This window comes from Aegilops tauschii, chromosome 7 (genome assembly GCF_002575655.3).
Source record: "Aegilops tauschii subsp. strangulata cultivar AL8/78 chromosome 7, Aet v6.0, whole genome shotgun sequence".
Lineage (NCBI taxonomy): Eukaryota > Viridiplantae > Streptophyta > Magnoliopsida > Poales > Poaceae > Aegilops > Aegilops tauschii.
The window spans coordinates 615,762,679-615,834,767 of NC_053041.3; the positions used below are offsets into that span (position 1 = coordinate 615,762,679).

A 72,089-nucleotide genomic window follows, 5' to 3' on the forward strand; every position below is an offset into this window, starting at 1 on the left:
TGAATTTTTTTGCCTCTCCAGATCTTAAAAGCCCCGTATCTTTTTTTCTGTTAGGTTTTTGAGGATTTTGAAAATGTTTAACGGGGTTCCCCTTGTTAAATTCGGATGTAACTTTTTGAGTAGATGATTTTTCATATAAAAAACTTTTTCATCCGAGTTCGTATGCAAAAGTTATGCCCATTTTAAGAAATTCCACAGAGATTTTGCAAATAAAGTTGAAATTCATATTTGTTAATTTTCTCAACAACTAGACCAAATATCACATGGGAAACTTATTTTATTTTATTTTTTGACATTTCCATCATTTTCTTTTGTTTTTTCTAAAACTGAAAAGGCGGTCCACGGGGTGGGGGGGTAGAGTTTGATGGGCCCTTTAATAGCAAAAAGAATTTTCATAAAGAATGTTTTTGTTAAACATTTTAATAGCAAAAAGCATTACCATAAAGATTTTTTTGTTAGAAACTAAAATAACAAAATCTGTTTTTGAATAGAATCATAAAACACAGTAATAACAAAATCAAAGAATTCAAATTTGAAAACTAATGGCACTAACAGAAAGTTTATAATTTTTGTGACCTAAAAGCAAAAAGAATTAAAAAATAAAATTTAATAAAATAAATAAAAATAGCAACAGTAAGTATTTTGTTGTAAGTAGAAACAAAATAAAATAAATAAAGCAACAAAGAAAAAAAAGTGCCATCTACTGGGCCACCACGGCCTGAATACGACTAGAAACCCAACCATGGGCCAGGATTCAGGCCCGCAGGTGGCCCAGTAGGCCCACAGGCACACAGTGTATGGTTAGGCCCGAAAGCCTTTAATTGAGAGGAGCTCGAGAGGGTGGGCGCAGCAGCGCTTATAAACCACTCTCGAGCTCTCTCAACTAGCGAGGTGGGACTAAACTTTGGCCGCGACGCGGGCAGCACATGTCCTTTGGTCCCGGTTGGTGGCACCAACCGGGACTAAAGGACTAACCTTTCGTCCCGGTTGGTGCCACCAACCGGTACTAATGGGCATCGCACCCTTTAGTCCCGGTTCGTGGCACCAACCGGGACTAAAGGGCCCAGGTGAACCGGGACTAATGCCTTAGCCGCACGAACCGGGACCAATGCTCACATTAGTCCCGGTTTGTGACTGAACCGGGACTAATGTGAATATTGCCCTGTGACGAAAGCCCTGTTTTGTACTAGTGTGCATACCATGATGTCTCTTATCGAATTACACTATCGTTTATGGGTTAGGCATTAGAGACAACCGCATTCACTTTAAATAAGGCACCACGCAATTCCGTTGAGACGACACCGTATGAACTATGGTTTAGAGAAACCTAAGCTGTCGTTTCTTAAAAGTTTGGGCTGCGACGCTTATGTGAAAAAGTTTCAGGCTGATAAGCTCGTACCCAAAGCGGATAAATGCATCTTCATAGAATACCCAAAACAGTTGGGTATACCTCCTATTTCAGATCTGGAAGCAAAAGTGATTGTTTCTAGAAACGGGTCCTTTCTCGAGGAAAAGTTTCTCTCGAAATAATTGAGTGGGAGGATGGTGGAGACTTGATAAGGTTATTGAACCGTCACTTCAACTAGTGTGTAGCAGGGCACAAGAAGTTGTTCCTGTGGCACCTACACCAATTGAAGTGGAAGCTTATGATAGTGATCATGAAACTTCAGATCAAGTCACTACCAAACCTCATAGGACGACAAGGATGCGTACTACTTCAGAATGGTACGTAATCCTGTCTTGGAAGTCATGTTGTTGGACAACGATGAACCTATGAGCTATGGAGAAGCGATGGTGGGCCCGGATTCCGACGAATGGCTCGAGGCCATAAAATTCGAGAGGATCCATGTATGAAAACAAAGTATAGACTTTGAAAGAACTACTTGATGGTCGTAAGGCTGTTAGGTACAGATGGATTTTAAAGGGAAGACAGACAATGATGGTAAGCGTCACCATTAAGAAAGCTCGACTTGTCGTTAAGATGTTTTCCGGCAAGTTCAAGGAGTTGACTGCGATGAGACTTTCTCACTCGTAGCGATGCTAAGAGTCTGTTAGAATTATATTAGCAGTTACTGCATTATTTATGAAATCTTGCAGATAGGATGTCAAAACATTGTTTCCTCGACGATTTTCTTGAGGAAAGGTTGTATGTGATACAACTAGAAGGTTTTGTCAATCCTGAAAGATGCTAACAAGTATGCAAAGCTCCAGCAATCCTTCTAAGGATTGGAGTAAGCATCTCGGAGTTGGAATGAACGCTTTGATGAGATGATCAAAGATTTTGGGTTTATACAAAGTTCATGAGAAACTTGTATTTCCAAAGAAGTGAGTGGGAGCACTATAGAATTTTTGATGAGTATATGTTGTTAACATATTGTTGATCAGAAATGATGTAGAATTTCTGGAAAGCATCCAGGGTTATTTGAAAAGTGTTTTTAATGGAAAACCTGGATTAAGCTACTTGAACATTGAGCATCAAGATCTATAAGGATAGATCAAAAACGCTTAATAGTACTTTCAAATGAATAGATACCGTGACAAGATTTTGAAGGAGTTCAAAATAGATCAGCAAAGAAGGAGTTCTTGGCTGTGTTACAAGGTGTGAGTATTGAGTAAGACTCAAGACCTGACCACGGCAGAAGAAAGAGAAAGGACGAAGGTCGTCCCCTATGCTTTAGACGTAGGCTCTACAATATGCTATGCTGTGTACCGCACCTGAAGTGTGCCTTGCCATGAGTTAGTCAAGGGGTACAATAGTGATCCAGGAAGGGATCACATGACAGCGGTCGAACTTATCCTTAGTATCTAGTGGACTAAGGAATTTTCTCGATTATGGAGGTGGAAAGGGGGTTCGTCGTAAAGGGTTACGTCGATGCAAACTTTGACACTAATCCGGATGACTCTGAGTAGTGAACCGGATTCGTATAGTAGAGCAGTTATTTGGAATAGCTCCAAGTAGCGCGTGGTAGCTGCATCTACAAGATGACATAGAGATTTGTAAAGCACACACGGATCTGAATGTTGCAGACCCGTTAACTAAAACCTCTCTCGTAAGCATAACATGATCAAACCCTAGAACTCATTGAGTGTTAATCACATGGTGATGTGAACTAGATGGGCCCTAAGGCCCATCTGGACCTAGGGTTTGCCCCCTTCCACTCTCCCATGCGCCTTGGGCCTTGGTGGGGGGGCGCACCAGCCCACTTGGGGCTGGTCCCCTACCACACTTGGCCCACGCAGCCTTCTGGGGCTGGTGGCCCCACTTGGTGGACCCCCGGGACCCTCCCGGTGGTCCCGGTACATTACCAATATCACCCGAAACTTTTCCGGTGACCAAAACAGGACTTCCCATATATAAATCTTTACCTCCGGACCATTCCGGAACTCCTCGTGACGTTCGGGATCTCATCCGGGAATCCGAACAACATTCGGTAACCACGTACATACTTTCCCTATAACCCTAGCGTCATCGAACCTTAAGTGTGTAGACCCTACGGGTTCGGGAACCATGCAGACATGACCGAGACGTTCTCCGGTCAATAACCAACAGCGGGATCTGGATACCCATGTTGGCTCCCACATGTTCCACGATGATCTCATCGTATGAACCACGATGTCGGGGATTCAATCAATCCCGTATTCAATTCCCTTTGTCCATTGGTATGTTACTTGCCCGAGATTCGATCGTCGGTATCCCGATACCTTGTTCAATCTCGTTACCGGCAAGTCTCTTTACTCGTTCCGTAACTCACATCATCCCGTGATCAACTCCTTGGTCACATTGTGCACATTATGATGATGTCCTACCGAGTGGGCCCAGAGATACCTTTCCGTTTACACGGAGTGACAAATCCCAGTCTCGATTCGTGCCAACCCAACAGACACTTTCGGAGATACCTGTAGTGCACCTTTATAGCCACCCAGTTACGTTGTGACGTTTGGTATACCCAAAGCATTCCTACGGTATCCGGGAGTTGCACAATCTCATGGTCTAAGGAAGTGATACTTGACATTAGAAAAGCTCTTAGCAAACGAACTACACGATCTTGTGCTAGGCTTAGGATTGGGTCTTGTCCATCACATCATTCTCCTAATGATGTGATCCCGTTATCAACGACATCCAATGTCCATGGTCAGGAAACCGTAACCATCTATTGATCAACGAGCTAGTCAACTAGAGGCTTACTAGGGACATGGTGTTGTCTATGTATCCACACATGTATCTGAGTTTCCTATCAATACAATTTTAGCATGGATAATAAATGATTATCATGAACAAGGAAATATAATAATAACCAATTTATTATTGCCTCTAGGGCATATTTCCAACAGTCTCCCACTTGCACTAGAGTCAATAATCTAGTTCACATCACCATGTGATTAACACTCACAGGTCACATCACCATGTGACCAACATCCAAAGAGTTTACTAGAGTCAACAATCTAGTTCACATCACTATGTGATTAACACTCAATGAGTTCTGATTTGATCATGTTATGCTTGTGAGAGAGGTTATTAGTCAACGGGCCTGAACCTTTCAGATCCGTGTGTGCTTTACGAATATCTATGTCATCTTGTGGATGCTACCACGCGCTACTTGGAGCCATTTCAAATAACTGCTCTACTATACGAATCCGGTTTACTACTCAGAGTCATCCGGATTAGTGTCAAAGTTCGCATCGACGTAACCCTTTACGACGAACTCCTTTTCACCTCCATAATCGAGAAAATTCCTTAGTCCACTAGATACTAAGGATAAGTTCGACCGCTGTCATGTGATCCATTCCCGGATCACTATTGTACCCCTTGACCAACTCATGGCAAGGCACACTTCATGTGCGGTACACAGCATAGCATACTGTAGAGCCTACGTCTAAAGCATAGGGGACGACCTTCGTCCTTTCTCTCTCTCTTCTGTTGTGGTCAGGTCTTGAGTCTTACTCAATACTCACACCTGGTAACACAGCCAAGAACTCCTTCTTTGCTGATCTACTTTGAACTCTTTCAAAATCATGTCAAGGTGTGCGTTCTTTGAAAGTATCATCAGGCGTCTTGATCTATCTCTATAGATCTTGATGCCCAATATGTAAGCAGCTTTATCCAGGTCTTCCTTTGAAAAACTCCTTTCAAACAACCCTTTATGCTTTCCAGAAATTTTACATCATTTCGGATCAACAATATGTCATTCACATATACTTATCAGAAATGTTGTAGCGCTCCCACTCACTTTATTGTAAATACAAGTTTCTAACAAACTTTGTATAAACCCAAAAACTTTGATCACTCCATCAAAGCGTATATTCTGACTCAGAGATGCTTGCTCTAGTCCTTGGAAGGATCGCTGGAGCTAGCATACCTTTTAGCATCCTTAGGATCGACAAAACCTTTCTGATTGTATCACATACAACCTTTCCTTACGAAAACTAGTAAGGAAACTTGTTTTGACATCCATCTGCCAGATTTCATAAATGCAGCTAATGCTAACATGATTCCGGCGGACTTAAGCATCGCTACGGATGAGAAAATCTCATCGTAGTCAACTCCTTGAACTTGTGGAAATACTCTTTGCCACAAGTCGAGCTTCATAGACGGTAACATTACCGTCCATGTCCGTCTTCTTCTTAAAGATCCATTTATCTCAATGGCTTGCCGATCATCGGGCAAGTTCACCAAAGTCCATGCTTTGTTCTGATACATGGATCCTATCTCGGATTTCATGGCTTCTAACCATTTGTCGGAATATGGGCCCACCATCGCTTCTCCATAGCTCGTACGTTCATTGTTGTCTAACAACGTGACTTTCAAGATAGGATCACGTACCACTCTGAAGTAGCACGCATCCTCGTCGTCCTACGAGGTTTGGTAGTGACTTGATCCGAAGTTTCATGATCACTATCATAAGCTTCCACTTCAATTGGTGTAGGTGCCACAGGAACAACTTCCTGTGCCCTGCTACACACTAGTTGAAGTGACGGTTCAATAACCTTATCAAGTCTCCACCATCCTCCCACTCAATTCTTTCGAGAGAAACTTTTCCTCGAGAAAGGACTCGTTTCTAGAAGCAATTACTTTTGCTTCCAGATCTGAAATAGGAGGTATACCCAACTGTTTTGGGTATTCTTATGAAGATGTATTTATCCGCTTTGGGTTCGAGCTTATCAGCCTGAAACTTTTTCACATAAGCTTCGCAGCCCCAACTTTTAAGAAACGACAACTTAGGTTTCTCTAAACGGTGTCGTCTCAACGGAATTGCGTGGTGCCCCTTTTAAAGTGAATGCGGTTATCTCTAATGCCTAACCCATAAACGATAGTGGTAATTCGATAAGAGACATCATGGTGTGCACCATATCCAATAGGGTGCAGTTATGATGTTCGGACACACCATCACACTATGGTGTTCCAGGAGGTATTAATTGTGAAATACTTTCCACAATGTCTTAATTGTGTGCGAAACTCGTAACTCAGATACTCATCTCTATGATCATATCATAGACATTTTATCCTCTTGTCACGACGATCTTCAACTGCACTCTGAAATTACTTGAACCTTTCAATAATTCAGACTTGTGTTTCATCAAGTAAATACACTCAGCATCTACTCAAATCATCTGTGAAGTAAGAACATAACGATATCCACTGCATGCCTCAGCACTCATTGGACTGCATACATCAAAATGTATTACTTCCAATAAGTTGCTCTCTTGTTCCATCTTACTGAAAACGAGGACTTTCAGTCATCTTGCCCATGTGGTATGATTTGCATGTCTCAAGTGATTCAAAATCAAGTGAGTCCAAACGATCCATCTGCATGGAGTTTCTTCATGCATATATACCAATAGACATGGTACGCATGTCTCAATCTTTTCAAAAACGACTGAGTCCAAAGATCCATCTACATGGAGCTTCTTCATGCGTTCTATACCAATATGACCCAAATGGCAGTGCCACAAGTATGTGGAACTATCATTACTATTTTATATCTTTTGGCACGAACATGTGTATCACTACGATCGAGATTCATTTTAGGTGCAAGACCATTGAAGGTATTATTCAAATAAACAGAGTAACCATTATTCTCTTTAAATGAATAACCGTATTGCGATAAACATAATCCAATCATGCTCAACGCAAACACCAAATCTCGATGGTAGAGGGAGCATGCGATGCTTGATCACATCAACCTTGGAAACACTTCCAACACATATCGTCATCTCACCTTTAGCTAGTCTCCGTTTATTCCGCAGCTTTTATTTCGAGTTACTAACACTTAGCAACCGAACTGGTATCTAATACCCTGGTGCTGCTAGGAGTACTAGTAAAGTACACATTCATATAACATATATCCAATATACTTATGTCGACCTTGCCTTCCTTCTCATCTACCAAGTATCTAGGGTAGTTCCGCTTCAGTGACCGTTCCCCTCATTACAGAAGCACTTAGTCTCGGGTTTGGGTTCAACCTTGGGATTCTTCACTAGAACAGCAAATGATTTGCTGTTTCATGAAGTATCCCTTTTGCCCTTGCCCTTCTAGAAACTAGTGGTTTTACTAACCATCAACAATTGATGCTCCTTCTTGATTTCTACTTTCGCGGTGTCAAACATCGCGAGTTGCTCAAGGATCATCATCTATCCTTGATATTTATAGTTCATCACGAAGCTCTAATAACTTGGTGGCAGTGATTATGGAGAACCATCACTATCTCATCTGGAAGATTAACTCCCACTCGATTCAAGCGATTGTAGTACTCAGACAATCTGAGCACATGCTCAACGATTGAGCTTTTCTCCCTTAGTCTGCAGGCTTAAGAAACTTGTCAGAGGTCTCATACCTCTTGACGTGGGCATTAGTCTGAAATCCCAATTTCAGTCTTTGGAACATCTCATATGTTCTGCGACGTTTCAAAACCGTCTTTGGTGCCACAATTTTAAACCGTTAGCATCACACACTGAACTATCACGTAGTCATCAAACCGTGTATGTCAGATGTTTCGTAACATCTACAGACGACGCTCGAGGTTCAGCACACCGAGCGGTGCATTAAGGACATAAGCCTTTTGTGCAGCAATGAGGACAATCCTCAGTTTACGGACCCAGTCCGCATAATTGCTACTACCAACTTTCAACTAAATTTTTTCTCTAGGAACATATCTTAAACAGTAGAACTAAAGCGTATGACATAATTTGCAAAGACCTTTTGACTATGTTCATGATAATTGAGTTCATCTGATTAATGAACTCCCACTCAGATAGACATCCCTCTAGTCATCTAAGTGATACATGATCCGAGTCAAACTAGGCCGTGTCCGATCATCACGTGAGACGGACTAGTCATCATCGGTGAACATCTCCATGTTGATCGTATCTGCTATACGACTCATGTTCGACCTTTCGGTCTCTTGTGTTCCGAGGCCATGTCTGTACATGCTAGGCTCGTCAAGTCAACCTAAGTGTTTCGCATGTGTTCCGAGGCCATGTCTGTACATGCTAGGCTCGTCAACACCCGTTGTATTCGAACGTTAGAATCTATCACACCCGATCATCATGTGGTGCTTCGAAACAACGAACCTTCGCAACGGTGCACAGTTAGGGGGAACACTTCTCTTGAAATTTTAGTGAGGGATCATCTTATTTATGCTACCGTCGTTCTAAGCAAATAAGATGTATAACATGATAAACATCACATGCAATCAAATAGTGACATGATATGGCCAATATCATTTTGCTCCTTTGATCTCCATCTTCGGGGCACCATGATCATCTTTGTCACCGGCATGACACCATGATCTCCATCATCATGATCTCCATCATTGTGTCTTCATGAAGTTGTCACGCCAACGATTACTTCTACTTCTATGGCTAACGCGCTTAGCAATAAAGTAAAGTAACTTACATGGCGTTATTCAATGACACGCAGGTCATACAAAAAATAAAGACAACTCCTATGGCTCCTGCCGGTTGTCATACTCATCGACATGCAAGTCGTGATTCCTATTACAAGAATATGATCAATCTCATACATCACATATATAATTCATCACATCTTCTGGCCATATCACATCACATAGCACATGCTGCAAAAACAAGTTAGACGTCCTCTAATTGTTGTTGCAAGTTTTTACGTGGCTTGTATAGGTTTCTAGCAAGAACGTTTCTTACCTACGTAAAACCACAACGTGATATGCCAATTTCTATTTACCCTTCATAAGGACCCTTTTCATCGAATCCGTTCCGACTAAAGTGGGAGAGACAGACACCCGCTAGCCACCTTATGCAACTAGTGCATGTCAGTCGGTGGAACCTGTCTCACGTAAGCGTACGTGTAAGGTCGGTCCGGGCCGCTTCATCCCACAATGCCGCCGAAACAAGATAAGACTAGTAGCGGCAAGAAGAATTGGCAAAATCGACGCCCACAACTACTTTGTGTTCTACTCGTGCATAGAAACTACGCATAGATCCCATCAAGGGGGGCGGCCAAGGGGAGGAGAGGGGGGCGCCCCACTAGATGGGCCCTAAGGCCCATCTGGACCTAGGGTTTGCCCCTCCCACTCTCCCATGCGCCTTGGGCCTTGGTGGGGGGGCGCACCAGCCCACTTGGGGCTGGTCCCCTACCACACTTGGCCCACGCAGCCTTCTGTGGCTGGTGGCCCCACTTGGTGGACCCCCGGGACCCTCCCGGTGGTCCCGGTACATTACCGATATCACCCGAAACTTTTCCGGTGACCAAAACAGGACTTCCCATATATAAATCTTTACCTCCGGACCATTCCGGAACTCCTCGTGACGTCCGGGATCTCATCCGGGAATCCGAATAACATTCGGTAACCACGTACATACTTTCCCTATAACCCTAGCGTCATCGAACCTTAAGTGTGTAGACCCTACGGGTTCGGGAACCATGCAGACATGACCGAGACGTTCTCCGGTCAATAACCAACAGCGGGATCTGGATACCCATGTTGGCTCCCACATGTTCCACGATGATCTCATCGGATGAACCACGATGTCGGGGATTCAATCAATCCCGTATTCAATTCCCTTTGTCCATCGGTATGTTACTTGCCCGAGATTCGATCGTCGGTATCCCGATACCTTGTTCAATCTCGTTACCGGCAAGTCTCTTTACTCGTTCCGTAACTCACATCATCCCGTGATCAACTCCTTGGTCACATTGTGCACATTATGATGATGTCCTACCGAGTGGGCCCAGAGATACCTTTCCGTTTACACGGAGTGACAAATCCCAGTCTCGATTCGTGCCAACCCAACAGACACTTTCGGAGATACCTGTAGTGCACCTTTATAGCCACCCAGTTACGTTGTGACGTTTGGTATACCCAAAGCATTCCTACGGTATCCGGGAGTTGCACAATCTCATGGTCTAAGGAAGTGATACTTGACATTAGAAAAGCTCTTAGCAAACGAACTACACGATCTTGTGCTAGGCGTAGGATTGGGTCTTGTCCATCACATCATTCTCCTAATGATGTGATCCCGTTATCAACGACATCCAATGTCCATGGTCAGGAAACCGTAACCATCTATTGATCAACGAGCTAGTCAACTAGAGGCTTACTAGGGACATGGTGTTGTCTATGTATCCACACATGTATCTGAGTTTCCTATCAATACAATTTTAGCATGGATAATAAACGATTATCATGAACAAGGAAATATAATAATAACCAATTTATTATTGCCTCTAGGGCATATTTCCAACACTACAGGTATCTCCGAAAGTGTCTGTTGGGTTGGCACGAATCGAGACTGGGATTTGTCACTCCGTATGACGGAGAGGTATCTCTGGGCCCACTCGGTAATGCATTATCATAATGAGCTCAATGTGACTAAGGAGTTAGCCACGGGATCATGCGTTACGGTACGAGTAAAGTGACTTGCCGGTAACGAGATTGAACAAGGTATTGAGATACCGACGATCGAATCTCGGGCAAGTAACGTACCGATTGACAAAGGGAATTGTATACGGGATTGATTGAATCCTCGACATCGTGGTTCATCCGATGAGATCATCGTGGAACATGTGGGAGCCAACATGGGTATCCAGATCCCGCTATTGGTTATTGACCGGAGAGTCGTCTTGGTCATGTCTGCATGTCTCCCGAACCCGTAGGGTCTACACACTTAAGGTTCGGTGACGCTAGAGTTGTAGAGATATTAGTATGCGGTTAACCGAAAGTTGTTAGGAGTCCCGGATGAGATCCCGGACGTCACGAGGAGTTCCGGAATGGTACGGAGGTAAAGATTTATATATGGGAAGTCCTATTTTGGCCACCGGAAAATGTTCGGGATTTTTCGGTATTGTACCGGGAAGGTTCTAGAAGGTTCCGAAGTGGGGCCCACCTGCATGGGGGGACCCACATGAACGTGGGTAGTGGGGGCAAGGCCCCACACCCCTGGTCAAGGCGCACCAAGATCCCACCTTAGAAGAAATAAGATCATATCCCGAAGGGATAAGATCAAGATCCCTAAAAAGGGGGATAACAATCGGTGGGGAAGGGAAATGATGGGATTTCTTTCCCCCACCTTTGCCAACGCCCCAATAGACTTGGAGGGCAAGAAACCAGCCCCCTCCACCCCTATATATAGTGGGGAGGCGCTGAAGGAAATATGCCCTAGAGGCAATAATAAAGTATTATTTATTTCCTTATATCATGATAAATGCTTATTATTCATGCTAGAATTGTATTAACCGGAAACATAATACATGTGTGAATACATAGACAAACAGAGTGTCACTAGTATGCCTCTACTTGACTAGCTCGTTAATCAAAGATGGTTATGTTTCCTAGCCATAGACATGAGTTGTCATTTGATTAACGAGATCACCGCATTAGGAGAATGACGTGATTGACTTGACCCATTCCGTTAGCTTAGCACTCGATCGTTTAGTATGTTGCTATTGCTTTCTTCATGACTTATACATGTTCCTCTGACTATGAGATTATGCAACTCCCGTTTACCGGAGGAACACTTTGTGTGCTACCAAACGTCACAACGTAAATGGGTGATTATAAAGGTGCTCTACAGGTGTCTCCAAAGGTACTTGTTGGGTTGGCGTATTTCGAGATTAGGATTTGTCACTCCGATTGTCGGAGAGGTATCTCTGGGCCCACTCGGTAATGCACATCACTATAAGCCTTGCAAGCATTGTGACTAATAAGTTAGTTGCGGGATGATGTGTTACGGAACGAGTAAAGAGACTTGCCGGTAACGAGATTGAACTAGGTATCGAGATACCGACGATCAAATCTCGGGCAAGTAACATACCGGTGACAAAGGGAACAACGTATGTTGTTATGCGGTCTAACCGATAAAGATCTTCGTAGAATATGTGGGAGCCAATATGGGCATCCAGGTCCCGCTATTGGTTATTGACCGGAGACGTGTCTCGGTCATGTCTACATAGTTCTCGAACCCGTAGGGTCCGCACGCTTAAAGTTACGATGACAGTTTTATTATGAGTTTATGTATGTTGATGTACCGAAGGAGTTCGGAGTCCCGGATGAGATCGGGGACATGACGAGGAGTCTCGAAATGGTCGAGACGTAAAGATCGATATATTGGACGACTATATTCGGACTTCGGAAAGGTTCCGAGTGATTCGGGTATTTTTCGAAGTACCGGAGAGTTACGGGAATTCGTATTGGGCCTTAATGGGCCATACGGGAAAGGAGAGGAAGGCCTCAAAAGGTGGCTGCGCCCCTCCCCTTGGTCTGGTCCGAATTGGACTAGGGAAGGGGGGCGCCTCCTTCCTTCCTTCTCTTTTTCCCTTCCCCTTTTCCTATTCCATGTGGGAGGAGGAATCCTACTAGGACTAGGGAGTCCTAGTAGGACTCCAACCTTCTGGCGCGCCCCAGGGGCTGGCCGGCCTCCCCTCCTCCATCCTTTATATACGGGGGCAGGGGGCACCCCATAGACACAACAATTGATCCTTGAGATCTCTTAGCCGTGTGCGGTGCCCCCTCCACCATATTACACCTCGATAATACCGTTGCGGAGCTTAGGCGAAGCCCTGCGTCGGTGGAACATCATCATCGTCACCATGCCGTCGTGCTGACGAAACTCTCCCTCAACACTCGGCTGGATCGGAGTTCGAGGGACGTCATCGAGCTGAACGTGTGTAGAACTCGGAGGTGCCGTGCGTTCGGTACTTGATCGGTCGGATCGTGAAGACGTACGACTACATCAACCGCGTTGTCATAACGCTTCCGTTGTCGGTCTACGAGGGTACGTGGACAACACTCTCCCCTCTCGTTGCTATGCATCACCATGATCTTGCGTGTGCGTAGGAAATTTTTTAAAATTACTACGTTCTCCAACAGTGGCATCCGAGCCTGTTTTTATGCGTTGATGCTATGCACGAGTAGAACACAAGTGAGTTGTTGACGATATAAGTCATACTGCTTACCAGCATGTCATACTTTGGTTCAGCGGTATTGTGAGATGAAGCGGCCCGGACCGACATTACGCGTACGCTTACGCGAGACTGGTTTCACCGTTCGAAGCACTCGTTGCTTAAAGGTGACTGGCGGGTGTCTGTCTCTCTCACTTTAGTTGAACCGACTGTGGCTACGCCCGGTCCTTGCGAAGGTTAAAACAGCACCAACTTGACAAACTATCGTTGTGGTTTTGATGCGTAGGTAAGAACGGTTCTTGCTAAGCCCGTAGCAGCCACGTAAAACTTGCAACAACAAAGTAGAGGACGTCTAACTTGTTTTTGCAGGGCATGTTGTGATGTGATATGGTCAAGACATGATGTGATATAATGTGTTGTATGAGATGATCATGTTTTGTAACCGAGTTATCGGCAACTGGCAGGAGCCATATGGTTGTCGCTTTATTGTATGAGATGCAATCGCCATGTAATAGTTTTACTTTATCACTAAGCGGTAGCGATAGTCGTAAAAGCAATAAGTTGGCGAGACGACAACGATACTACGATGGAGATCAAAGTGTCGTGCCGGTGACGATGGTAATCATGACGGTTCTTCGGAGATGGAGATCACGAGCACGGTGCTTCGGGGATGGAGATCACAAGCACAAGATGATGATGGCCATATCATATCACTTATATTGATTGCATGTGATGTTAATCCTTTATGCATCTTATCTTGCTTTGATTGACGGTAGCATTATAAGATGATCTCTCACTAAAATTTCAAGATAAAAGTGTTCTCCCTGAGTATGCACCGTTGCAAAAGTTCTTCGTGTTGAGACACCACGTGTTAATCGGGTGTGATAGGCTCTACGTTCAAATACAACGGGTGCAAAACAGTTGCACACGCGGAATACTCAGGTTAAACTTGACGAGCCTAGCATATACAGATATGGCCTCGGAACACAGAGACCGAAAGGTCGAGCGTGAATCATATAGTAGATATGATCAACATAGTGATGTTCACCATTGAAACTACTCCATCTCACGTGTTAATCGGACATGGTTTAGTTGCTTTGGATCACGTAATCACTTAGATGATGAGAAGGATATCTATCTAAGTGGGAGTTCTTAAGTAATATGATTAATTGAACTTAAATTTATCATGAACTTAGTCCTGATAGTATTTTGCAAATTATGTTGTAGATCAATAGCTCGCGTTGTTGCTTCCCTGTTTTATTTTTTATATGTTCCTAGAGAAAATTATGTTGAAAGATGTTAGTAGCAAAGATGCGGATTGGATCCGTGATCTGAGGATTATCCTCATTGCTGCACAGAAAAATTATGTCCTTGATGCACTGCTAGGTGACAGACCTATTGCAGGAGTAGATGCAGACGTTATGAACGTTTGGCTAGCTCAATATGATGACTACTTGATAGTTTAGTGCACCATGCTTAACGGCTTAGAATCGGGACTTCAAAGACGTTTTGAACGTCATGGACCATATGAGATGTTCCAGGAGTTGAAGTTAATATTTCAAGCAAATACCCGAGTTGAGAGATATGAAGTCTCCAACAAGTTCTATAGCTAAAAGATGGAGGAGAATCGCTCAACTAGTGAGCATGTGCTCAGATTGTCTGGGTACTACAATCGCTTGAATCAAGTGGGAGTTAATCTTCCAGATAAAATAGTGATTGACAGAATTCTCTAGTCACCATCACCAAGTTAGTAGAACGTCGTGATGAACTATAGTATGCAAGGGATGACGAAAGTAATTCCCGAGCTCTTCGTGATGCTGAAATCGACGAAGGTAGAAATCAAGAAAAATATCAAGTGTTGATGGTTGACAAGACCACTAGTTTCAAGAAAAGGGCAAAGGGAAGAAGGGGAACTTCAAGAAGAACGGCAAGCAAGTTGCTGCTCAAGTGAAGAAGCCTAAGTCTGGTCCTAAGCCTGAGACTAAGTGCTTCTACTGCAAAGGGACTGGTCACTAGAAGCGGAACTACCCCAACTATTTGGTGGATAAGAATGATGGCAAAGTGAACAAAGGTATATTTGATATACAGATTATTGATGTGTACTTTACTAGTGTTTATAGCAACCCCTCGGTAATTGATACTGGTTCAGTTGCTAAGAGTAGTAACTCGAAACGGGAGTTGCAGAATAAACAGAGACTAGTAAAAGTGAACAAAGGTATATTTGATATACAGATTATTGATGTGTACTTTACTAGTGTTTATAGCAACCCCTCGGTAATTGATACTGGTTCAGTTGCTAAAGAGTAGTAACTCGAAAACGGGAGTTGCAGAATAAACAGAGACTAGTAAAAGGCGAGGTAACGATGTGTGTTGGAAGTAGTTCCAAGATTGATATGATCATCATCGCACACTCCCTGTACTTTCGGGATTAGTGTTGAAACTAAATAAGTGTTATTTGGTGTTTGCGTTGAGCATGAATATGATTTGATCATGTTTATTGCAATACGGTTATTCATTTAAATTAGAGAACAATTGTTGTTATGTTTACATGAATAAAACCTTCTATGGTCATACACACCAACGAAAATGGTTTGTTGGATCTCGATCGTAGTGATACACATATTCATAATATTGAAGCCAAAAGATGCAAAGTTAATAATGATAGTGCAACTTATTTGTGGCACTGCCGTTTAGGTCATATTGGTGTAAAGCGCATGAAGAAACTCCATACTGATGATTTTGGAATCACTTGATTATGAATCACTTGATGCTTGCGAACCGTGCCTCATGGGCAAGATGACTAAAACGCCGTTCTCCGGAACTATGGAGAAAGCAACAGATTTGTTGGAAATCATACATACAAATGTATGTGGTCCGATGAATATTGAGGCTCGTAGCAGGTATCATTATTTTCTGACCTTCACAGATGATTTGAGCAGATATGGGTATATCTACTTAATGAAACAAGAGTCTAAAACATTTGAAAAGTTCATATAATTTCAGAGTGAAGCAGAAAATCATCGTAACAAGAAAATAAAGTTTCTACGATCTGATCGTGGAGAAGAGTATTTAAGTTACGAGTTTGGCCTTCAGTTAAAACAATGTGGAATAGTTTCACAAATTCATGCCACCTGGAACACCACAGCATAATGGTGTGTCCGAACGTCATAACCGTACTTTATTGGATATAGTGCAATCTATGATGTCTCTTACCAATTTACCACTAATCGTTTTGGGGGTTATGCATTAGAGACAGCTGCATTCACGTTAAATAGGGCACCATCAAAATCCGTTGAGACGACGCCTTATGAACTGTGGTTTGGCAAGAAACCAAAGTTGTCGTTTCTTAAAATTTTGGGGTTGCGATGCTTATGTGAAAAAGTTTCATCCTGATAAGCTCAAACCCAAATCGGAGAAATGTGTCTTCATAGGATACCCAAAGGAGACAGTTGGGTACACCTTCTATCACAGATCCGAAGGCAAGACATTCGTTGCTAAGTATGGATCCTTTCTAGAGAAGGAGTTTCTCTCGAAAAATGTGAGTGGGAGGAAAGTAGAACTTGATGAGGTAACTGTACCTGCTCCCTTATTGGATCACAGAAATCTGTTCCTGTGACTTCTACACCAATTAGTGAGTAAGTTAATGATGATGATCATGTAACTTCAGATCAAGTTACTACCAAACCTCGTAGGTAAACCAGAGTAAGATCCGCACCAGAGTGGTACGGTAATCCTGTTCTGGAGGTTATGTTACTAGACCATGACAAACCTACGAACTATGAAGAAGCGATGGTGAGCCCAGATTCCGCAAAATGGCTTGAGGCCATGAAATCTGAGATGAGATCCATGTATGAGAACAAAGTGTGGACTTTGGTTGACTTGCCCGATGATCGGCAAGCAATTGAGAATAAATGGATCATCAAGAGGAAGACGGACGCTGATAGTAGTATCACTATCTACAAAGCTAGAATTGTCGCAAAAAGGTTTTCGACAAGTTCAAGATGTTGACTACGATGAGAGTTTCTCACAGTCTATCTAAATCATGTTAGCAATTGCCGCATTTTATGAAATATGGCAAATGGATAAACAAAACTGCATTCCTTAATGGATTTATTAAAGAAGAGTTGTATATGATGCAACCAGGAGGTTTTGTCAATCCTAAAGGTGCTAACAAAATATGCAAGCTCCAGCGATCCATCTATGGACTGGTGCAAGCATCTCGGAGTTGGAATATACACTTTGATAAGTTGATCAAAGGATATAGTTTTATACAGACTTGTGGTGAAGCCTGTATTTACAAGAAAGTGAGTGGGAGCACTACAGCATTTCTGATAAGTATATGTGAATGACATATTGTTGATCGGAAATAATGTAGAATTATTCTGCAAAGCATAAAGGAGTGTTTGAAAGGAGTTTTTCAAAGAAAGACCTCGGTGAAGCTGCTTACATATTGAGCATCAAGATCTATAGAGATAGATCAAGACGCTTGATAAGTTTTTTCAATGAGTACATACATTAAAAAGATTTTGAAGTAGTTCAAAATAGAACAGTCAAAGAAAGAGTTCTTGCCTGTGTTACAAGGTGTGAAATTGAGTAAGACTCAAAGCCCGACCACGGCAGAAGATAGAAAGAGAATGAAAGTCATTCCCTATGCCTTGGCCATAGGTTCTATAAAGTATGCCATGCTGTGTACCAGATCTATTGTATACCCTACACTGATTTTGGCAAGGGAGTACAATAGTGATCTAGGAGTAGATCACTGGACAACGGTCAAAATTATCCTTACTGGAATAAGGATATGTTTCTCGATTATGGAAGTGACAAAAGGCTCGTCGTAAAAGGTTACGTCGATGCAAGTTTTGACACTAAATCTAGATGACTCTAAGTCTCGGTCTAGATACATATTGAAAGTGGGAGCAATTAGCTAGAGTAGCTCCGTGCAGAGCATTGTAGACATAGAAATTTGCACAATACTTACGGATCTGAATGTGACAGACCCGTTGACTAAAATTATCTCACAATCAAAACATGATCACACCTTAGTATTCTTTGGGTGTTAAACACATAAGCGATGTGAACTAGATTATTGACTCTAGTAAACCCTTTGAGTGTTGGTCACATAGAGATGTGAACTATGGGTGTTAATCACATGGTGATGTGAATTATTGATGTTAAATCACATGGCGATGTGAACTAGATTATTGACTCTAGTGCAAGTGGGAGACTGAAGGAAATATGCCCTAGAGGCAATAATAAAGTATTATTTATTTCCTTATATCATGATAAATGCTTATTATTCATGCTAGAATTGTATTAACCGGAAACATAATACATGTGTGAATACATAGACAAACAGAGTGTCACTAGTATGCCTCTACTTGACTAGCTCGTTAATCAAAGATGGTTATGTTTCCTAGCCATAGACATGAGTTGTCATTTGATTAACGAGATCACCGCATTAGGAGAATGACGTGATTGACTTGACCCATTCCGTTAGCTTAGCACTCGATCGTTTAGTATGTTGCTATTGCTTTCTTCATGACTTATACATGTTCCTCTAACTATGAGATTATGCAACTCCCGTTTACCGGAGGAACACTTTGTGTGCTACCAAACGTCACAACGTAAATGGGTGATTATAAAGGTGCTCTACAGGTGTCTCCAAAGGTACTTGTTGGGTTGGCGTATTTCGAGATTAGGATTTGTCACTCCGATTGTCGGAGAGGTATCTCTGGGCCCACTCGGTAATGCACATCACTATAAGCCTTGCAAGCATTGTGACTAATAAGTTAGTTGCGGGATGATGTGTTACGGAACGAGTAAAGAGACTTGCCGGTAACGAGATTGAACTAGGTATCGAGATACCGACGATCAAATCTCGGGCAAGTAACATACCGGTGACAAAGGGAACAACGTATGTTGTTATGCGGTCTAACCGATAAAGATCTTCGTAGAATATGTGGGAGCCAATATGGGCATCCAGGTCCCGCTATTGGTTATTGACCGGAGACGTGTCTCGGTCATGTCTACATAGTTCTCGAACCCGTAGGGTCCGCACGCTTAAAGTTACGATGACAGTTTTATTATGAGTTTATGTATGTTGATGTACCGAAGGAGTTCGGAGTCCCGGATGAGATCGGGGACATGACGAGGAGTCTCGAAATGGTCGAGACGTAAAGATCGATATATTGGACGACTATATTCGGACTTCGGAAAGGTTCCGAGTGATTCGGGTATTTTTCGAAGTACCGGAGAGTTACGGGAATTCGTATTGGGCCTTAATGGGCCATACGGGAAAGGAGAGGAAGGCCTCAAAAGGTGGCTGCGCCCCTCCCCTTGGTCTGGTCCGAATTGGACTAGGGAAGGGGGGCGCCTCCTTCCTTCCTTCTCTTTTTCCCTTCCCCTTTTCCTATTCCATGTGGGAGGAGGAATCCTACTAGGACTAGGGAGTCCTAGTAGGACTCCAACCTTCTGGCGCGCCCCAGGGGCTGGCCGGCCTCCCCTCCTCCATTCTTTATATACGGGGGCAGGGGGCACCCCATAGACACAACAATTGATCCTTGAGATCTCTTAGCCGTGTGCGGTGCCCCCCTCCACCATATTACACCTCGATAATACCGTTGCGGAGCTTAGGCGAAGCCCTGCGTCGGTGGAACATCATCATCGTCACCACGCCGTCGTGCTGACGAAACTCTCCCTCAACACTCGGCTGGATCGGAGTTCGAGGGACGTCATCGAGCTGAACGTGTGTAGAACTCGGAGGTGCCGTGCGTTCGGTACTTGACCGGTCGGATCGTGAAGACGTACGACTACATCAAACGCGTTGTGATAACGCTTCCGTTGTCGGTCTACGAGGGTACGTGGACAACACTCTCCCCTCTCGTTGCTATGCATCACCATGATCTTGCGTGTGCGTAGGAATTTTTTTGAAATTACTACGTTCCCCAACAGGCGCATGGGAGCAGCACCCCAAGCCCTGGCGCCTCCCTCCCTCCCGTGACACCTCTTCCTCCCCGCTTGCGCTTGGCGAAGCCCTGCCGGGATCCCGCTACTTCCACCACCACGCCGTCGTGCTGCTGGATCTCCATCAACTTCTCCTCCCCCCTTGCTGGATCAAGAAGGAGGAGACGTCCACGCTCCGTACGTGTGTTGAACGCGGAGGTGCTGTCCGTTCGGCGCTAGGATCATCGGTGATTTGGATCACGACGAGTACGACTCCATCAACCCCGTTCTCTTGAACGCTTCCGCTCGCGATCTACAAGGGTATGTAGATGCACTCCTCCCCTCTCGTTGCTAGCATCTCCTAGATTGATCTTGGTGACACGTAGGAAAATTTTGAATTTCTGCTACGTTCCCCAACAGCTACGTCTTGGAGAGGATGGGTTTTGAAGACCATGAAAGTATGGAAACAAAGAAAATTCACCTAAGGACCCATCATGATATAGATTTTGAAATAAATCTGTATAATTCTGAGAGCGTAACCCATTTTGGTTGCAAAAATTGGGAAGCATTTTGCAAGATGTATGGTTTTGATGAGGGTATGCTTGTCACCATGGATCTTGGTGATCCTGACATCGAGCAAGACAATATGGACATTTGGGTCCTTGTTGATACGCCTCCAATTCTACCGCTATGTGAGTTTCTCAAACATAGTTATTAGCTAATTTATATTGTTCATTTCAAAATAGTTGACAGCTTATTTTCATTGACAGCTTATTTTGATTGTTCAAACAATGTGCGAAACATGGTAGACAGAACCTACTACACCGATGGCTCTGAGTTAACTTATAAGGAGAAAACTCATCTGGTCGGATTTTGTACTGATCTTGAGAATTACAATATCTATTGTAAAACTCCTCCACATTATGGTCAATACGTGCCACTAGTGCACCTGTTGAACTACGGTAACTACTATGGAGATACCCTGGTAAGATTTCTTACTATTACGACATCCGTGCATATTTTGCATACTTCTAAAACTAGTACATCATTGCTAACTATGAAGTTATTACTATGTTTTTCAACAGATAATCCCAGAGGATTGTGTGCCTCATTTGATGTATCAGAATGGTAGGCTTGATGTTTTGAACATACAACTAGGTCATCCTACGAATCTCAACTGTCCATACCGGATTTCTAAAAGAAGTGGAGACATGCAAATCAAAGAATGGAAAAAATGTATGGACAGTCGCAAGGAGGTTCTTGGAAGCAAAAGGAAGCGAAGCGCAAGAATTGGAGACAGGATGATCTCCATTCTCCATAATGGAGAGTCAGGGTCTATATTGTTTTATGCTATTTTACCTTAAAGAGGGTATTTCGGTCCTACCTAATACTGATGATCATGTGCTAAGAACAATTAAGTAGGGTTGGTTCGATGACTATGAGGATGATGATCGTATGACTTGTTATTAATAACGAGTAGAAGTTGTATGATGATGATTAGTATGACTTGTTATTATATATGATGATGCATGATGCGCGCATGAAGAGTTATTATATATCAGCGGGTGAAATGAACATGGATTGGATTGAAGTGAAGGCAACATGCATGTGGTGCATGTCGAAAGTAGTACAATCCAAACTTGATCAAGTTAGGATTAGTATTACTTTCGACATGCACCACATGTTGCCTTCACTTCAATCTAAGCCATGTTTAGGCATAGCAGTACGTAGCGTTGGTAAACCAAGCACGGAGATATAAGAGAGGACACTTCTCTCTAATAGCTACCTAATAACAACCTAAATTAACCCCCAAAACCCCTAAATCAGCCCCTTTCAAAAAAACCCTCAGCTCTAGCCAGATGCTGACGCGTGGATGCCTATTGGTCCCGGTTGGTGTCACCAACCGGGACCAAAGGCCCCCCGTCCTGGGCTGGCCGCATCGGCCACGTAGAGGACCTTTTGTCCCGGTTCATGTAAGAACTGGAACTAAAGGCCAAGGGCATTAGTAACGACCTTTTAGTCCCGGTTCACAAACCGGGACAGAAGACCCTCACGAACCGGGACAATAGGCCCTTTTTCTACTAGTGGAGAGAGAGAGGGGGCAAAATTCAATGCTGAAAGAAAGCTTTGTAGAGCAGTCTTTTTTTTTTTCCACAAATCATCGTGCCCGCCGTGTTGCCCCCCCACCCCCACCCCCAAGGAAGCACTAACGTATTTCAAACTACCGTACAAGCAAATCATCGGGCTCCTTCTACACCTTCCAGGCTTGTTTGGTTCGCATGGAAAGGGGGGTGGTCCCTGGGTAGCTCCCACCCACGGCATGCGTGGGTGCATTTGGTCAGATCGGGGGAGAGGAAAAATTCGCACCATCCCTGTCGATTGCGTGGCCAATCAACACCGGTGGTCAAGACGAGTCCCTGTTTTGTTTTCTGTTCAAGGAAATCACAAACTATGGAAGGGGCATCCCAGTAAGCCCACTTGCCAAAAGTGCAAAATGACTGGAGGGGATACCCAAGTTGATTTCGATGCGTAAAAAAAAATCCCTGTCATGGTTTTTCTACCCTGGAAAGTCGACCCTCTCATCCAAACAAGCCCTTCTTGTGTGAGTGGCAGATGGAGGAAAGGGGAAGCATTGGGTTTGCCGCCGAGGAGGGGTAGGAAGTAGTCACACTTTTTTTTTGACAGAATAGTCACACTTTTTTTTGTAACAAGTAGTCACACCTTTTATTTTTTGAGGATCACAAGTAGTCACACCTTGGCTCATACTATTGTTTATGGGCCGCATTCGGAACCACATACAGGTGGGTATTGTCAGTTGGGCCGAGCCTGTCTGGTTAGAGAACGGAGCAACACATAACCCAACATAGAGGATCGACGCTGGCCGTTGGATCTGCCCAAGGCACGCACGGCAGGGTACCGCGTCCCAACCCGCTCGACAAACCCTCGCCGCCGCACACTCACGGGCTCACTCACCATTAGTTTAAGTGTGAGGCCGCCGCGTGCGCCGGCGGCGGAGGCGGCCGCTCACCCCGCCGCTCCGCCCGTCCCGCTCGCCGCTGCCGATGACCGCACCGCCTGAGACCGCGGCCAACCGAACAAAACGGCGGCGATGAGGAGGCCCGGCCCTTGGGGCAGACCCGCGCTCCCGAGCGGCGGCAGCGTCGGACCCCTCCGCCTCGCGGGGCCAGCCCTCCCGTCCGCGCCGCGCCGCGATGCCGCCGGCTTGGAGGCCCGTGCTCGGGCAGCCGCCGCGGCGTCGTTGGCGCCGGCTGCTGTGGCGGGGCCTCTGGGGACCGCATGGCGGGGGACCGTCGCGGCTTCCGGCCGTGGGTTCCGGCGACGCCAAGCTGTAGATCTGAGCCGCCGTCTCCGCTTCGTTTCCTCCATGTTTCGATCTGGTACCTCCACCCCTCACCACCTCCCTCCCTCTCGCCCGCTCGCCGTGCGAGCGTGTGTGTGTGTGTGTGTAAGTGCAGTGCTCGGTTTGGTCGGTCGCTGGTTCCAGATCTCACCTCTACGGGGGCCGCCTCCTCCGAGCAGTTGGTCCGTTGGGCGCCGGGAAACCTTAGGGGGTAGGGACGGACCCAGCTATGCTACGAACCGAGCGGTGGCAGTGCAGAATCTTTGCAAATACCCCGGTGACCAGGTGGTGATCCACGGATGTTTTGGTTGTGGAATTTTGGTTTTGCACGCCGGGTTCACCACCGTCAGTGGCGGAGCTTTATTACCAACAAATATTGGAAGCTCGTCAGCATCATCATCTTGGTACAGACCGAGGGTTTGTTCGGTCGCTGGTTCCAGATTCCACCTCCACGGGAGCCGCCTCCTCCGACCAGTTGGTCCGTTGGGCGCTGGGAACCCTTAGGGGGTAGGGATGGACCCAGCGATGCGAGGAACTGAGCGGTGGTGCTGCAGAGTCTTTGCAAATACTCTGGTGACCAGGTGGTGATCGACGGAAATTTTGGTTTTGTACGCCCGGGGTCATCACCATCACCACTGTCAGTGGCGGAGCTTTACAAACAAATATTGGAAGCTCGTCAGAATCATCATCTTCCTACAGACCGAGGGTTTGATCGGTCGCTGGTTCCAGATCCCACCTCCACGGGGGCCGCCTCCTCCGACCAGTTGGTCAGTTGGGTGCTGGGAACCCTTAGGGGTTAGGGACGGACCCAGCGATGCGAGGAATGGAGCAGTGGCATTGTCAGAATCTTTGCAAATACCCTGGAGTCTGGATATTGGTATATCCAAAACATCGTATACTCCCTCCGTTCCTAAATATAAGTCTTTTTAGAGATTACAATACAGACTACATATGGAGCAAAATGGGTGAATCTACATTCTAAAATGCAGATCATCATCATCCTGTATGTAGTCCTTGTTGAAATCTCTAAAATCTCCTCACAATCATCATCATCATCTCCCTTGCTGTCACAATCAGCTTGGTCCTCTTTGGTTCACAGGATTCTAGAAAAGAATGGCAGGAATATGTGATTGTCCTAAAGAATTCCTTTGAATCAAAGAGGCCCCCAACTTGTTGCTGCTGCTGTTGTTGGTGGTGCAAGCTATTGCAAAGTTCATATGAACTTCCTTTGGATCAAAGAGGCCCTAAGGCTGTCGCACCTTTTGTTTGTGAATGATGCATGGCTTTATGATTAACCAGTTTGTGGTTGCTGAACTGTGCCATGCTGAATGGAATTTCCATTTTGGCGAGTCCGCTCGAGTTGCTCTTAGCTGGTGCGGGGCTATGATGATTGATTATGGCTGATATAAGCACACTCTCGAGCAATTGAGGCACTTGCGGGTATTAAGTTGGATCCCCCCTTGTTTCTTTGAGCCGTTTTGATCATGTGCTTATTTTAGTGGCTCTGTCCTTGGATGGTCATTTCTGATGAGTGATAACCAGGGCAGTTTCACCATTGTAAGAACAAATTGATCCGGTGATGGAGACACTAGGGAAAGGGTCATATGATCGAGCAAAGGCGAATCTGAGCCGGTGAGCCCATTCAAATGCAGTTCTGGTCTCAAGCACAATGTGCTATGTTGCCATTCTGTATTTGTATTTAGCACCTCCTTGGTTTGCAGGATTTTAAGAACACACTGAAGAAAAAAAAATGCAGGATTGCATTGTTAGGGCATCTCCACCGCAGACCCCCAAGGTTCCGTCCGCAAATGTCTGCGGACAGCCGGCCGGGCCTAGGCCATTCTTGCTAGGGCGATGATGATTGACCATGGCTGAAATAGTGTGCCTTTGAGCAATCGAGGCACCTGTGGGTATCAAGTTGGATCCTCCCTCTTGTCTCTAGAATCCTTTGATCCTGTGATACTGATTGCTCTGTCCTTGGACGGTCATTCTTCTTGAGTGATAACCAGGGCAGCTCCACAGTATAAACTGGTTGATCTGGTGATAGCAGATGATGTGGGTAGGTTATATGATCGAGCAAAGGCGAATCTGAGCCCACTATGCAATATAAGCTCCAATGTTTATATTTGTCTTGTGTAAAGATTTCTTCTCTTATACCTTCATTGCATAAGTTATGCTTGATCTTTTATCGTTCGCTGTTGCTCCTTAATTTAATCTGGTTAAGAGTAAGTTTCACTTTGTTATATTAGGGAGACTTCTATTTTTCCGCAAGTTACCAGTTGCAGCTATTTGTTCTTACAATGCTTCAAATAATAATGCAACTGGATTTTTTTGGAGAGAATGCTGGACTGTTCATGTAAAGAGTGACCGAGGCGGCACGTCACATGTTACTGTCTGTATCCATAAGCAATTTTTCAACTGCTGTGATTTAGTTGCTGGGCTAATCTGGGCCATTGAGCGGACATTCCCTTTTGTTTTCTTTACTTTGTTCAGAAGCTTTCCCCAATTCTGTCTATCACCACTGCATTTTTTGGATCATGCACCAGACTAAATGTCGGTGAACTTCGAAGGATGTGTGTTTTGTTAGCTTCTTAACTTGTTTCCTTGCTAAGTAAACCTTCGGGGTTATTCAGTTTTGTTGCCCTCTTTGTAGATATAGTTTTGGTCTTTTACATTGCTTTGTCATGCACTCTTCCTGGCAAGCTTATAACAGTGATGACTTTGTCCATTTAGTCATAGCAACTATTTGAATTATCAAAATTCGCTACCATTTGGTTACCACCAGATGTTTGTCTTGACAAAACATGGTCCAGGAAGGCATTTTGTCTGCTATGTTTTTTGAAATAGAATTCTGATTCGGGGCAGTGATGATTGACCATTGCTGATATAAGCATGCTCGAGCAATCGAGTAAGCTGTGGTATAAGTTGAATCCTCCCTTGTCTCTTGGAGCCGTTTCAACCACGACAAGAATTATGGGACGGAGGGAGTATATATTTTTTTGTGGCTGTCCTTGGAAGGTCATTTTGATGAGTGATAACCAGGGCAGCTCCACAGTATAAACGGGCTGATCTGGTTATAAGAGATGAGGGGGGGGGGGGGGGGGGGTAGGTTATATGATCGAGCAAAGGCGAATCTGAGCCCCCTCAAATGCAATTCTAGTGCTCCTTCAGCATAATATGCTACGTTCTTTCTCTTTTTTTATCTGTATTTGAAGGTGTCGCTTATTTTTATAGCTGTCCTGTGTATATATTTCTTCCCTCGTACCTTTATTGTGAAGATGTTCTTGCTCTTTTTTGTTTCGTTCTTACATCTATTCTGCACTATACGTCAAGTATCAGCCAAAATAAAATTTGGTCTTTGATGCTACATATTCAGTTAATTTTGTTCCCACTGTACAGCTTAAATGGATTGTCATGGCCCCCCAGCACACTATACTTTGTGGTTGCACACATGCATGGCAAAATACTCCAAATCTGATGTGGTCTAATGATGCTCTATCATGTATTTTAAAAGCATGCCTTGGGGCAAGCTTCTATATCACCACCCTTCTCCACAGAAGCATGTTCAAGTCATAAGCTTGGTGATGCTGTAATTCATATGGTCAATCAGATAATCAGTGCAACATGCTCATCATATGTTTGGATGCAACTGAGAGTGCAGATGCACATTAGATGCTGTGAATAAAAGGTTGTGTGCTTGGCCAGTAATTTTAATATGTGAGGCCTCCATTGGCTATGTATAATATAATGTTCTTTTGCCATGTATGTGTTCAGTGTTGGTTAACAAAATGCTAATGTTAAGTGAAATTCTTTAATATCAAACGAATTCTTTGTACAGATTTTTTTTAGTTCTATTGGATTTCCCATAATAGTTTGTATACCGGTCTACCATTGTGTCTCTTCATGAATGTGGTACTGCTGAGCAAGCCTGAGAAGCCTTTGTAATAGTTTGTGTATTTCCTTTCAACTGCGATAATGTGTGCATTTTCATCTTGATTCTAAAGTACATCTTTCCTTTCTACTTGAAGTTAGATGGAGGTCACTAGGCATCAGGAGGATTGCATAGCCCAATATCCTCCCTTGTTACATAATTTTGCAAGCTATTGGTGACCACGAATAATTATGGGTGCTGTATGCTAAACAATGCTCTCTGTTTAATGCAAAGTATATTGTTTGTAGGCACTATTTGGTTTTGCTTGACATTCGTTTTGGTGGTTTGCATTTAAGTTAAAATGCAGGCAGTGGTTGTTCTTTATTGTTTGGTCATTTGATTTTGCTCTTCTTTTAGTTGTACTTGTTCTTTATTGTTTTGGATTTTGTTGCTTTCAGGAGATAGCTTCTTCTCGGTTGCTTCTTCAGTCTTGTAATCCATGATCATTTTGCTGCTCTCAGTAGATAGCATATTCTTTATTCTTTGGTCATTCGAAGGATGTTTGTTTTGTTAGCTTCTTAACTTCCTTTTCCTTGCTAAGCAAGCCTTTCGGGTAATTCTGTGTTGTTGCTGCCTTCTTTTTACATATAGTTTTGCATCGCTTTGCTTTGCACTCTTCCTGGCATGCTTATAACAGAGACCTTTGTCCATTAGACATAGTAACTATTTGAATAATCAAAATTTGCTACCATTTGGTCACCACCAGAAGTTTTTTAGTTGACAAAACATGGTCCAGGAAGGTATTTTGTCTGCTATGTTTTTTGAAATAGGATTCTGATTTGGGGCAATGATGATTGACCAATGCTGATATAAGCATGCTCTCGAGCAATCGAGTAAGCTGTGCATATTCAGCTGGATCCTCCTTCGTCTCTTGGAGCCGTTTCAACCATGACAAGAATTATGGAACGGAGGGAGTACTAAGAGCAACTCTAGCAGATTTGCTATATTTTTGGTGGCTCTGTCCTTGGAAGGTCATCTTGACGAGTGATAACCAGGGCAGCTCCACACTATAAACGGGTTGATCTGGTGATAAGAGATGATGGGGGTAGGTTACATGATCGAGCAAAGGCGAATCTGAGCCCCCCTCAAATGCAATTCTAGTGCTCTTTCGGCATAATGTGCTACACTGTTTCTCTTTTTTTATCTGTGTTTGGAAGGTGTCGCTTATTTATGCAACTGTGTTTATAGCTGTCCTGTGTACATATTTCTTCCCTCTCATACCTTTATTGCGTAAGTTGTTCTTGCCCTTTTTTTTTCCGTTCTTGCATCTGTCTGCACTATAGTACATCAAGTATCAGCCAAGAAAAATTTGTACTTTGATGCTACACATTCAGTTTTCAACTTAAATGGATTCCTGTGGCCCCCAGCACACTATATTTTGTGGTTGCACACACGCACAGCAAAATACTCCAAAACTGCTGTGGTCTTATAATGCTCTATCATGTACTATTTTAATAAGCATGCCTGAGAGCCAGCCCTTCTCCACAGAAGCAAGTTCAAGTCATAAGCCAGTGTTGGTGGTGCTGTAATTCGTATGGTCAATCAGATAATCAGGGCAACATGCTTGTCGCATACCTTTTGGATACAATTGAGAGTGCATATGCACATTAAATGCTGTGAATCAAAGCTTGTGTGCCTGGTCAGTAATTTTGATATGTGAGCCCTTGATTGGCTTATGTATAATATGTTGTTCTCTCGCCATGTATGTGTTGGGTGTTGGTTAACAAGATGATGATGTTCAGTAAAAAATTTCTATATCAAACAAATTTGTTTTACAGAGTTTTTTAGTTCTATTGAATTTCCCATGAGAGTTTGTATACCGGTCTACCATTTTGACTCTTCATGAATGTGGTCTTGCTGAGCAAGCCTGAGAAGCCCTTGTACTAATAGTTTGTATTTGAGCAGTTTCTTCCTTTCAACTGCGATGATGTGTGCAATTTCATCTTGATTCTAAAGTAGAGTTTCCTTTCTACTAGTAGGCATCAGGAGGATTACATAGCCCAATATCCTCGCTTGCCACATAATTTTGCAAGCTATTGGTGACCACAAATTATTATGGGTTCTGTATGCCAAACAATGTGCTCTGTTTAATGCAATTTTTTTTATTATATTGCTATTGCACAAGATTTCTGGTTCCTCCTAATTTTGAGGCACTATTTGGTTATGCTTGACAGTAATTTTGGCGCTTTAGATTTCAGCTAGAATGCACGCAGGATATGTTGTTTGCTCATTTGATCTTTTTCTTCTCTCCTACGTCTACTTGTTCTTTATTTGTTTCTGATCATTTTGCTGCTCTCAAGAGATGCCTACCATATTCTCGCCTGGTTCATCAGTGACCTCATCCATTTGGTTTGGTGCCAAAAGAGGAAGGGTCTCCCAACCAAGTTTCATGTTGATCTTATTGGCTCTAGCTGTGATCTTGTAGATATAGCTGCCTGTGGAACATATTTTTGCGTCTCCTAAGTTGGGTTCTAGAGTGGTTGCACTCTGTTATACCAAGGTAGACTTGCTGGCTTGTTTTTAAATGGTTGTCATACCAGCATTGTTTTCTCCCAGCAAATTGCCAGCTGCAGCAGTTTGTTCTTACATGCGACAGAGAACGAGTATGGTGCATGTTTGCTGTCTGTAGCCATAAGCAATTTTTTGACTGCTCTGAATGATTGAGTTGCTGGGTTTAGCTGAGCCAGTGTGGTGATATTTTGACTGCCGTTACTGTTGCCTCGAGTGCCCGTTTGGGTGTTCGACGCCTACGGTCTGTTCCAAGTGCTGCGGTTTTGTCGTGTTACCCCGTGACAGGTTTCTTCAATGTTAATAGGCATCATTCAGCATGTTCTTGTTTTCTCAAACCGTTTTGTCTCAATCTCTTGGACCTGGTTTGAAAATTATACACTTTTGGTTGTACGTGTGCAGGGCTGCATGTAGGCTGGCTGCGGTGGCTGGGAGTGTGTACGTTCTCGCACACCCGCGCCTTCTTAAATCCCACACCACATGGGCAGTGACTCCGGCGAGCTGCAGGGAGTGACGGGCAGAAATGGCGGCCTCCTCCCTCCTCGCCGCCATCCTGGCGCTGCAGCTGCTTCTCCTCCTCGTGGCATTCACGCCCGCACCAGCAGCAGCAGCGAGCCCCTCCAAGCGCCCCATCCATCAGCCTCCCTCTTTCCCCGCAGGAATCTCTACCCTGCGGCGGCGGGCTGCAAGCTCGAGCGGCAGGCTCGCCACGGAGGCGGTGAAGCCGTTCACGGCGCACTACTTCCCCCAGGAGCTGGACCACTTCACCTTCACGCCCAACTCCTCTCGCGTCTTCTCCCAGAAGTACCTCCTCAACGACACCTTCTGGCGGAAACCCACCGGGCCGCTGTTCGTGTACATGGGCGGCGAGGCTGACATCGAGTGGTTGGCCACCACCACCGGCTTCATGTTCGACATCGCGCCAGAGTTCGGGGCTCTCATCGTCTTCATCGAGGTACTCTTCTTTGCCACATCCTCCGCCATGGCTGATACTTTCAGCTAATCATCATATCATCGGTTGCCACGCCTTAGTCCAAATTTTGGTTGTTGTGCTGCACACCATTTTATTTGTAATTAAGCATATTAATAATATAATTATTAAAAGGTGAATGCCTAAACGGACTAACGAATGCATCTATATAGACTGAATAATCTGTTACCTTGATTATACATTAGAATCTAATTTTAATGATCAAAATAAAAAATAATATAATAATAATAATAATATATGTGCATCACAGCCACTCGTGATGGATCGGCGCTCCGGGTCGGGTGCAGTTCGATTGAAACAAAGAGAGCAATCCTGATGGCATCACTGCCGATGTCAGCACTCAGGCAATTAACCAAGTTGCTTTATTTCACGTGTGCTAGCTAGGTTGACTGGAATTTCATTGCCACAACACTTGATGGATTTCACCGTACAAGAATATGACTAGATCGATTGAGACACATACAATTATTTTCTGTTAGTTGGATCAAGAGCAAAAATTCCTGCAAAAGAAAAATCAATAGCAAATGTATCAACTAAATATTTTCCATCCGTACTCCACATAGTTCATAGATGTAAATAATTCTATATAAAGAGTAAATATATATAAAAACACATTTCAAAATGTTAATATATTCTGAACAATAATTTCGCGTGTACATCCGGACATTCTATGTTCGCACACAAAATTTCGCAAATATATATAAAATTTTTGTGGCATGTATAAAAGGATAAAAAAATGTCTCATGAATAGTTGTAATGAAGCACCGAAAATTGTCTTTTTTACACAAGCCACAAAAAATGTCCTTTTTCATCGAAACTTTGTGCGTGAACATGTAATGTCCGGATGTACATGCGGGATTTTCTCTCGAATTTTTTGAACTTTTTTAAAATGTGTATTTAGACAATGGGTGCAATACACCTATGAATCAAAGTGAATTTCCGCTACATACGGATGTATATAGACATATTTAGAGTGTAGATTTGCTCATTTTACTTCTTATGTAGTTCATATTGAAATCTCTGAAGGGACTTATATTTAGGAACGAAGGGAGTAGGACATTAACTAGCCCAATTCAGGCTTTGATAACATATAAGATAATAACATGCGGATTATGTTATAGAAATCAAACTAATATGATTGGATTTGTAATATATATCTCTTTTCTTCACTTATCATTTGATTATTTTTATCTTAACTACAAATGAAATATTGATTATATAGTTTAAAATTAAAAAAAATGTGTGCCTTGCATTTGTTACGGAGGGACTATGCAATAAGTTATTTTGGTCATCATAGAAACATGAGACATACTTACACGACATGGTCGATGAGAGAGAGAGAGAGAAAGAGAGAGAGAGAGAGAGAGAGAGAGAGAGAGAGAGAGAGAGAGAGAGAGAGATAGTCGTGTTAAATAGTAGAATTTGGTGCAACCAACGTTGGCACAATCAGCAAAAGCTAAGTTATGACTCATATACCATGGATACAATTAGATCAACTCTAGCAGATTTGTGGAAAACGGCCTTTGCGGGCTGGCTTGGACGGCCGCAGATGCAGACTCCCCAAACAGACCCGTATAAAAGGATATTCGCGGAATATACTTTTTTACGGTCTGCTCGGGCACCGCCGCGTCGACCCGCAAACAGAAAACGCCTAATTCTCAAATTTGACATAGATGCCCACACATAAGTTCAAATTCAAACAACATAGCACAGTTTACCCGCCCCGACCCGCACTTTAGCGGTTATTTTGCGGATCGGGGCGGGATGCAGGGTCTGCTAGAGTTGCTCTTAGAAAGGCAAGGTAATGTTCATGTCTACAAGGTATGCAAGAGTTGGTAGCTAGAAAGATAAATACAGATAATGTTTTCACGATTATCGTTAAATATGAACACATTACATTAGTAGGCATGCAACAAAGGAAATTAGAGTAAGGCACGCATGTGTGGAAGCATGTCGATGCATGTCATATCCCTAATTGAACCTAACTGCAATACCACTAACGATGAGAAAGGGAAGAAAAAAGGCCCAACGATATTATGTTTCGATTATTTCTTATTTAAAGCTCCTCTTCAAGATAAAGAAGCATCATAATGTGGTGTTAATTTTTGGTGTCTAATTTCTCAAGGTCAATGAACCAGATTGAGAAGAAATAAACAAACATGCTATTACCAAAATTTAACAACGGGCGACAAATCTACCCACGCAAATGCATGGGTCATTCCGCTAGTTGGCACTTAAGCTTCGTTAACGGTACTAAATACTATCAATATTCACTTGTTCAAATTGCAACTTGTTTGAAATTTGTGTGTCGGAGTGCAGCATCGGTTCTACGGGGAGTCAAAGCCGTTCGGCAATGACTCGTACAAGTCAGTTGACATGTTGGGCTACCTGACGTCCACACAGGCGCTCGCCGACTTTGCCATCCTCATCACGAGCCTTAAGCAGAACATGTCCATTGTTGATGCCCCCGTCGTCGTCTTCGGCGGCTCTTATGGCGGCAGTAAGTCTATCACTAACGTGTTTCCTTATATTATATCCGTTCATGCATTAGTCTGAATCTCCTTAAGTTTATTATTATTTTTAGGAGGGCGCTTGCCGCCTCTCGGCTCGTTTTGTTTTTAGGAATCACCGGGGTTGGGGTGGGGAGGGGGGAAGATCCCACATGTATATATATATATATATATATATATATATATATATACAGGGCAAGAATTACAGGGTCAGGATGATGCGTGAAGAGAGGTAGTCTCACCAAGACAATGCGACAACATTACCAACCGGCTCCTTAAACCGCTGAGATCAAATGTTTGAAGTCCAAAAGATGTTTATAATGGTAACTACACACCAAGGAGATCATGTTTATAATGCGACAACAGGATTTCTGCCCAGATGTCATTATCTAGGTGAGCATAAGGGAGCACCAAAGATCCTACACCACATGTTAGGGGTGATGCCGAGGTGACTCCAAATCCGCATGGAGCTCAGAGAGTTGATGAGGATGTGGTGGGCGTCCTACAAATGTGCATTGAGGGTAGCAACCGCTGGAGATGTTTGTGGAATAGATTTCCTCTGGTATCCAGACATCCACAACAAAGAGTAGCTAGCCGAAGACCTTGATCTTGTTGGGGTTGCAGAAGAGCCATATGAGATCAGTGTGATCGTATCCCTATACTCATGATTGAGAAGGTTGTAGACAACACCGGTGGGAGAAGTCATTGGAGTAACAAAGACAAAACGGGCAATTCGAAGCAACATTGGCAAGACCATTTCGTAGATTCGCATGCAATCCATCTTGCATGGTCTCATGGAGTAGGATGTTGGTTTTTTCCGGTCGACGGTGGCGGCGGCCGCGGGCGTTGTTTCCTTCATGAAGGCTCTGTTGTGGTGTTCCCTTTCCTTCACGTTGCTCTGGGTGAAAACTCGATCTTCGGGGTCGGGCGGTGGCGACAATCCGATGTCATGCCCTTCTTGAAGGCACCGCCTTGGAGTCCATCCTCCGTCAGTGTCCTGCTTCACTTCTTTTCGGTGGCTAGTTCTCGAGAGGTCCTCGTTGGCTACAAGTGGTTTTTTTGGCTCATCTGTAGTGCTTGGTGGTTGATTGGGTAGTGTGGCGGTGCGTCGGCACCCTTGTATCTTGCCTTGGTTGAGTGTGGTGTGTGTGTTGGTGGCTTGTTGTATCCGGATGTGTATCTCTGGTTGTTGCTTTATATATAAAGTGGGTGTGGAGGCTGGGAATGTGGTGTGGAGGCTGGGAATGTGGTGGCTAGGGGTTGCTGTAAGCCAAACAGAAGTGGTGAAGTTGTTTCTCAAACAAAAGAGAGTTGTTGCAGTTGTGGTAGCTTTATTTTTTTGTGAAGAAGGGTCCCTATATATTATAAACTTCACCAGTAGTACAAAGCACTCCCTACATAGTAAAAATGACATTGAGGTCCTTGGACCACTACCGCCAGCAGAACAAGCCGTCCACGCGCTGCTGTCGCTCTTCCTCTACCGGTGTCGGCCTGACCTTGTCGATGACAGTTGGGAAGTCTTCGTGCATGTGTCCTAAGTACCAGCATCCTGGACCTGCAGTCGTTGTCGTTGAACCCATGAATCGGTCCGAAGCGCTTGACACCATATGTCGTTGTAAAGAATGTGAGGCGAGAAACCTAACCTCGCCACTCCAAGGAGATGGCATGACAGGAACAATGTCGAATCTGCCCTGATGGCTAGGTTAGATAGGAAGAATGGTCGAGACGTGACCGATGGAGCCAGGGTGCTGGGATTGGTAGTTTTGTGGAGATCAAGATGAGCTAATATACACTAATGTATTACAAAATAAACTAATGATGTCTTATGGCCTGTGGCTTTGGCTGTTGGTTCTAGTGTTGGCTTCATGGTTCAGGTTAAAGTATCCCCATGTCGCCATCGGAGCCCTGGCGTCCTCTGCACCCATCCTGCACTTCGACGACATCACCCTGTGGTCAAGCTTCCATGATACCGTCTCACAGGACTTCAAGGTAATTTTCTATATCTAAATAACTAGCTGTCACTAACTATTTTAAAAAACATGCAGCTATGCTATTGCTACCTCATTATCCTAATAAGTTCTAGAAATTAATTGCATGCATGTGTCCTTCGCACCAAGTTTTCTTCCCCACATTTATGCGGGGTTTTTCTTCTTCTGAATTCCCTACTCGTAAGTGAGTGCACATATGATGCGATCAAGATATACAATATTATAATTAAAATACTCATATTGATACAATAAAATCACATGGAAATATATTGCAACCAATTCCTGCGGCAACGCGCGGGGTGTCATCTAGTATAATTAATTACCACTCCATAGTAACAAGAAAAAGAAATAAGTTGGCCTAATTATTAGTCTTGAGAACGCACGGCAGGTCGACATGAACATCTTCTGCAAACTGATCGATGGTGTCAGCTCTGGAAATTATTAGTACTGCTACTGATTGCACTTGTTGTCACTTGTCGTCCGGTAGCATGTCTCTCTTCCTCTCATCCTCTGGTGTTATCAATACTATCATAATGGTTTTCAGTTTTGGATTATGAATTGGTAAATGGTGATGGCGGCTAGCCCTTGCACTTTCCATGGGCATTCAGCTTAAATTTATTTGATCGAATGTTACCTTCCAGCCAATGATGTAGATGTCTAGTTCTAGGTGAGGTCTTGCTTATGAGTTCATCATGGCTATTCAGTTGTTGACTAGCTTGATTGCGATGCTCAACCGCATCAAGGGGCTATTTTTTCGAACCATGACTGCACGTGAACTAAATAAATAGCACCGAAGGACTATCAATAGGCGGTTGGGAGTAAGGTCCTCATTTGGCCAAAGATACGCAAATTGATGCATTTTGTTCAATGTTCATTACTGATGATGATGACGCATCTGTTGCTAATAACGTAGAGACAGGATATAACATGGAAATGGAATGATGAGTAACTTGCTAGTGACATCTTTGCCTGACTGGTGCTTGATTAGTCCTTCTCCCAAGATGAAGTTTCCATGAAAACCTAGGTGTTTAATCAGCTGATCGTCACATCCAACTAGTTTTGCAGTCCGAGAGCCTGAATTGCTTCAGTGTCATCAAGGCAGTCTGGGATGTGCTAGATAACAGGGGATCCAATGACACAGGGCTCTTGGAGCTCAGCAAAACCTTCAGGGCCTGCAAGTAAGCTTTGCCTAACACAATTACTCAATCTTTTCATGAAGGGAGAAAATGATTTTTTTCTCTCCTTTACTCATAACTGTATAGGACACCGGCCGCATGGTATAAAACTTTGATATATGGAGAAAAACAAGAGATTAAGACTGCAAGTATTCTTTTCTATCCGTAAAGTGTAAGCAAAGTAAACAAATAGTCAAACCTTGTAGCAGGAAATACATGAAAAAAAGAACTTGCAGCCCCAAAGAAGGTACATTAAGTTCAATGATAAATCGATGGACATGTAAATCTAATCTTGCCAAGCTAACTGGAGTGTGAACTAATGAAGGATTTCATACTTTGAGCGAATTGACAACAATGACACGGTTCATGGCGTTGCTTTATCCTTGAATCTTAGGACCGTGCAGTTCATTTATCCGCTGAGCAGCTGGCTACAGACAGCGTTCATCCACACAGCCATGATGGACTATCCAACCCCAGCAAATTTCTTGATGAATCTGCCTGCTTACCCAGTCAAGGAGGTTAGCCACTTGTAACCTAATTTACAACTATTATTCTCGCCTGCATTACATCAAATGAATGAGAGTAACATGAGTTTCAGAGTTACCAAACTGAGTCATGCAAAAAGAGGACCTGTTCTTTTTACTCCTCTGCGTTGCATGTAATTCTCCTGACATTTCTGCAGATGTGCAAGATCATTGATTCTTTTCCTGCGGGAGCTGACGTCATCGACAAGGCTTTCGCTGCGGCGAGCGTGTACTACAATTACACAGGCAACCAGAAATGCTTCCAGGTGGAGGGTGGCGATGACCCTCATGGCTTCAAAGGATGGGGCTGGCAGGTACAAGCCTGACTCACATACATGTGTATGTGGTGTACTGAACTACTGATAACACATGAAGACTGAGAAGATCATATATGTGTCTTACGAAACAAACTCTTGTGCAGGCCTGCACAGAGATGGTCATGCCAATGACGGTGTCGAACGAGAGCATGTTCCGACCATCCAGCTTCAGTTACGAGAAGATGTCCGAGAACTGCCTCGCGGGCTACGGAGTTCGTCCGAGGATGCACTGGATCACTTCTGAATATGGTGGCCATGTAAGTTTTTATTCAGATTTTCATGTTTACATACGACCGTCAGCAGCAGCATTTCTTTGGGTGGCATGTGCTCACCTAGTACTGCATTGCACAACCCACTACAGAAAATTGACAAGGTTCTCAAGAGGTTTGGGAGCAACATCATCTTCTCCAACGGGATGCGAGACCCATGGAGTGGAGGCGGGTAGGAGTAAAAGATTTCTCACCATCTGATCTATTCATGTTGATAGTTTCAACCATTTAGGTAGCAATTTTACCATAGTAAACAATAGTAATAGTCTTCCTTCCGAACTGCTACCAGGGTACTCAAGAACATATCATCCAGCATCATTGCTCTTGTCACGGAGAAAGGTAAACTTGAAGTTGTAGAAAATATGTAAGGTCAAAGTATTCTGAACTTACGAGTGGCTACTTGTGGTGATGTTCAGGGGCCCATCATTTGGACTTGAGATCTGCAACCAAGGATGATCCAGACTGGGTTGTAGAACAAAGGAGACAGGAAGTTGAGATCATACATGGATGGATAGATCAGTATAACAAGGACACTGCACAGGGGTAGCAGTAAGAAGGCGGCATTGATTTTCAGAGTCAAGGAAAATAAATATGGCTTGGTGGCTTTATTAATCTAAAGTCGGGCAATCGTTTTTTATCTAAATAAATAAATTAATATGGCTACATACAAAATGTAAGGATTTTCCTTTCTTCTACAGGGCGATAAGCACAAAAAAAGAGATAATGCATTAGTGCAACTTCAAATTCAATTATACACCAGAAATTCTTGAACTTAAGCAGTCATATATACGTGAATCATGAATGCAGAGGTTCTCCTTTTCTTAACTGTTGCAGTGAACATTGAATTTAGGAACAGACTTGTATTTGACCCTGCTGAAAATTTAAGAAAAAGGGTTTCCCCCCCTTTATATTAGGGGAGCACTAGGCATCAGACTACTGATGCCTCGCTTTCTATCAGACCAGTCCACAGCCATCCGATCAGATGCATCCTGGTAGTCAGATCAGATCAGCTAGTCTATTCCCGCGCGTGATTTCTGGATTGAGGCCCGATAGCAGTTCCTTGTTTTGCCGCGATGGGCATGGTCGTAGCTAGTTTCCACCAATTACTGTTACTAACTCTTCCTACAATTGTGCTTCCGGAAATCATTCGTTAACCATATATAAAAGGAGATAACGTGCATCTTCATGCCATGAAACAATGTATATATTTTCCACGGCGAATGTGAAGCACTAACCATGTACTACGTCGATACAAAATACGCAAGCTGTTGGGACATATTCCCTTTGCGTCGGCACAGCAGGGACTATTGTGTTGCTGCCAAGTTGGGCATGATGCCAATGTCGTCGAAGCGGATGAGCGGGGTATGTCGACTAAGCATAACGTCGTCTTACAAATGTGGCATATTTTCCTCAAATAAATGATGTAAAAAGGCTGCGATGCTTCCGACATTGTAATGTGGCATATTCTCATGTAGTATGTCATGCTAGCAAATTACCTATGTTTCTGACATTATTGCTACATGCTTCTTATTTGTAGAATATTATAATTTGTTTCATGCCACTATATATTGCCACTGCCACAGCTATGCTTCGAACAATACTAATTGTTGCATGCTCCCTGTATTACACTGATGTTTGTTTCCCAAACAACATACACATCAATTAGTAATTTTGTATGCTTCCATTTTTTCCGCTACTTCCTTTGTACATAGCTGGTTAGAGTTTCAGATTCGTAGTATGTTGCAGCATCAACCAATCATATTTTCAACCGATGCTACAGGATTCATGTCTCCACAATAATCACTTCTTTCCGCAAAAGAACCGACCGTCGATGCGTCAAGCATGCCCAGGGGCGTGTTGGAGGACATTGTCGTGGACAGGGCGCGTTTGCTCGTCTGGTCAAGAAACATATCCAAGAAGCAAAGAATCATGGTTCAGCAATCTTTGAAGCAAAGTGTTAGTACAATAAACACATGCACGAGACACACCATGGAGGCATGTATGATCGTATTGAGCAGATGCTGAAAATGACAAGAAAACTCGCATCATGCCATACAAGACCTTGATACAGAATTAGCAACGTGGGGTGAAGGTGGCGCCTCGCTCAGGGCATCACATGTTGTCATCTGGCCAAACTTACCTGGCCTGCCATGCGAGCAACACACAAGCCATAAGACGTTACCACACAAGGATGGACCAGATTGGTGGAGGAGGGAAGAGGGTGCTGGTTCTCCGTCGAGCATGGAGTCGCCGCTTGGAAGCAGGCACCGCGCTCGGGTAATGGCGGCATGGCCACCTGATGACGGGAGGGTGCACCACGGCACATGTCGCACCGGCGCGGTGTGTCTCACGGGCAGAGGGGGAGGCTGGTTCATGACGGAGAGGTGAGGGTGGTGAGCGGATTGACGAGATCGGCGGCACGGGCGCGTCGGATGCGTTTATAGCAGGTCATATTAATGCGGGATGGATTATAGCAGAGGATGTGGCTAGAAAATCGGAAGGGGCTGTTTTCAAAACACGTCGTTGCGGAAGCATTCTGGACCGTGAGATTTAAATCAAATCGACGGCATGCGACTAGTCTGACGAATGACTTTTACCAGAAGTCTGCTAATAAGTGTTTTCCTTTATATTATAAAGCAACGAACCAAGCATCCAACACATCAGTATAAAGTACGAACAAGTCATAAAGTCACGCTGGGGGCACAGCAGGACAAACCCCAAACGAAGCTAAAAAAAGTTAATCCGGCTCGGGAGGTCCCTGCTGAAAATTTTAATGCATGGTTTTGACATATGCGATGTCTATGACGCGTGGGGTCTGAGTCCACATGTTATACACATGGGTCATATTTCACAAAAATAAATAAAATAGACATGGGCCATGTTATTAATTTGCAGGGGCATTGCATTAAAAATAAGAACACCCAAACTGGCTATAACTGACATAACATAGCATAACACGGTTTATTCTTGTATACACCACTGTTTATGATCCCAGAAAATAAGACGGATTTTATTAAAAGCTAAAGCTATGTCGATGGAAGCCCCGAAACCTGCTTCTAATTAACTCGACCACTGAAATTTGCAGAATTTCACATATACAATATGCAAGATCAGCAGTTTGTGAACACACATGCAGAAACATCTCTCGCAAAATACATGAAAGCATCATCTCGAGTGAAATCCTGCATCGCGAAGAGGATTGATTTAGATACACCTGACCAGCTCAGCAGATTTATATGCAAAGTCTGAAAAGTCTAGAGATAGTGTCAAATCATCATAAAGAAGCACATGATTTTTTTCACCTGAATATGATCTCGTTTAAAAAAAAGGGTTCATCCGGAGAGAAGGGAAACCAAATGGAAAACCTAAACAGGTCGACCCTATTTATGAGAAAGACATACCAAAAACCACATAAGCAACAAGGCCTTGTCAACCACACGGCACACGACCATAGTCTTAGCCAATACACACTTCCGGATCTGGAGCCGCCGCTCCGACTTGTCCTGCTCGCACACAAGCTGCAACGTCGCGCAACTCGGTCGCCACATAGCCCTTTGTTACTCGCTCCGATCCATAATAAGTGTCTTAGTTTTGAACTAAGGTTGAACTAACCTTAATTCGAAATTGTGACACTAATTATGGATGGGAGGGAGTAGTAGTTATCTTCCAACCACACAATTTTACTTTGAGACGTCTTATAATGATATTAGTGGAGCAATGTCATATTATGACAATAAGATTAATACAATAACAATCGGCCCCGCCGCCGCCATCCTAGGGCCCGGCATGGCTTCACCGGCCGTCCCCCCGACGACAGCGACGCGGGGGCGGGCGGGAGGTGATGGCCGGGCCGGCGGCGGCTAGGGTTTTCCCCGAGTCGCCCACTCGGGGGTCGGGCCTCTACCTCTTCATGAAGGTTCTTATATCCCAGGAACTCCGTGTAATGTTGTTGATTGATTAATAAAACCGACATTTCTCTAAAAAAAACTTAGTGTTGTACGACCATCTTGTCTCGTCCGTGTTCTTAAACCCCACAGAACACTTCATGAGGCAGCAGTGGGGAATTTTCCGCAATGGACGAAAGCCTGACGGAGCAATGCCGCGTGGAGGTGGAAGGCCTACGGGTCGTCAACTTCTTTTCTCGGTATTTGATCTTGCTCCCTGCCCCTTTTTTTCATGGAAAAAGGAAATATCAATTTCTCCATTCATTGAACCCTAGTTCGTTCTTCGCTTTGCATCGAATTAAACCACATGCTCCACCGCTTGTGCGGGCCCCCGTCAATTCCTTTGAGTTTCATTCTTGCGAACGTACTCCCCAGGCGGGATACTTAACGCGTTAGCGCAAAGAATGAACCCCACACGACACGAGCACTGACATGAGCAACCTGCAGTGAGAGCTCTAGCGACGGGCAAAAATGGCGGCTTCCTCCTCGCTCATCGCCGTCGTCCCGGCGCTCCTCCTCTTCTTCACAGCGTTCGCGCCCACACCACTGGCAGCAGCAGCGACCTCCTCCAAGCTTCCCAGCCAGCCTCCTCCTTTCCCTGCTTGGCTCGCTCCTCTGCAGCAGCACCGGGCGGCAAGCTCGAGCGGCAGGTACACCACCGCCGCCACGGCCTCCGCGAAGCCGTTCACGGCGCACTACTTCCCGCAGGAGCTGGATCACTTCACCTTCACGCCCAACTCCTCCCGCGTCTTTTCCCAGAAGTACCTCCTCAACGACACCTTCTGGCGGAAACCCACCGCCGGCGCCGGCGGCGTCGGCCCTCTGTTCGTGTACACGGGCAACGAGGGCGACATCGAGTGGTTCGCCACCAACACCGGCTTCATGTTCGACATCGCGCCCGAGTTCGGCGCCCTCCTCGTCTTCATCGAGGTACTCTTTTGGCCACATCCTCTGCCATGGCTGATGTCGTCGGTGACCGCACGCGCCCTGGTCCAAAATTTGGTTGTCCTATTGATTCTCTCGAGACAAGACACCATTTTTGCTGTTGTTTAAGCTTCCATAGTAATCACTTGTTTAAACTTTTTTCTTGTCATGCTAATTAGCATCCATAGTAATTACACTTTATTTTCCTTTTCCTTCTCACAATGAAAAAATACGCAAGCTTTATGTATTCGTGAAAAAAAAGAAAATACTAATTAGTACTAACTGTAATCACTTGTTCAACTAGTATAATAGTACTAACTTGTTTGAAATTTGTGTGCAGCATCGGTACTACGGGGAGTCGAAGCCGTTCGGAAACGACTCGTACACGTCGGCAGACACGGTGGGCTACCTGACGTCCACGCAGGCGCTCGCCGACTTCGCCATCCTCATCACCAGCCTCAAGCAGAACCTCTCTGCCGTCGACGCCCCCGTCGTTGTCTTTGGCGGCTCCTACGGCGGCAGTATGTCCATCACCGACGCGTCTCCCCATATCGCCAATTAAATCCATGTGTGCGACAATCTTTTTTGAGAGAAAATTAGGATGAGCTAATCTACAATAATAATGTAGTCAGTATGGATGCATCTTCCAAAAATAAAGTACAGTAAATGATTTTATGCCTGTTGTTTCTAGTGCTGGCTTCATGGTTCAGGCTCAAGTATCCCCATGTCGCCATGGGAGCACTGGCATCCTCTGCTCCGATACTGCAGTTCGACGACATCACCCCGTGGTCTAGCTTCAACGACGCCATCTCGCAGGACTTCAAGGTAATAATGGGAATTAATCAATACTACTGCATAACATCAAAGTATCACCGGTCAAATTATTGGTCATGACAACGCATGGCAGATCAGCATGCTCTGCTCTGGATACTGAATTTCACTTGTGGTCACGGTGTTGGCCCTGAATTACTATTAGTACTGAATTTCATTTGCTGTCGTGTTATCAGTACCTAGCGGCACCTTAGTGGTTTTCAGTTATGAATTATGAATTGGTGATGGTGTTTTTCTTCAAAAGCATGAGCGTAACAGATGTTTTTTTTCTCCGAAAAGGAGGATTACCCCCGGCCTCTGCATCGAGCGATGCACACTGCCATTGATGTGTTTGATTAGAATCTTTCAAGAAATAATACATGGAATTTAAGTGCGTGACTGAAATGGCTAATGATGTGGATGTCTAGGTGAGGACTTACCTTAATGAGTTCAACACGGCTAATGATTCAGTTTTTGATTAGTTTGATTGCGACGTGCAACCTCGCCAAAACGCTATCAATAGGCGGTTATGAATAAGGTCCTCACTTGTCCAAAGATATGCAAATTGATGTATATTTTGTTCATCATTGATGCCTGATGACACAGCTTTTACTAATACGGTAGAGACAAGATATAAAAAAGGAAGGGAATGACGAGTCACTTGCTAGTGACATCTTTGTCTGATTGATGCTTGATTAGTAGCTGTACCAAGTCATGTTTCCAAAAAAAAAAAGTGTTTAATCAGCTGATCAATTATAAGTTTGTAACATCCAACTAATTTTGCAGTCTGAGAGCCTGAATTGCTTCAGTGTCATCAAGGCGGTCTGGGATCTGCTAGAGGACAAGGGATCCAATGACACAGGGCTCTTGGAGCTCAGCAAAACCTTTAGGGCCTGCAAGTAAGCTTTGCCCAGCACAATTACAGAATTACTCAATCTTATCATGCAGGGAGAAAATGATTTTTTTTCTTTACTCATAACTGTAGAGGACGCCGTCTCCATGGTATAAAATTTACTAGTGTAGGGAGAAAAACAAAAGATTATGACTGCAAGTATTCTTTTCTTTGTGTGAAGTGCAAGTAAATCAAACAAATAGTAAAACCTTGTAGCCAAGAAATACGCGAGAAAATAACTTGCAGCCCCAAAGATGCACATTAAATGCAATTGGTAGATTGATGGACATGCAAAACTCATCTTGTCAACGAAGCATATCATACTTTGATCAAATCGACAGTGATGACTCGGGTTCGTGACATTGCTCTATCTCTTGTATTTTAGGACGGTGCATTCCGTTTATCCGCTGGCATTATGGCTAAGGGCAGCATTCACCACCACAGCCATGGTGGACTATCCAACTCCAGCCAATTTCATGATGAATCTGCCTGCTTACCCTGTGAAGGAGGTTAGGCACTTGTAACCTAATTTACAACCCTTACTCTCGCCTGCATTACTACATCAAATGTATCATGAATGAGGAGAGAAACATGAGTTTCTACCAAAACTGAGTCTGAGGACCTGTTTTTATTCTTTTCTGCTGAGCATGTAATTATCCTGACATTTCTGCAGATGTGCAAGATCATTGATTCTTTTCCCGCGGAAGCAGACGTCATCGGCAAAGCTTTCGCTGCGGCGAGCCTATACTACAATTACACAGGCGACCAGAAATGCTTCGAGGTGGAGGGTGGCGATGACCCTCATGGCCTCCATGGCTGGGGCTGGCAGGTACAAGCCTGACTCACATACATGTGAATGTGGTGTAGTGATAACAAATGAAGCCTGAGAAGATCATATATGTGTTTTCTGAAACAAACTCTTTTGCAGGCCTGCACAGAGATGGTCATGCCGATGACGGTGTCGAACGAGAGCATGTTCCCACCGTCCAGCTTCAGTGACGAGAAGAGGTCGGAGGGCTGCCACCTGGTCTACGGAGTTCGTCCAAGGATGCACTGGATCACTACTGAATATGGTGGCCATGTAAGTGTTTGTTTCAGATTCTCAGTGTTTACATATCAGTAGCAGCATCTCTTTAGATGGCATGTGCTCATCTGGTACTGCATTGTACAACCCACTGCAGAAAATTGACAAGGTTCTCAAGAGGTTTGGGAGTAACATCATCTTCTCCAACGGGATGCGAGACCCATGGAGTCGAGGCGGGTAGGAGCAGTAGATTTCACCATATGAATCATGCATGATGATAATTTCGACCATTCAGGTAACAATTTTACCACAGTAAAAAAATACTAATAGTATTCCTGTCAAACTGCTATCATCAGGGTGCTCAAGAACATATCATCCAGCATCATTGCTCTTGTCACAGAGAAAGGTAAACATGATTGCAGCAAATATGCAACGTCAAAAGGATTCTGAAACTTACTTAAACATGACTACTTCTTTTGTGGTGGTGATGTTCAGGGGCCCATCATTTGGACCTCAGATCAGCAACCAAGGATGATCCAGACTGGCTTGTAGAACAAAGGAGACAGGAAGTTGGGATCATACATGGATGGATAGATCAGTATAACAAGGACATTGCGCAGATGTAGCAGTAAGAAGGCGCCATTGATTTTCACAGTCAAGGAAAATTAATGTAGCTACATGGAAAATGTAAGGACTTTGCTATCTTCTACAGGGCGATAAGTACAAAAACTGAAGATAGTGCATTAGTGCAACTTCAAATTAAACAAGACACCAGAAATTTTTGAACTTAAGCAGTCATAAACGGATCATGAATGCAGAGGTTCTCTTTTTCTACTTCTAGAACTGTTGGCGCTGAACATTGAATTTATGACCCCAGAAACTTCTTATCGATGAAACAAAAGTTCACTGAAACATATCAACATGGATCTTGGTCAAAAGATCTCGGGGCGAGGATTCCAACGATGAAAACGGTTCAGAATTTGGATGCACGATTTAAAAAATAAAATGTTTTGAATAAACGAATCTAAAAAAACTCCCATATTACGACAAATGACGCATCTGCACTGCGTCGCTTTGTTGCAATTAGGAGGTGGGAGTGATCTTTACAAAGAGTACTTCTTAATTAGTGATTTTGCTCTTTTACTTCTTTTTAATATCTTTCACGCTTGGGCTGAGCCCACCTGCTGGCCGAATGTACACATAAATGGGCACATGCCATGCAGAGCCCTGGGAGGTGTCCTTTCCCGCCCAGGCCTTGATCCGAAACCCTATTCAACGCCTTATACGCCGGTTATAAGTGATTACGTAATCCGGCGAACACCGCCATCACCCTTGGGCTTGGCCCATGTAACTCTTTTTTTTTTCCAGGTTCGCAACGTTTGTCTCGCGTGTAGTTCCTGTTCGACCAGTCTAGATAGTTTTTTTTCTCAACGGGGTTTCCTGGTTTTTTCAAGGATGGGCTTTGTAAGGGTTTTCTTATTTCTTTTCCTTTGTCATTTTTAATTCTTTTTCAAAATTCATGATTTTTTTTAAAATCGTGAACATTTCTTAAATTTGCGGACTTTTTTTTCAAATTCATAAAAATGAAAATTTTGAGCTTTCCCAATTTTGTTCATCATTTTTTCCCTTTCTATTTTTTTCAAATGCGTGAACTTTTTTCAATTTCAAGAACTTTTCTACAACTCCAGAACTCTTTTCAATTTTCCTGAACAAATTTTGCAAACTGTTTTTCAATTTTTTGTGAACATTTTTCAAATGCATAAACATTTATCAAATTAGGAACTTTTCAAAACCTGGGATTCTTTTTGAAATCCGTTAATTTTATTTGAATCCATTTACATCTTTCAAATGCATGACCATTTCCAAGTCCGCGAACTTTTTTCCACTTTTGCAAAAAAAAAGTAAAATCAAAATTCATGATTTTTTCAAATCCATGAACTTTTTACATTTTTTTTAAAAATCTTGCTTTTTCATATATGTGAACTCTATTGAAATTTAAGAACTATTTTGAAACCCATGATTTTTTTAAAATTAGTTTTTTAATTAAATAAATTAAAAGTCACCGGTCAAACGTTTCGCCTGCACCCAATCAACCACCTTGCAATCGATGAAAGGTCCACTTGTCAACCCACCAGGCATAACTAACTGGGGCAGCCCAATAGGTGCGCGCGGGCGCCAGTTGGCCTCTTAAGAAGCATTTTTGTCCTGGCATCTAACATCTGACATGACACATTGTTGTAGTAGAGTGGATGAAAGTGTCACGAAAGACGTAAAACATAGACACAATGTCAAACAGAAAGGAGAACATTTTTAGGTCCAAGTAGAGAAAGGTAGTTTTACACTTTATTTTTAAAACACGTCCCATTTATTAATTGTTTAGAAAAGTATTACAACCACTTCTTACAGCATATGCCAGGCAGGGCGGACAACTATTAAGAAGAATACCATCAGACCTATTATCAAAATGAAACTGGCTTGGCAATTTTACCTTAGACATATTAAAGCTATTGAAAAACTAAATGGTGCTATGAGCTTCCTTCTTCATATCAATAAGAGGGGACCTGTCAAGATTTTCATTTGCACGGAAAGAGGCCATAAAAGCACAATCAATTTCCAAAATACTTGGCATGTGAAGCGTATACCGATGTAAAGACCGGTGAGGCATGCCCAAAGCTTAGCTTCATCCACAATGGTGCACAACCCAATAAAATTCCACGAAGATATGACAACATCGCCAGAAGCTCGTTTCAGTTAGTGTCAAGTAGGCAATTCTCTCTACAAAGTCCCGCAAAAAAATCTCTTTACAATGTAAGCCCATGGGTGGTAGAAGATTTATGTACGGTAGCATTGTGGACAACCATGTGTTTTCTTGCAATGGATGATCTTTGGTTAGAACTCTATTACTTGCTTAAGCATTGAATCCAATACAACTTCTGGACTGTTTTTTTTTGAATGGGGAGAACCCCACCTGTATACTGATCTCAATTAAAAAAACATTGAACCAGTTTATGTGAAAAACTTGATAAAACACCATGATTGGATTTATGTGAGAAGCTGGATCAAAAATCTTGACAACTTATGGGGCAATATGTTTTGCCAAAGCAAGAACACAACTTCAGGACGTCCGGGAATTTGCTTCGCTGCCCTTTGTTTAATATTTTGTTTGCCTTTTGCTAGTTATCTAGCCGCACTATTCTGTAAACTTGTAAACCTTGATACCCGTAAGGGCCTTATTCTAAGGCCGTGCAATAGCCTCTTATATATCCTTAAAAAGTACTATTGGCAGTCTAAGGGTTGACTCTTGCAACGAACACAATATGGTCTGTGGTGGACTGGTGGTCCCTATCTTTATCCTTGGCGTGTGTTCTTCATAGTTTTATGAGTAGATAAGGTGCATCAATAAATGGAAGCAAAGAAGTTGTCACTCAAGTCAGAGCAAGTGTAATAAGGTACAGTCAGCAGGCTATAGATTAATAGCCGGCTACAACATGGACTCCAAGAAACATTATGAAAGTGTAAGATGGGCCATGCATTAATAAACTAGTACTACTTAGCAACTAACTACTATATATGATAACTACTATTAGGTTGACTATATGTGATATGGCAACTACATATAGCCGGTTGTTGGCTATACTATTCCCTCCGTGTAGGTGCATAAGGCTGGTTGCAATGGGAAGTATCATATACTAGTATCATGCATATGATACTAGCGTATGATACTACCTCCTTAATGCATAGTATCATATATTAGTATCATGTAGTACTTTATTTATTGTCATGCATGACACATAGCAGCATATCATTTATTATGATACGGTATCATGATATGATACTCAACTCTCTCTTTCTTTATTTAATTCTATGACACCTCATCAAAATTGCCTAGTTGGCATGCATGATACAAGCTATGATACTCCCATTACGACCAGCCTAAGTCATCTTAGGTTGTGCACCATGACTAAGGAGGAGGGAAAAACGAGATGACTTAATGTTTATTTGCTAATTAATAGCACTGCATGCAATGAACTGACCACTGCATGTCGTGTTTGGTAGTCTCAAGTCATTAAAAGCATGTACGCCCCACATCTCTTATTGGTTGATTCCTTTATTTATGTCAAGAAACAAGAACCGAGATGAGAGTTAATGAACCATGCCTAAGTGTTTTGAAATTATTTGGTTTTCATAAGGTGACTTGTACACCTAGACGAGGGAGTATTAACCATGCTCTCACTTGGACCACAATCACAATCCTTATGCCATGTGGCTCTGTGGTGCATTGTGCGTGCTGCAGGTGCAACCCAACATGTTTGTTCCTATCCTATTGTTGGCGCTACTACTGTTGCACATCATCAATCGGGATGGGCAGGCTCGTGGCAGTGGCACCACTACGATTGTGGTTGTTCGCGGTCTCTGGCCTCCGGGTATGCAGGTGTCCATGTGCATGTACCTCACTGGATTCCTATTATTTCTCGTATCTTGCAAAGTTGCAAGTGGATCAAACCTGCAGGGTCACACGCTTAAGGGATTACGATCAGTTGAGTTCTATAGGAGCTAGGAATATGAGAGAATATTATCAGACAAGTTTCGGAAATAAAAAAATAGTTTCGAGAGAAGCCAGAAGCGTTTTGGGGTTACCGGAAGGGTGTCAGGGAATACAGGGTAATAGCATATAGGTGGAATTTGTACCCAGAGACCTCATATAAATATAGGTGTAATTTGATATCGTATCACAACCTATGTTCACAGCCTAAAAAAGCGGGACCTGAATGGAAGAACTCAACGGAACTATCAACTGCTTACTGGTGAGCTTCTCCAGTCCGGTTTGCTTTTTTCAATGGCCGGGGTGATAATTGCTTACTACTTTGTGCATTTGGCATCAAAGTAGCTACTTGCTGGGCAATGGAGGGCATCGATGCGAAACGAAGGGAAAGTGAATTTGGCACCGAGCATACATAGTGGAGGGCCTTATAATACTTAGGATTTATTTTTCTACCTTGGTCGTTTGATTCGTTACATGTAGTACATTTTTCTAGAACGGAGGCGCTTTCCCGGCTTTAGTGAACTGAAACCCTTAAAACGTTTACAACAACTTAGTGATAAAATAAGCAGAAAGATTCGATACAGACCCTATAGGGCCAACGACTCAAGAGCCAAAAACAAACGACAAACTAGAAATCCATGACGAATCGTCGATCAGCAAGCATGATGAATCACCCTGTTGGCCGCCGATCTCTCTGATTTGTAGTATATTCCATAGAAAATCTAGCATCTTCTAACAAAAATATTCCTTCAGCACAAATCTGAAATGTTACAAAATATTTTGTTAATGTGCATTATGGTCATTTGTACAACTGTGATTTATGTGAGCTGGCATTTATCTTGTCCAGTCGTGAATCTTTGTTCAACAGTCTATGCTTTTTCTTTAGGGAAAACAGTCTATGGCTTGTCTTTTGAAGAAGCTTTTGTCATTCCGACCGGCGGTGGGCCTGCTCTATGGCTTTGATGAGCCTTTGACAGGCCGAATGATGGGCTCCCCTGGTAGCCCCATCAACCTGCATCGAGTGCAGATTCCACCTCTGCTGGATTCTGCTGGGGAAATGTAGATTCTTTTTCCCATTTTAACGTAGGAGCTGACTCATTGCTCGCCCGTGTAGTCTTGCCTAGGCTGGTTCAGTGCGGGTGTGCTCGTTCGTTGGGGACATGATGAGGTGCGAGTAGATTGCATGCATGGGGTGATGGGGATATACTGTTGCAAGTGTGCAACTTGGATCTTGGGATGAAATCATTTGCTGAAAGTCGAAAAAAGTGATGGAGAATTATGAAAGCTCATCATATCTCATGACTGCTCCTTGTGTATTGGTACCGGCGTAGATCGCGAGTAGAAAAATGTGAAGGACTATTATGGAAGCTCAGTCATAGCTCATACTCCGGTGCTCAGGCTCATCTACACTCGGTACGTTAAAAAAATACAAACAAATCTGAATTTTTTAGGCATCCAAGTTGCTCATGTACACATGGTGAGCGCACAATTTCAGATTGTTTAGACATCTGAGGAGCTCGTGGCAAAAAAAAAAAACCCGGTTCTATTGTTCTTTTTCAAAGTTTCTCGGACACCTAAAATTTGTTTTTTGGCACGAGCTCCTTAGATGTCGAAACACCACGAAATTTTTTGGCACGAGCTCCTTAGATGTCGAAACACCTCGAAACATCTTGGATGCCTAAAAATTTCATATATTTTTACTATCCTTTTGAATTTACTGTTCATGCATGGGTGTAGATGAGCATGCACTAGTAGAAAAAGGGTCAAATGTCAATCACATTAGTGCCGGTTTGATTTTGAGCCGACACTAATGTGTGCATTAGTGCCGGTTCCAACGGCTAGCCAGCCGCTCTCATTAGTACCGGTTCGTGGCTAACCTTTAGCACCGGTTCGTGCCACGGACCGGTACTAAAGTGAGTGGTGGCAGGATGTTGTCAGTCCGGGGCCCCTCCAGCACCTTTAGTACCGGTTCGTGGCACGAACCGGTGCTAAAGGTCGTCCTACATAAACCCTTCGTCCACCCGAGCTCGCTCTGTTCTTCCCCTTTCCCCTCTCCTCTCTGTTCTTCCCCTCTTCCTCTCGAGCTCATCACACATTTTGCCCAAAATTTGTCAAGATTTGAAGGCCCCCATCCATTCAAATGATCACAAAGGTTAGCAACTTTGTCCTTTCATCTCTCATTGCTAGATTAGCTCTTGCAATGCTTTTGTATAGTGATTAATTTATGAGTTTAGTAATTTGGGAGGAAATATATGTGCTAGTATTTGATTTATATGCAATTTGAGGTCAAAAATAACACTTAGTTTGCATATGTAGGTGTGGTTTACTTAGTGCCTTCTAAATCTCCGTCGTAACCACAGTCGATCGCCCGCACCGTTCCGTCGCCGGCACCACCTTGTGGTGAGCCTCTTGTTCATGAATGTTTTACATTACCAAATTGATGTTTGTGTGATTTGGATATATAGTTACTCGTATAATTATCTTAATCGTATGTTGTTTATTATACATAGTGCCATGGTTTTGATATCCGTCCCCGTCGGCCCTCGTCCTTGTTATGATTCGGATGTGGTATATTCTCTTTTAAAACTAGTTGTTGCATTTCGTGTTTATGACAAATTATGCCCATCAAATTGACATAGATATTTTTGTCTAGGAGGTTTGTGAACCGGAAATTCCAACCGACCCTATTGTTGAGAGGTTAAATTTAGTTGAAAGAGAAAACGAGTATTTGAAAGAAAAATTGAAAAGAATTGAGGGGGAGAAGATGGAATTGGAGTTGCATGTTGCCGATGTCGTCGATGATCACAAGACCAAGATGGAGAAAATGCGTTTGAAGATTAGAAAGATTAGAAAATATGCCATTGATAGTGAGGCTTGGTATCATTATGCTGTTGGACAATTGTTAACTTAGTTGCGATCTTGATCGCATTTGTTATTGCATTTAAATGCTTTAGTTAGAGAGTTATTTGTTTGTTGCATTTAAGTCTTGTATGAACTTTATGTATGAACTTGTATTAATTTGGTCTTTTCGGTGTTGTGTAATGAAGATGAGCCGACAATGGATGTACGATGACCGATGCTCTCCCGAGTTCATTAATGGCGTGCAAACTTTTCTGCTTGCGGCTGAGGCAAACAAGCGGGCGGATGGTTTTATGCCTTGTCCATGTTTAGTATGTAAGAATGATCACAATTACTCTACGTCAAGAACCATTCATGTCCACCTGTTTAAGTCCGGTTTCATGCCCCACTATAATGTTTGGACCAAGCACGGAGAAAGAGGGGTTATGATGGAAGACAATGAAGAAGAAGAGGACGACGACAGCTATCCTGGCCATGGGTTCCCTGAATACGATGATACAACAATGGGGGAAGAAGCTAAGCCGGCAATGCGGGAAGAAGCTGAAGAAGAGGCATCAGATGAGCCCGTTGATGATCTAGGTCGGGCCATTGCCGATGCAAAGAGAAACTGCGCAAGTGATTTGGAGAAGAAGAACTTGCAGCGCATGTTAGAGGATCACAAGAAATTGTTGCACCCGAATTGCGAAGCTGACAAGAAAAAGTTGGGCACCACACTGGAATTGCTGCAATGGAAGGCAGAGAATGGTGTATCTGACAAGGGATTTGGAAAGTTGCTGGTAATGATAAATAATATGCTTCCAAAGGACAACAAATTGCCCGAGAGTACATACGAAGAAAAGAAGGTTGTCTGCCCTCTAGGGTTAGAGGTGCAGAAGATACATGCATGCCCTAATGCCTGCATCCTCTACCGCGGTGAGTATGAGGATTTGAACGCTTGCCCGGTATGCGGTGCATTGCGCTATAAGATCAGGCGCGATGACCCTGGTGATGTCAAGGGCGAGCGCCCCAGGAAGAAGATTCCTGCCAAGGTGATGTGGTATGCTCCTATAATACCACGGTTGAAACGTTTGTTCCAAAACAAAGAGCATGACAAGGCGATGCGATGGCACAGAGAAGACCGTAAGAAAGACGGAAAGTTGAGAGTACCCGCTGACGGGTCACAGTGGAGAAAAATTGAGAGAAAGTACGGGAAGGAGTTTGCAGATGACGCAAGGAACGTATGGTTTGATCTAAGCGCAGATGGCATCAATCCTTTTGGGGAGCAGAGCAGCAACCATAGCACCTGGCCTATGACTCTATGTTTGTATAACCTTCCTCCTTGGTTGTGCATGAAGCGGAAGTTCATTATGATGCCAGTGCTCATCCAAGGCCCTAAGCAACCCGGCAACGACATTGATGTGTACCTAAGGCCATTAGTTGAAGAACTCTTACAGATGTGGAATGGAACAGGTGTACGTGCGTGGGATGAGCACATGGGGGAAGAATTTGACCTAAAGGCCTTGCTGTTCGTGACCATCAATGATTGGCCTGATCTCAGTAACCTTTCAGGACAGACAAATAAGGGATACCGCGCATGCACACACTGTTTGGATGATACCGACAGTATATATTTGGACAATTGTAGGAAGAATGTGTACCTGGGACATCGTCGATTTCTTCCGAGCAGACATCCCGTAAGAAAGAAAGGCAAGCATTTCAAAGGTGAGGCGGATCACCGGACGAAGCCTCGCCACCGTACTGGTGCCGATGTACATGATATGGTCAAGGATTTGAAGGTAGTCTTTGGAAAGGGTCCTGGCAGACAACCTGTTCCGAATGATGCTAACGGACGCGCACCCATGTGGAAGAAGAAATCTATATTTTGGGACCTGCCCTATTGGAAAGACCTAGAGGTCCGCTCCGCAATCGACGTGATGCACGTGACGAAGAATCTTTGCGTGACCCTGCTTGGCTTCTTGGGCGTGTATGGGAAGACAAAAGATACACTTGAGGCACGGGAGGACCAGCAACGTATGCATGGAGAAGACGGCATACATCAGGGTCATGCCAGCTACGCTCTTACCAAAGAAGAGAAGGAAATCTTCTTTGAATGCCTGCTCAGTATTAAGGTACCGTCTGGCTTCTCGTCGAATATAAAGGGAATAATAAACATGGCAGAGAAAAAGTTCCAGAACCTAAAGTCTCATGACTGCCACGTGATTATGATGCATCTGCTTCCGGTTGCATTGAGGGGGCTTCTACCGGATAACGTTCGATTAGCCATTGTGAAGCTATGTGCATTCCTCAATGCAATCTCTCAGAAGGCAATCGATCCAGAAATCATACCAAGGTTAGAGAATGATTTGGTGCAATGTCTTGTCAGTTTCGAGTTGGTGTTCCCACCATCCTTCTTCAACATCATGACGCACGTCCTAGTTCACCTATGCGAAGAGATTAACGTTTTGGGTCCTGTATTTCTACACAATATGTTCCCCTTTGAGAGGTTCATGGGAGTCTTAAAGAAATATGTTCATAACCGTGCTAGGCCAGAAGGAAGCATCTCCAAGGGCCATGAAAATGAGGAGGTCATTGAGTTTTGTATTGACTTTATTCCTGACCTTAAGCTGATTGGTGTTCCTGAATCGCGGCATAAGGGCAGACTGGATGGAAAAGGCACGCTAGGAGGGAATCAAAAAATATGTATGGACGGACATTCTCTCACTGAAGCACACTACACAGTTCTACAGAATTCCGCCTTGGTGGCTCAGTATATGGACGAACACAAGAATTTTCTACGCTCCAAACACCCGGAGCGGTCTGATGACTGGATTACACGTGAACAAACCAGGAGTTTCGCTGGGTGGTTGCAGACACGTACCATGCATGACGCCTCTATTGAAGATGACCTGTACTCGCTGTCCCAGTTACCATCTTCGAATATAATGACTTTCAAAGGGTACGAGATAAATGGTAATACATTTTACACGATCGCCCAAGATAAGAAGAGCACCAACCAAAACAGTGGTGTCCGCTTTGATGCAACAACCAATACGGGAAAGGAAACATATTATGGTTACATAGAGGAGATATGGGAACTTGACTATGGACGTGGTTTGAAGGTCCCTTTGTTTCGGTGCAAATCACTACAGGAAACAGCTACTTTGCCGTCTGCCACGGCGGACGGCAAAGGCTCGAAAGGCGGACGGCAAAGACCTTTGCCGTCAGCCGCGGACGGCAAAAGGCTCCGGCAAAGAAGGCTACGGTAAACAGCTGCTTTGCCGTCTGCTTCCTGGCGGCGGACGGCAAAGGCTCTTTGCCGTCTGCGGCGGACGGCAAAGAGGGCGGACGGCAATAATTGCACTGTCAGTCCGTTAAGTGGCTAACGGCAGACCTTTGCCGTCCGCCGCAGACGGCAAAATTTCTCTGGTCTTTGCCGTCCGCCTTATGATGTCATCTACACGTCACTAGATGGCAGGTTCTTTGCCGTCTGCCACTGATGGCAAAGTGCAGGTTCTTTGCCGTCTGCCACGGACGGCAAAGTCTTTGCCGTCTGCCACTGTAGGCAAACTGACCAAATGGGTCAGCTCCCAGGAAGCACAGTTGGCTGCCACGTGGCTTCTTTGCCGTCCGCGGCAGACGGCAAAGAACTCTTTGCCGTCGGTGGCAGACGGCAAAGAGCCTGCATATTGTCTGTTTTTTCTGTTTTTTATTAAATCCCACAATTTGCACAGAAAATATATAAGTTTCATATCACATATCCAGCACATATCCAGCACATATCCAGCACATAAGTTTCATATCACATATCACATCAGTTTCATCCATACACATTGTTCATACATAAGCAAGTTCCATCCATACACATTGTTCCATCCATATATATATTACAATGCAATGTTTCATGAAGATAGCAAGTTCCATCATAGCAAGCTAGATACAATGCAAAGTTTCATCAAAGGAAAAGCAAGCACTCCATCATAGCAAGCTAGCTTCCATGAAGTGAATGAAATCTGCAAAATGGTAAATAAGAAAGTTAGAAATAGGTGACTAGAACAAGAAGAAGACTAGAACAAGAAGTATATGTCATTTATGAGCTAACTTAGGTGAAATGGATCATATATGAGCTAACTAAGTTGAAATGGGTTGTTTATGAGCTAACTTAGTTGAAATGGATCATTTATGAGCTAACTTAGTTGAAATGGGTCGTTTATGAGCTAACTAAGGTGAAGGGCATCGTTTTTGAGCTAAGTAAGGTGAAATGGGTCATTTTGGAGCTAACCTAGGTGAAATGGGTCATTTTGGAGCTAACCTAGGTGAAATGGGCCATTTTAAAGCTAACGTAGGTAAAATGGATCATTTAGGAGCTAATGTAGGTAAAATGGGTCATTTTTGAGCTAACTTGGATGAACTGCATCATTTATAAGCTAACCTAGGTAAAATGGGTCATTTTGGAGGAAAATAAGCTAACTCTAGGTCATTATGGTAAGCATATTGGAGGAAATAAAGCTAAGTCTAGGTCTTTATGCATTTGTTAAGCAAAACACTAGAGAAACTTACCGTGATCAGGGAGGTGTAGGAGCGGGGTGGCTAGTGCCGCTACCTGGAGAAGGATTGTGCAATGCGTTTCTGGAGTTAAGCTGCACCAAAGATCATTTCCAATGTCTCGTTAGTATTACGACACTCAAATGTTAAGACTACCAAGTAATGTCCATTCAAACTAAACTCACCGTGCTCCCAGGAGCAATCACTGGCATCGGCGGAGCGGGCTGACCGGACTTCTCGCACACAGACTGCACATTTGGTTTTCAGAACAGAGTCATACTAGTTAGTAATGAGACTCAAATGTTAAGACTAGCAAGTAATCTGCAGAAGAAACTTACCACAAGGAGCTCGTACATGGCCCTTGACTGCATGTCATTCCGTGCCCTCTCCTCCTCCATCATCTTTCTCGTCCTCTCCTCCATCTCCCGCTGCCTCTCCGCCGCCTCCGCCAGAAGTTTCTCCGTTCTATCTCTCTCAGTCTGTATAGCAGCCTGCAACACCACTCACATGACCATTTGTAATCATTGATGGAAGCGCACACAATGTAATGGAGAAAGATAACTGAGTACGTATCACTAACCTTGATGGCGAGTTGCACTGGCCATTCACGAGGCCTTATCTCAGGAGCGGAGCTCGACTGGCGCGCCTTGATCTCCGGGAGAGTGCTAGGACAACGGATAAGTCCATCTCCAATGGCTATGGAGCCATGGGACCTCCCGCCACCAGATATCATCACCAGCTCTGGATCAATGGGACCCTGGCTCGGGTTAAAGTCCTCCCCTTTCCTCGCCTTCCCCTCATCTCTATATCTCACGAGCTTGTTGTGGGAGGAGATGTTGGTGAAGTTGTTTGCATCATCGAGGTCAGACTGAGAGAAAGCCTTGACTTTCTTGAAAGAGCCAGTGTGGGCCATGGCATATAGGTCGTACACCTCTGGCACCTTATCCGCCTTATTGTAGCGTGCCTGAAAGAGAGAAACAATGAAAATTAGTAATTAAAGGGCTCAAGCTAGCATGATGAATGAATTGCATGAATCATGAAGCAAACCACATACCCAGTTGCGCCTGAACTGATATAAGTTGGAGCTGCCTTGATGGTGTGGCACACCTTCCATTTGGGCACGTTTGTCCTTGGCCTGGTTGTGGAGGGCTAGCCATTCTTGTGAGCACCACTCATCGACCAACACCTCCCAACAATCCATCCGATCCGCACACCATCTCGGAGGCGCCTAAGTTAGCAAATAGAAACTTGAGCGCTACGGCTAAGAATTACTAAATGAAGGAACTTAAGTAGAAGGCCTTAAGAATTACCTTCATGTACTGCTCCTTACTCAGGAACTTATCGCGGCACGCCGGCTTGGTCTTCTTGATACCACGCAAGGCGTAGTAGTCTCGAACAGCCTGCACCCGAGCCTCGTGCCGTAAGTTCTGGAGTAGGCGCTTGCAGACGTTTTGGATAACATTTGCGCTGTCCTCCTCGTATCCCTCCTCACACCTGTAGAATGTCTGCAATCAAATGAGACAATATTGATTAGTACAATTAATAACTAGCTAGTTGAAGATTTTGAAATGTGTAAAGGAGAAATTACCCAGAACATCCTGATCACCATGTCTGCCCTCGTGTCGCACACGACACCGTCGATAATGACATCCGGCGGGGCCGGGGCAGCCACGTAGTGCTCCCAGCTCAACCCAAGCTCTGGAAGCCGACCCTTACCAGGCAACGTGACAAACCCCGGGAAGTTTTGCCGGCAATGAACTCCAAGGACGGAGTTGGGCCGGCGGACACTATGATGGTGGTCCCAACCCCTGCAGCATGAAAAGGCCAACGCATTAGTTATTTGAAGAAACGTGAATGCAGAAGGTACAAAAATATTAAATACACTTACGTACCTCTCCCCATCAGGGAAGATCAACCACCTCTGCTCGCGGGTCGCCGGCACGGACGGGAGCCGTGTAGCACCACGCTGGTAGACGGTGCCACCCTCCTCCTCAAGATCAGTCGGCTCTCCGCCATCATCAGCATGGCCACTCGGCTCCTCGGGCTGATCCGGCCAGGTACCCCATCCGGACGTGTGCTCCTCTGGGGTCTCGTGGGCCGAAGGCCAGTCGACCCGAGGCTCGTGGGCCCAAGACCCGTGGACCGGAGGCTCGTGGACCGGAGTCCGTGTAGCCTCCTCCTCGGACGAGTCCACCCTAGCAGTCACGTGCTCGGGTGAAACAGCTGGGGGTGGCGGCGAGGAAGGCGCCCTAGCAGTCACCCTACCTCCTCTCCCGCGACCACGTGCCCCACCTCCTCTCTTCCTACCTCGTCCCCTGCTGGGCACCGCGGTCGACGAAGAAGGGCCCGGCGGTGTGGACATACTGTCCAGCAACGCTCGGCGGAGAGGTACGTCTGGAATCGAAGACCTCAGACCACGCGCCGACGAAGAAGGGGCCTTGGCGCGCTCCCGACCAGCGCCCACCATCTTTCAACACCTGCCATGACAAACAGTAAACGAAATTAGTACAACATAAAAAAAAGACCGACATGAATAATAATATGTGTATCACTTAAGTGTATCATCATCAAGTACAACATTAAAAAATTTAATACCTGACACTACTAATAATCTCGATCAGTATCATCAATAAATGCATAATCATCATCATCACTATAATCAATGACGGGCTCATAGGGTTCAGTGGCATCAACATGTGCAAGGCCACCTTGACGTAATCGGTCAAGCAATGACAGGTCATCCGCAGCAGTAACCTCTTCTTGTTCCGGCTCTTCTTGTTCCTCCTCTGGGGTGATGTCGGATTCACTATCGCTGTCTACTTCAATGTTTTGGGGTGAAGTATAGCGGTTCTTGAAACGCTTTTTGGAAAGACGTGTCTCTTGGAAGAATTCTCCTTCATATGTGTCTGGGTTAATGTGAGGTTCATAATCCTCTTCCTTTGGGGGAGATAGTCTAGCACGTGGCGGCACTTCATAAACGACATCCCAACCTTTCAGATTTGGATTAGTTTGGCAGGCCCACGGTAGATAGAATACTTGGGTCGCCTGTTGAGCTGTAATATAGACATCAGGAACATCTAAATGGGTGCTTTGGTTGATTTCAACTAGCCCTATATGTTCATGAGTCCTTCTAGTCTCCTTCGGCTGAAACCAATAACATTTGAAGACTACGACATTCGGTGGGTTTTCACCATAGAATAGAAGTTCATAAATTGCTTCAACTCTCCCATAATACTTGGTACCTCCTTCGCCGATAGCAGATACACAACAATTTGTAGACTTTCGGTCGGCCATAGATAGCTCTTTGCCATAGGTACGAAAGCGATACCCGTTGATGTCGTATTTGTCAAATGAACTGACCTTATAGTCAAAACCATTAGCGACTTGTCTCAATTCGGCGTCCATAGACTCTGAATTAGCCTACAAGTTTAATATGAAAGGATTGTTGCATTACGCACAAATTAGCGAATGAAACCGGGATAGCCGCCTACAAATTAGCCTACAAGTCTAATAGAAATTACCGTTTGTTTGAACCAAGAGATGAAACCAGGATAGCCGCCTCCTTGCTTTGCGAGAAGCTCATACTCTTCGACAGAATCCTTTTGGATCACCGCTCCATACGAGAATAAGGCGACGTATCGACTGTATGAAATATCCAGGAATAAGAGCAGTTCAAAGGAAATAGAAGTTGCGAAACTATGTACCGAGAACTTACTCGATGTATGGCCGCACTTCTATCAGGTTGTTGAAGATATACAACGAAATGGTCCGCCATTGTTCGTTATCCAAAGATACTGGATTTGAAACACTGGCTGGTGCGAGATTCCCTTTGAATAGGCTGAGGTTGGATCCACCCTTTTTAGGGTCGTCAGCATTGTACCGAGGCTTCGGATTATGCAAATGACGATTTTTGGCTTCGTAGTGTGCTGTCACGAAGTTTGCCGCCTCCTCAGTGATGAATGCCTCAGCCATCGATGCTTCAATTCTACGTTTATTTTTACATTTTTGTCGAAGCGTCTTCTGCATCCTCTCAGTTAGGTAGCACCAACGATTTTGCACGGGCCCCCCAATCTTACCTCGGTCGGGAGATGCAAAATCAAATGTTGCATTGGATTAAAGAAGCCCGGTGGAAAGATCTTCTCTAACTTGCAGATCAACTCCGGCGCCAACTCTTCCATTTCTGCTAGCACGCCAGGCGATAGTTCTTTCGCACAAAGAACACGGAAGAAATAGCCGAGTTCTGCCAGTACTAGCCATTCATCCTCAGGGATGAAGCCACGCAACATCACCGGCATTACCCGCTCAATCCATATGTGCCAATCATGACTCTTGAGACCAAATATCTTCAATTTATCAAGACTGGCTCCCCTCTGTAGATTCGCTGCATACCCATCGGGGAACATCAACTGCATTTTCACCCACAAGATAATTTCCCTCATAGCTGGCCTTCCAAGATTGAACCATGCCTTTGGCTTCGTCCAGTTCTGCTTTCCTTTCGGTTCTTTCATGTTTTGTAACGGCCTATCACATAGCGCCTCCAGATCGACTCTAGCCTTAGTATTATCCTTTGACTTCCCATCTATGCCGAACAATGTACCAAAAAGTGCCTCGGCGATATTCTTCTCAGTGTGCATCACGTCGATGTTGTGTGGGAAAAGGAGGTCTTTGAAGTAAGGCAGATCCCATAAGCATGTTTTGTGAGTCCAGGCGTGCTTAGAATTATACCCCTTGAAGTACCCTGGACGCTCTGGATCTGGCTCGAGAGCGTTTAACTGATCCAGGGTCTGTTGGCTTGTCAATGCATGTGGTGCAGAGTTTTTGACAACTCTACCTCTGATGAAGTTCTTCTTGTCTTTCCTGAACTTATGGCGAGGATTCAGGAACTGTCTATGCATGTCGAAGCAAGAAAACTTGCGACCGGCCTGAAGCCAACGAAACTCAAGAGCTCCCTTGCATGTGGGGCACGGGAACCTTCCATGCACACACCAGCCAACGAATAGCGCATACGCCGGCAAGTCATGCGTCGAGTACATGTACCAGACACGCATTATGAAGTTCCGTTTGCTATAGGCATCGTATGTCTTGAACCCATTATCCCAGGCTTCTTGCAATTCGTCCTTAAGCGGTTGCATGTACACATTCATATTTTCCCCGGATAGTTGGGCCCTGGAATTATCAACGTCAGGAAAATGTTCTTTCTTTGCATAATCTGTCCGGGGGGGAGATTGAGTGGAAAGACAAATACGGGCCAACAACTGTATTGGGCTGCCGTCATACCAAACACACTGAACCCATCCGTGCTGATGCCGACTCGAGGATGCCTCGGATCTGCCGCTTTGTCACCATGTAATTCATCAAACTTTTTCCACGCAACACCATCCGATGTGTGTACAATCATCAGATTCCCATCTGCATCTAGTTCGGTTCTTTTGCCCGTTTTGTGCCATGTCATCTGTCTGGCCGTCTCTTCGACCATGAAAAGACGTTGAAGTCTTGGTACGATTGGCATATACCGAAGAACACTAACGGGGATTTTGGTCTGTGTCTTCTCACCCATACCGTTGTCTACCACAACATACCTGGAAGACTTGCAAATGGGACAATAGTTCAAGTCCGCATAGTCAAGCCTAAACAAGACACATCCTTTCTCACAGGCATGTATCTTATCATAGGGCATCTTCAGTGCACGGAGGATTTTGTCCGACTGGTACAGGTTTGCAGGCATTACATGGCCTTTGGGTAGAAAGCGTCCAAATACTGTCATCATTGCATCGTAGCATTCTCTGCCCAAGTTGAACTGAGCCTTCAGAGCCATTACTTGTGAGATGGCATCCAACTGACAAAGCTCAGTGTGCTCATGGAGCAGACGTTTTGAAGACTCCAACATTTCATTGAAGGCCTTTGCAGATTCCTCCATCTCCTCGTCCGAATCCCGAGCATCATCAAAGTCTTGCACCATGTTTTCCATCCCGGTACCATGCTCGTCGGTGCGACGACGATCCACCTCAGCTCGGTCACGTTGGGCAGACTCACCATGAAATGTCCACACCGTATAATCGGGCATAAAACCACTCTTCTGCAGGTGTTTGCCCATTTCAGCCTCTGTCCTCTTTTCCCAATTGCCGCACCGTAAACAGGGGCACCAGGTTTTCCTCTGGCCATTTGCAAATGCGGCTCGCACAAACCCCTTGGTTTTTGTGAACCATTCAGTGCTCCATTTGTTCTGACTAGTGTGACCGGTGTACATCCACGCACGATCACTCATCTTGACTTTCAGAGCTACTAGACACACAACAAATATATATATATATATATATATATATATATAAAATTCACCATGTATGTATTCATCAGTTGATCTACTTTGTCAATTTTATTACGTCCATGCAACCTACACTCTAATAGGTAATGATAGGTCCTAATCCCACCCGAGTATGTTTAGATTGGGTTCATTTTCCCATGCTATGCCCCGGATCCTACGCAAAATTTCGGCAGCACCTCCCCGCTGTTCTCCTGATACACGTCTCTGCAATAAACAGAGAGGATGTGTACCCGGAGAACAACAGGGGAGGCACTGACGAAATTTATGCGTCGGATCCGGAGCAAAGCATATGGGAAAACGAACCCAATCTAAACATACTCGGGCTGTCCATGGATAGCGTTGGACAATTCGAAAGAATCAAGGTTAAATATGCAAATGCATGCATATTTATAACTATGACGCTTTCGAACGGGAGACACATATTGGTTACGCATACTGATGATTCAAGACACATATATATCTAGCTATCAAGTTTCATCGGAATAGATCAAATAATTAATGGGGGAGGAGGACATGTCATTTGTGCTCACCCACGAACGAAGGGGCAGAGCTCGTCAAACGCACGGCGAGGTCGTCGAACACCAAACCTCGCAGCGATGAAACAACTGCACATTTAAAACTACCCGATCAACACAATTATATATGATGTTTTTCATAACAAAATCGAAAGATATATGACCTAACTAATAATTCACAAATATATGACCCCGTCGGCTTCTGGAAGGCCAAAGAACACCTTTTCGGGAGGTGTCGGGGGTCGGGGTGTCGTGTCAGTCTCGGGGTGCCGTGTCGGGGTCGGGGTCTCGGGTCGGGGTGCCGGGTCGGGGTCGGGGTGCCGTGTCAGTGTCGGGGTCGGGGTGTCGGGTCAGGCTCGGGGTCGGGGTGTCGGGGTCGGGGTCGGGGTCGGGGTCGGGGTCTCGGGGTCGGGGTGTCGGGGGTGTCGTGTCGGGGGTCGGGGTGTCGTGTCGGTGTCGGGGTGCTGTGTCGGGGTTGGGGTGCTGTTTCGGGGTTGGGGGGTCGGGGTGTCGTGTCGGGGTCAGGGGTTAGGGGGTCGGGGTGTCGTGTCGGGGTCAGGGGGTTAGGGGGTCGGGTGTCGGGGTGGAGTCGGGGTCGGGTGTCGGGGTGTGGTGTCGGGGTTGGGGGGTCAGGGGGTCTTCTCATTCTTCTACTACTTCTACTTCTTCTCATTCTTCTACTTCTTCTCATCCCCCTTCTTCTTCTTCTTCTTCTTCTTCTTCTTCTTCTTCTTCTTCTTCTTCTTCTTCTTCTTCTTCTTCTTCTTCTTCTTCTTCTTCTTCTTCTTCTTCTTCTTCTACTCCTCCTCCTCCTCCTCCTCCTCCTCCTCCTCCTCCTCTTCTTCTTCTTCTTCTTCTTCTTCTTCTTCTTCTTCTTCTTCTTCTTCTTCTTCTTCTTCTTCTTCTTCTTAACCTAAACCTAAACTAAAAACCTAAACTAATTAAAACTAAACTATTTAAACTAATTAAACCTAAACTAATTAAACTAAATAACCTAAACTAATTAATTCTAAACTGAAAAAACTTAAACTAAAAAACCTTATCTAAACAGAAAAAAAACAAAAAACAGAAAAAAATGGGAGGGGCTCATTGTGGGGGGCGGCGGCGGGTCGAGGAGGGGCCGGCGACGGGGGGCCGGGGCGGGGCGGTGGAGGAGGCGGGGCGGCGGGGGCCCGGCCGGCGGGGGGCCGGGGCGGGGGGCCGGGGCGGGGCGGTGGAGGAGGCGGGGCGGCGGGGGGGCCGGGCGGCGGGGGGCCGGGGCGGGGCGGTGGAGGAGGCGGCGGGGGGCGCGGGGCGGCGGGGGGCCGGGGCGGCTGTGGGCCGGGGCGGCGGTGGGGCGCGGGGCGGCGGGGGGCCGGGGCGGGGGGCGACGGGGCGGTGGGGCGGCGGGGCGACGGGGCGGCGGGGGCGACGGGGCGGCGGGCGGCGGCGGGGTGGGAGGAGAAGGGCGAGGACGAAGTGAGTAACGGGCGGGGGGGGGGGGGGGTACCTGCCGTTAGGCAAGTGCCCTCTTTGCCGTCAGCCAGCCTTTGCCGTCCGCCTTTTTGCCTCTTTGCCGTCTGCTAGCGGACGACAGAGGTGGGCCGTTAAGATTTTTTCAAACGAGCGGGGGATGGGGGCCACCACACTCTTTGCCGTCTGCCAGCGGACGACAAAGATTCTTTGCCGTCTGCTGGCAGACGGCAAAGAGCTGGCAGATGGCAAAGAGCTTCTTTGCCGTCAGCCTTTTCTTTGCCGTCTGCTTATGTGTAGCTGATGGCAAAGAGCTTCTTTGCCGTCAGCTAGCAGACGGCAAAGAGCTGGCAGATGGCAAATTAGCTGATTCCAGTAGTGAATGGGTCAATATGACACGAGGCGGGGTAACGGAAGACCCGCAGTATGGAATGACAACAGTGGATCTCAACAATCTTGCGTATGCAGACGAACCATTCGTCCTAGCTAATGATGTGGCACAGGTTTTCTATGTGAAGGATATGTCTACCAAGCCGAGAAAAAGAAAATATAAGGAAGCGAATGAGGTAGCCACCTGACCCCATGCGATGGTGAAGCTTCTTCTTCGCAGCATTCTTCTTGTTTGTCGCTGACATCTTCTTACTCTTTTCCGATGTCTTGTGGGCCACAAATGCGGGCCAGTGATCTCTGATCTTCTCATACCGGCCGATGAATTCTGGTGTCTCTTCTTTGTCGACAAACGTTTTCAGCTCATTCTTCCACCTCCTGAATAGGTCTGCAATCTTCTTAAGAGCATGAGACTTGATTAATTGCTCTTTAACTGGCTTCTCCGGATCCTCCTCTGGCGGTAGGGTGAAATTTGCCTTCAGCTCAGTCCAAAGATCATCTTTCTGCATATCATTGACATAAGACACCTCAGGGTCTTCCTTCTTAGGCTTATACCATTGGTGGATGCTGATCGGGATCTTGTCCCTAACTAGAACCCCGCACTGAGCAGCAAATGCATCCTTTGTCCGGATGGGTTCAATCGGTTGGCCGTCGCGCGCGATTGCTGTGATCTCAAACCTTTCATCCGAGCGCAACTTTCTCTTCGGGCCTCGTCTCTTTACCGAAGTTGTGCTCGATCCGGAGGGCTAGAAAAAAGAAGAAAGACGAGTGTTAATTAATATGTGTACATACCAAAACAATGAATGCATCAATTAGCTAGTCAGCACAGGCTTAACTAATATATTTACCTGGCCGGACTCTGTTCGGTCACCGGAGCCGTCACCACGGGCTCCTTCTTGCACCATCATTGGGTCACCGGAGCCATCATAATCATGTCTTTCCTCCTCCACTCTTCGATCACCGTAGCCTGCTTCTTCACCCTGTTCTTCCAGACCATCATTGTCGTTAAGATACGACAAGATATCACCTCCGGCTAAGATTATGTCCCCCAACACCTCTTCTGCTTGCTCGTCTCGTCCGTGCTCCATTGTTTCTGCAAATATTACAACATGGCAATTATTACACAAACATGACAGCAGGTGGATATATTAGTGCACGTAGACCTAGCTTATTCCGGGTTTGGGGTGGCCTCGGCAACGCTTCAAGGGTAGGGGCGCGGCGGGAGGGGGTAGGAGACCGACATCGTTTTTTCTAGGGTTTGGGTGTCCTCGAGAGTTTTGGCCGAGCGAGAGGGCCGGGGGGTGCTCCCGTGGTATAAGTTATCACGGTCGAGAGGGGGTATAGATATCGACCGTCCATCATGTCGAAGTTATCTGGGAGGGAGTTATATATATCGACAACGACGACATACATACATCAGAAAATAATGTTATCGGGGAGGGGGTATATCGACCCCCCCACGTGTTGAAGTTATCGGGAGGGGGTTATATCGACAACGACGACATACGTACATGGGAAAATAATATTATCGGGGAGGGGGTATATCGGCCCCCCCTCGTGTTGAAGTTATCGGGAGAGGGGTATATCGACGACGACAGACCCGATAAAACATAAGAAAACGAAGAAGAAATAAAAAGAGGAGAAGAAGAAAGGAATAGAGGAGAAGATCGAAGAAAAAAAAGAAAAAAAGAGGAGAAGAAGAAAGGAATAGAGGAGAGAAGAAGAAAAAATAGAATTTTTTCTATTTTTTCTTCTTCTCCTCTTCTTTTTCTTCTTTTTTCCTCTTCTTATTTATTTCTCCTCTTCTTCCTCTCCTCTTCTTCTCCTTTCTTCCTCTTCTTATTTTCCTTTTTCCTCTCATTCATAAAAAAATGTTCAAATATAAAATTTCAAAAAAAAGTAAAGGTTTTGCCTAATGCATTGTTCATATGAATATACAAACATTTGCATATTCTACAATAATTAATATCACAAAAAAATCTATGAACAGAAAAAAATCCTAACTTTTCTAAAAATCTATCTTTTGCATATATACATGAACATTTATATACACAGAGAACATATATACATACATACATACATATATACACAGAGAAAAAAACGGAAGGAAAGGGGCAGTGCCGGCCCTGACCAAGGCGACGGCGGCGCGTCGGGGCAGGGGCAGAGGCGACGTCGGCGTGGTCGGGGCAGGGGCAGAGGCGACGGCGGCGTGGTCGGGGCAGGGCGAGGCAGAGGCAACGGCGGCGTGGTCGGGGCAGCTGGGGCGACGACGACGTGGTCGGGGCAGGGGCGCGCGGCGTGGTCGGGGTGGGCCGCCGGCGGCGTGCTCGGGGAAGGGGCGGCTGCGCGTCGACGAGGCAGCAGAGAGCGGCGACGGCGTCGACGGGGCGAGCTCGGGCAGCCTGGCGGCGTCGTCGGAGCGGGGGAACTGATGCAGAGATGAATCTGAAAAACGCTAAGTGCTTTCTTATATACTGAGAGCATTGGTCCCGGTTCGTGGCACCAACCGGGACCAATGCCCCCTTTAGTCCCGGTTGGTGCCACCAACCGGGACCAATGGCCTCTTTTCAGCAGCCCAAAGGGCGGGAAGCGGCGGCCTTTGGTCCCGGTTGGTGGCACCAACCGGGACTAAAGGGGGGGCATTGGTACCGGTTGGTGCCACGAACCGGGACCAAAGGGTGGCATTGGTCCCGGTTCGTGCCACCAACCGGGACCAATGGCCTTGCACAGCGGCGTGGTGGTGGGAGTTTAGTCCCACCTCGCTAGCTGTGAGAGAGCCGCACCTGTTTATAAGGTGCGGTGCGCCTGAGCTGTCGAGCTCCTCTCTAAAGCAGGCTTACGGACCTAACCTCTCTGTACATGCCTGTGGGCCTACTGGGCCTTCTGCGGGCCTGAATCCTGGCCCATGGATGGGTTTCTAGTCGTATTCAGGCCGTGGTGGCCCAGTAGGTGGCATAATTTTTATTTTTTGCCTTTTTTGTTTTCTTTTTTGCTTTATTTATTTTGTGTTGTTTCTGCTTACAACAAAAAACTTATTTATTTTATTTTATTTTGTTTCTAATTACTTATTTATTTTACTTTATGATAATTCTTTTTGCTATTAAAGTTTCTAACAAAAAAGTTCTTTATGAAAATTATTTTTGCTTTCAACGATTTTGAACAGAAAATACTTCGATAATTTTAGTTGCATCAATTTTATATAATTTTAGTTTCAATAATACTAGAGGTTGCTTATAATGTTTTGAACAGAAAATACTTTGATAATTTTAGTTTCATAAATTTTATTTATGTTATTAAAGTTTATTTTATTTTGTTTCTACTTATATATTTTATTAAAGTTTATATTATTTTGTTTCTAATTAGTTATTTATTTTATTTGTTATTTTTCATGCATTTACTGATTATTTTGAACTATAAGACCCTAAAATTGAAAAGCATTTCAAATGAACTCTGAAAAGGTTGAAAGTTGGCATGGTATCATCATTTCATCCACATAGCATGTGCAAGAAAGTTGAGAGGGTTACGGCAAAAACTGGATGTGTACAAAACGGACAATCTCTTTCGAAGTATCAGGATTTCATACGGAAACTCGTCTGTTACAAAGGGATTTCATTTTTTAAAACTTATTTGAACTCCTGACTTTTTATGTGTTCAAAATGCACCATTCAAAGCCACATCATCAATTTTCAACCCTTTCTGACTTCATTTGTTATTTTTCATGCAGTTACTAATTATTTTGAGCTATAAGACCCTAAAATTGAAAAGCATTTCAAATGAACTCTGAAAAGGTTGAAAGTTGGCATGGTATCATCATTTCATCCACATAGCATGTGCAAGAAAGTTGAGAGGGTTACGGCAAAAACTAGATGCACTTCGTGTACAAAACGGACAATGGTATCAGACTCGTCTGTTATAAAGTTGGCATGGTATCATCATAATAGTTGCGGGAGAAAGTCTTCACTTTTTCTTCGCTTGTGTCATTTGCTTATTGCGCCGTAACCATGGATAATCTTCATCGTTTATCAGGATGCTTGGGTCAGCCTTGACTTTGAAGGGAGGAATTTCATGAAACTTTTCATAATCTTCAGACATGTCTGTCTTGCCCTCCACTCCCACAATGTCCCTTTTTCCTGAAAGAACTATGTGGCGCTTTGGCTCATCGTATGATGTATTCGCTTCCTTATCTTTTCTTTTTCTTGGTTTGGTAGACATGTCCTTCACATAGATAACCTATGCCACATCATTGGCTAGGACGAACGGTTCGTTAGTTTACCCAAGATTGTTCAGATCCACTGTTGTCATTCCATACTGTGGGTCTACCTGTACCCCGCCTCCTGACAGATTGACCCATTTGCACTTAAACAAAGGGACCTTAAAATCATGTCCGTAGTCAAGTTCCCATATGTCCATTATGTAACCATAATATGTGTCCTTTCCCCTCTCGGTTGCTGCATCAAAGCGGACACCGCTGTTTTGGTTGGTGCTCTTTTGATCTTGGGCGATCGTGTAAAATGTATTCCCATTTATCTCGTATCCTTTGTAAGTCAATACAGTCGAAGATGGTCCCCTGGACAACGAGTACAACTCATCACAAACAGTGGTGTCACCTCTGAGACGTGTTTCCAACCAACTGCTGAAAGTCCTGATGTGTTCACATGTAATCCAGTCGTCACACTGCTCCGGGTGTTTGGAGCGCAGACTGTTCTTGTGTTCATCGACATACGAGGTCACCAAGGTAGAGTTCTGTAGAACTGTGTAGTGTGCTTGAGACCAAGAATATCCGTCCCTGCATATTATTGAGTCCCCTCCAAGCGTGCCTTTTCCAGTCAGTCTCCCCTCATACCGCGATTTAGGGAGACCTATCTTCTTAAGGCCAGGAATGAAGTCAACACAAAACCCAATGACATCCTCTGTTTGATGGCCCATGGAGATGCTTCCTTCTGGCCTAGCGCAGTTACGGACATATTTCTTTAGGACTCCCATGAACCTCTCAAAGGGGAACATATTGTGTAGAAATACGGGCCCAGAATGATAATCTCGTCGACTAGATGAACTAGGATGTGCGTCATGATATTGAAGAAGGATGGTGGGAACACCAGCTCGAAACTGACAAGACATTGCGCCACATCACTCCTTAGCCTTGGTATGATTTCTGGATCGATCACCTTCTGAGAGATTGCATTGAGGAATGCACATAGCTTCACAATGGCTAATCGGACGTTTTCCGGTAGAAGCCCCCTCAATGCAACCGGAAGCAGTTGCGTCATAATCACGTGGCAGTCATGAGACTTTAGGTTCTGGAACTTTTTCTCTGGCATATTTATTATTCCCTTTATATTCGACGAGAAGCCAGTCGGGACCTTCATACTGAGCAGGCATTCAAAGAAGATTTCTTTCTCTTCTTTCGTAAGAGCGTAGCTGGCAGGACCTTCATACTGCTTCGGAGGCATGCCGTCTTTTTCGTGCAAACGTTGCAGGTCCTCCCGTGCCTCAGGTGTATCTTTTGTCTTCCCATACACGCCCAAGAAGCCTAGCAGGTTCATGCAAAGGTTCTTCGTCACGTGCATCACGTCGATTGAAGAGCGGACCTCTAGCTCTTTCCAGTAGGGTAGGTCCCAAAATATAGATTTCTTCTTCCACATGGGTGCGTGTCCCTCAGCGTCATTCGGAACAGCTAGTCCGCCGGGACCCTTTCCAAAGATTACGTGTAAATCATTGACCATAGCAAGTACGTGATCACCGGTACGCATGGCGGGCTTCTTCTGGTGATCTGCCTCGCCTTTGAAATGCTTGCCTTTCTTTCGACATTGATGGTTGTTCGGAAGAAATCGACGATGGCCCAGGTACACATTCTTCCTGCATTTATCCAGGTATATACTTTCAGTGTCATCTAAACAGTGCGTGCATGAGTGGTATCCCTTGTTTGTCTGTCCTGAAAGGTTACTGAGAGCGGGCCAATCATTGATGGTTACAAACAGCAACGCGTGCAGGTTAAATTCCTCCTG

General features: G+C 44.6%; 2 protein-coding genes across 3 annotated transcripts; both read left to right on the forward strand.

Moving 5' to 3' along the window:
* Positions 1–23,048: 23,048 nt before the first annotated feature.
* Positions 23,049–38,716, forward strand: LOC109748552 (uncharacterized). 2 transcript variants are annotated; one of them, XM_045231076.2, is made up of 11 exons: positions 23,049–23,715; positions 27,078–31,072; positions 33,428–33,608; positions 35,474–35,607; positions 36,672–36,784; positions 37,176–37,299; positions 37,464–37,619; positions 37,727–37,879; positions 37,984–38,063; positions 38,181–38,230; positions 38,308–38,716. In XM_045231076.2, exons 2-11 carry the CDS (start codon positions 30,641–30,643, stop codon positions 38,436–38,438), a joined length of 1,554 nt encoding a protein of 517 aa, XP_045087011.1. In that variant the 5' UTR covers positions 23,049–23,715; positions 27,078–30,640; the 3' UTR covers positions 38,439–38,716. The 2 variants fall into 2 exon arrangements, with proteins under 2 accessions (XP_045087011.1, XP_020163172.1); XM_020307583.4 differs by lacking the exon at positions 23,049–23,715 and having other exon boundaries at positions 23,722–31,072.
* A 3,435-nt stretch (positions 38,717–42,151) lies between these two features.
* Positions 42,152–46,319, forward strand: LOC109748554 (uncharacterized). Its single transcript, XM_020307585.4, has 10 exons — positions 42,152–42,765; positions 43,100–43,280; positions 43,451–43,584; positions 44,356–44,468; positions 44,847–44,970; positions 45,135–45,290; positions 45,390–45,542; positions 45,643–45,722; positions 45,842–45,891; positions 45,981–46,319. The coding sequence occupies exons 1-10, from the start codon at positions 42,307–42,309 to the stop codon at positions 46,109–46,111; spliced, it is 1,581 nt and encodes a 526-aa protein (XP_020163174.1). The 5' UTR covers positions 42,152–42,306; the 3' UTR covers positions 46,112–46,319.
* Positions 46,320–72,089: the final 25,770 nt, after the last annotated feature.

Excerpts from the sequence above, each read along its gene's own strand:
- LOC109748552 (XM_045231076.2), top strand. The coding sequence starts at position 30,641 with ATGGCGGCCTCCTCCCTCCTCGCCGCCATCCTGGCGCTGCAGCTGCTT. Across the intron at positions 33,609-35,473 it reads CGGCGGCTCTTATGGCGGCA|TGTTGGCTTCATGGTTCAGG; the intron begins GTAAGTCTATCA and ends TGTTGGTTCTAG. Across the intron at positions 37,620-37,726 it reads TCAAAGGATGGGGCTGGCAG|GCCTGCACAGAGATGGTCAT; the intron begins GTACAAGCCTGA and ends ACTCTTGTGCAG.
- LOC109748554 (XM_020307585.4), top strand. The coding sequence starts at position 42,307 with ATGGCGGCTTCCTCCTCGCTCATCGCCGTCGTCCCGGCGCTCCTCCTC. Across the intron at positions 44,469-44,846 it reads AAAACCTTTAGGGCCTGCAA|GACGGTGCATTCCGTTTATC; the intron begins GTAAGCTTTGCC and ends CTTGTATTTTAG. Across the intron at positions 45,543-45,642 it reads CTACTGAATATGGTGGCCAT|AAAATTGACAAGGTTCTCAA; the intron begins GTAAGTGTTTGT and ends AACCCACTGCAG.